The 72,089-nt window shown below is 39.1% G+C and overlaps 1 protein-coding gene across 1 annotated transcript; it reads right to left on the reverse strand.

The window, feature by feature from the left end:
• Positions 1 to 3,668: 3,668 nt before the first annotated feature.
• Positions 3,669 to 60,520, reverse strand: LOC139737674 (zinc finger protein 704-like). Its single transcript, XM_071648356.1, has 8 exons — positions 59,805 to 60,520; positions 55,693 to 55,814; positions 40,091 to 40,243; positions 39,004 to 39,176; positions 21,784 to 21,884; positions 12,506 to 12,866; positions 10,280 to 10,378; positions 3,669 to 9,306 (listed from the first exon to the last, which is right to left on the reverse strand). Exons 1-8 carry the CDS (start codon positions 60,290 to 60,292, stop codon positions 9,121 to 9,123), a joined length of 1,683 nt encoding a protein of 560 aa, XP_071504457.1. The 5' UTR covers positions 60,293 to 60,520; the 3' UTR covers positions 3,669 to 9,120.
• Between the last annotated feature and the right edge of the window lie 11,569 nt (positions 60,521 to 72,089).

Genomic DNA, 72,089 nt, shown 5'->3' on the forward strand with positions numbered 1-72,089 from the left:
CTAACTTTTGAATGAGTAGGTGTTTAGCAAAATAATGTAGCAGAGGTATATTCCTACGCTTATTAAACTAACTTCTGTGTGAAAATGAGTGAGCTGTTGAGTCATGCATGAGTGAGCACACATAAATGATCACTTTTCAAAGTCCCTAAAAGTTGTGGAGAGAGTCTGTGAAACATTCTGCTGTTGTTTATTCACCATTATTTAACCCCTCAGGCCATAGTTAGCAGCAGGCCTACACTTAAATAGAATTTCTTGCTCCATCTTTACAGTGTGCTTGCCAAACCACAACATAACGACTCGCTCTTATGATAATTATGTTCACACTAACATGTGCTGTAACAAAATGGTAACAATATCATACTGTGTGGGTCTGCACAGATGCCGTTTTCTATGCACATCACATTTTCACTTGGGAGCCCGAAGGGGGAGGGGGTAAACCCTGTAACCCAACCCCATCCCACTCTGTAGTTCCATCAACGTTCATATTCGACATTCACCAACCAGCAAGCAAAACATACACAGATGCGAAATACAGCATTTTTTTTTTTGCTGTTTATGAATAGCTTGTCAATGTATAAGTTTGCATTAATTGAGTTTAAAAGGAAACAAGGGAAGTACAGTGCCCTTACGAGTACAACCCCCCCCCCCCCAACGTCCTTGATGAAGTTGCCAAGTTTCCAGGGATAATAATTACTTTTTATACCAGGGAGTCCTATAGCATGGTTGGTGGTGTTCTGTGTTCATTTTTCTTTTTAAATCTGCAAACATCACATGCCTGGTTAGTATACCACACCGAGTCCCCTCTCTTTAGTCCACTAGTAAAATGTCTGTAATTATGTTTGCTTGTCTTTTCTCTCTTGCCTATGTCAATAGTTGCTTTAAAGCAAGAAAATAACGAGAGGTACTCTTTACAAGTTTATCTACACAGGAAGTTATCATAACCAGAAAGTTGCCCTTTTTTCAGACATGTCAGAGAGGTACTATGCAGTAATGTGATCACAACTTTTAATGGAACTGCACAACTCCTTGGCAACAGAATTTTGGCTTACGAGCAGTCATTTATTCATATTATGGTGTCTTTAAATTCTGCTGGATCAGTGTTTGTATGATATAGATTCATTAATACATGTTTTGAGCAGGCAATATACCACCATGTCACTAACTCTTCCTATCTCTCAATAAACTCTAAATATCAAACATCAAGGACAGTAAACTCTACATCAGCCATATGTAAGTAGAAGGCAATAGAATAGGATTACTATGAATTGACCTCAGAATATAATATGTCATGCAAGGTGTACATCATGCTGCTGTAAAAAAAAATAAATAAATCACCTTCAAAATTGTTACCAAGAGCTAATGAAGTACGTGTACATGTATTTCCCCCAGTGAATAAATACTTTCCCCTTGAGAAACCTAAGAAGACTTTCATATGGTGTTGATCTCTTCCATGAGTGTTATCTTGTGCTTCATGCACTGTTTTTATGGTCCTGTCTCTTTACAAGTAGTACCTTCAGAGTAGCGAAGTCATCCCCCTTCATCTTTTTTATGACTAAAGAGGAATTTTGGTAAATAAAAATGATAATCATGAATTACCAGGTGTTGTGTTCTATCAAAACTGATTCACATCAGCAACTATTAGATCATATTCACGTTGACACAGTTAACTGTCACCAATTCTGTCTGATGTTCTGCATGATAGGAAACACTTGTGAAGTTGTTTTAATCTTGGAGCTCATATTATTAAAACCATCATGGGCCCTGTTGCAGAAAAGTGAGATCTAATAGAAGTCAAAAATCTCAAACATTTGTAGTTGAATATTCATTACTGATTGGCCGACATCTGACTTAAGCATGTTTGATTTTTCTTTTTTTTTTTCTTTTTTTCTTTTTTGTTTTGTATGCAACAGGGCCCTGGCTTCAGTGTCAATAAGTCCCTGCAGGTTACCACTTCTAAGCCTACAATCATCACCACATCTTCTCAACAACCACCTCCATCACATGCCATCACAAGTCACAACAATGTAGCACCACCAGCTTACTACCATTCATGCAACCATTTCCATGACAACACTCCATCAACTTGTCTCATCAACACAAAATATAGTATCAATTCTCATCATTCCTCTAACATTACATCAAATAATAATAGAGAGTTATCATAAAAACTGTATTTGTTCTGTACTAGTAACAAGGAAGTCATTTGTATGTCAAATGGAGAAACTTTGAATGAAAGAATTTTTTTTTTTTCATTTTTATTGACAAGATTATTGACTTCAAAAGTCAGGTTTTACTTTTTACAATGAATATAAACATACAAGTATAGACAATTTCAAAGATACATCTCAACCAATTTCTTACAAGATCTAGTAGAGTGAAAAGGAAAGGTGTTGTACAAAAACTCATTGAGAACACATGTCAACATAAAACCCATGTGATCTTCGTTTCACTCCATACTTTCCATGTCTTGATGCGATACCATCTTTACAATAAAGGATGAAGATTTACATTGTGTATAACATTATACATATCTCAGAAAAATTCATCAGTAGAGTACAGCACAGGTCTGTGCCTGAAGTCGCCATGAATACATCAAACACAAATTCCTCTTCGATTTATTATTGTTGTTTTTTTGCACTGTCTCCTAAATTTTCTCATGTTTGAGAAACAACTATATTTGCCTTCCTGTGAATAACTGAAAGCAAATCCTTTCTAGTACACTCTTGTCAGTGTCCATACCACTTACATTGATGTCAGAGATTGTGGAAGATCTTCACCAAGATGTTTTCACCATCCAGAGAGTCAAACACTACTGGGTGCATATTATGAGGCAGATGTAAGGAGTGTTCTTCATCTCAATCCTGTCTTACAGTACTTATATTTGTAAAAGAAACAGCATGCATCTACAGCCGTACAAAAAAGGTGTACTACTTTAACTTACTACAACTTAAAGTGACAATATTCTTCTGTTAATTGTGCATCATTAATCTTAGACTGAACAGATAATGGCATTCACATAGGTAATTAAAATTCCTATGCAGCTCACTGTAGTTTTTGAGATCTTTTACTTACGCAGAAAAAGAAAAAAAATGGATCTGCACCACACACACTGAGAAAGGGAAAATATTTTGTGTCACTGCCTGTCACCTTTAAATATATACCAGTCAATATCAAAAGAATCTGCTTTTACTAGTGCACAAAATAACAATCCTGACTCTCTACTAAAACACATTCAAATTGAAGACAAAAATGAAAAAGAGCTTGCTTTCCATTGGGGCAAAGTCTTAACACTTTGTTGAGCAGAGTGCATAAACATGCAGCTGTGAATACATTTATAGTAGTGGCAATCAATTCTACTCACACGCTTCGAAAGAAAAAAAAATAAAAAACCCAAGAGTTACTTAATTTGGAAAAATTGCTCTCAAAAAAGGCCATATAAATGGGATTAAAAATGCTCTTTTAAAAGCCAGCTGGCAGACATGTTGGAATGTTCTTTTGTTTTCAAAACTGAAATGTATCTGCATATGACTAAGTCTACAGTAAATGAAAAAAGAGATGAATGTAATAAAAAGAATTGTTTCTTGAAGACAGGATATTAACCATTTGTAGCATACAGGTCAGACATAGGGAAAGGGAAAGCCCCTGGGCAAACATAGGGGGGGGGGGGACGCAAATCAATACATTCATCAACATGGGAGCTTCATGTGTTAAAACACCAAGTTACTCTAAACAAATTAAAACACCAAGGCACTCTAAACAAAGGGTTCATATATACCTCCCTGCTGTGAGTTAAACAGCCTAGGTGTAAACACAGTGTGCTATGGAAATATCCGGCTAATTCATACTACACAAATGATATATCGTCTGTTCATATCAAAACCATCAGGTTAGATACCTCGTTAACATTGAACACTGATTTGAAGGGGACGCTGAAGCAACTTTAAAAAAAATGCAATAAAAATAATGCAGTGAAGAAGCAGTAGAGATGAAAACAAAAACCCTGGTAACTTGTGTCTGGAAAACAAATCCACAGAGAAAAGTTACACCTTGCTTTTTTAAGCAATACAAAAGTTTCACTTGGGAAGTAATTGCACCATTAAAGAAGAGCAGTATTGTCATCAAAATGCATGAAAAGTCAATTTCATTATGTATTTACAATACAAACAAAGACAGAGGCTTGCATGGTCTCTGTGAATAATAGTTTTGTACTCGTGACTAAAAATGTCCAGCACATTTATGAAGGAGAGATGCCCACAAAGAATCGAGGATGAACATATCAAACAGTCTCAAACCTACACACAGAATTTCTCAATCTGACAATTTTTTTCAGCATGATTGACATAATTGTGAGTTTAATGGTATCTAAGAAACAACCAAAACAATCCCTAGTTGAACAGAGATGTGATACTTATATCACTCTTTAAACCTGTTGAAGACTACTGGTAGTCCCAAAGTATACTTGGGCGAGTGTCTATAGGAAATGTGTGTTATAGCAACATGAGCTCATCCTCAACAAGTTAATATGCCTGCTGGACACTACATCAGCTGAACAGTTTCCCTCACATCTGAAGTTGAACACATGCCAACTCCCTGACATTTGCCGGCATAACAACGATGATGACAATTTGAAAACAAGCACCTCGGCTTTTTTCTGTTTCTGTTTTGTTTCTTTTTACTTCTGTGTGCGTGTGGCTGTATAGAGCTCATATGCATGTGATGTTTCTTTCACGAGAAGAGGTTTGCCCTATTCGCAGAGGAAATCAGATTTCATGAGCAGGTTGGGCGCAAGCCAACATGCGTCACTACGTGGGAAACGAGGGAGTAGAGGAAAACACTAACCAAGATTTCAGAGTCGACTGAAATCAATTAAGAACTCATGAAATTAGGCACATCCTGGATTGCCCGTTTCTTAGAAGGCAGCAGTTCTCACCTATCTGTTTGTATTGGAGGGGTCCTTCCTTTGTTCAAGCTGGCCTTGGGAGTTTGAGACCAGAAGAATTGAGAGGAATATTGGTTACAGATGACAGAGGCTGAGATCATCATGGCTTCATCAACCTCAAAAACCGCAAAGAGTTCTACCCCCTTTTTCAGTGAGCAGAGAAAGTAGGACTCACTCCAGTGTGTTTGTAAACACAGCTGGTGCAAAACTAAGAAATGCTTGAGTAATTACGCACTAACAATGACCTTCAACTTTTGATTACACAAAGTGAAGAGAGAGAGAAAGGGGTGCAGAAGGTAAAATGAACAGGAACCCAGGATCTCTGCCTCTGACTGACACATTTCTCAGCCTCAATCTTATTCATTTTTGTTGTTCTTGTTCTCCATGGATATTACATGGGTTTAAATGAGAGCTGAGATACAGAATGAGAATGAGCTGCTTGAGCTAGACTGCAACACAATGATACAATGATTACAGTGTCAGGTTTATAATTTCATTTCTCATTTGTGTGTATGCCTTAATCTGGTTCAAATAAGTACCTTGTCAACCTGCCAGTGGTAAGGTTGGCAACGAACAAAAGCCTTCTTCTCCATTACATCTACACAGCTGCTCTATATAATGTATGTTGCTTTGGGTATCTTCCATTCAACCATCAACTGGACATGTTTGGCGATGATTGGAGATTAAAACTATTAGGTTTGTTTGGAATGCGTGTTGGCACAATATGCACAACTTAGATACTTCATGAGCTGGGGAAAATCACTATGTACAAGCAAGACTCAACTGCAAAGGTGTATACATTTATCAACATGAACCTGCAGAAAAACATTTTCAGCGGCTTGAAACTGATATGTGTTCTGAAGTCAAAATGTTGCAAAACGGAAAAAGAAACAATATTCTCAAGATTCTGAGTTGGTTTCATTTCAGCCAGCCACCTTTCAAGGCTTCACTCCCTGTGTTTCATTTCCACTGCAGTTTCACACCCATTCTGTTACCTGCTTTTTAAGTCACCTCAAGAATCTTTCCAAAATCTCCCCCACACAAAGGATGGATACTGCACTGCCACACAGTTTCAAGCAGCTATTGGCAAGGTGGTCTTCCTACAAAATGAGGTCAAGTTACAGCCTTCTGCACTGCTTTTTGGACAGATCTCTTGTGTTTTCTCAAAGACAACCATACAATCTGGACTGACTCACAGGATCAGAAACTTATTATCCAGTCAGAGAGTATTTTAATAGATCCCCCTGTTCTGAGTATTGCTAAACATGTTCCTTAGGGAACAACAAACATCAGGGGCCCATATGATACAGAGGTTAACAACCCTATAAGCTACAATGATTGCAGTTACCATGGAAACAGCTAGAAAGCACTCTAGTGGTTACTGTGATAACTGCAGTTATTGCAGTGTAATATAATTGCAGACATTGCAATTCAAATGAACCCGACAGCAATTGGAAAATGTTCCTTCCCCCTGAAAAATGCACCTTCCCCCTGTGCGCACCTCATTTCTAGCATGCTGGCCATCTCTTTTCTCGCTTCCAGAACAAGTTTGAGTGATCCAGCACAGAAGCTTTGACAGCTTCACTGTGGCACACTTCATTAAATATCAAACACCTCTACTGTCAAAAGGGCACATGACCCTAATGTGAGGCCAGCAGCAGTTTAATACCGGTGTGACATCCTTTGTGCGTAGAGTTTCAGCCACCCATACCTCTTTCCCTCGTAACAGCCTGTCACACACACTTCTCACATCAAGTATGCCAAAAATTAACACCATATATTACCCACTGAAGAATCAACATTCTAACCACCGACTTGAGAAACTTCCACAAAATATGTAATCATCTCAGAGATATCATGCTTAAAGAGGCTATCTACAGGCAGTATGTATAACAAAAGATTCACCAACTCCCATACTCCTGACCACACTTTCGACCCTCGATGATGTCCATCGCTTGCATAAGGTGAAAACCACTCTTCATCCATTACAGCTGTGGGTGAGAGAGAGAGATATGGTACCAGTCTTGCTGATATATCACAATGAAACTCGTCTTCTCTCACCCTGCACAGTAACCTTTACACCTCAACCAGCTGAATGTTTCCTGAGGAATGCGTTACATCTCTGCATTCCAACCTCCACTTCTTTGTACAACATGTATACTATGTACATGTCTTCTAACATTATGAAAGCCATTTTTGTTTTCCAATGAAATGGGTTTTCTTTCTGATTTGTTTTTACAATGCCGGTATAAAACATGTCTCTGCTTTGCATTCTGAGTTCACTGAAAATGATTCAAAAAATTCCTGAGTGTTTTTTTAATCTTCTGTGCGCCCCCAAAAAATGGTTGTATGCAATACAAAGTAAAACATTCAAACTAGAAATCAGAAGTCCAGAAAGAAATACCTAGTACAGTCAAGCATTAACACACATCCCTGACAGCCAGCACATGGTACATCATATGTCAACCCATGTGGTCTCTGCTTCACATATTATTACCAATCATACAGAGATACAATCGGCCAACGATGATAGTGATATTTAGTGTAATTTTCAAAGACAAAAAAGTTCATTTTTCCCCTCTTCTCACAATGTTTGTACTCTGACCACTCCCACACATCAGAAACCATGTGATTCGTATAGTCTACGAGTAGCCATCTTTGTTTGAATTCCTCTTATAGAGTCACAGTCTACTGTGCACTCTCTCTGTATCCAATACACCTGTCCCTTCATGTCCACCAGCCATGTTGAGCTGACCCGGCATTCTCTACTGGGCAGTGTTTCTCTCTCACTTGACCATTTCTGTGCCACATGACACATTGACTCTCCAGCTTCATTTTTCTACAGATGGAACCACAAGAGACTGGTGATAAGTGGCTAAGTTTAAGGCACTAGCTATAATTGCTAAAATCCATCATATTATGTGTGGTAGCAAAGTTCTGAAAAATTGGAAAGAAAAAAGAGAAAAAAAAGTGGAAATAGTACATGCTACACATCAAAATAGAGTTTACATTATATCCTGTTTCTTTTTTTTCTATCAAGAAAGTTCAACAAATAAAACAAGAACACTTGAAACTCAATACTCTTTAGAAAGTACATGATCATACATGAAGGATAAGAAACCAAAATTAGAACAGAAGACTTCTGAATAAAAAACCCAAGAAATTACAGCTTTTCATTTTCTATGGAACTTGTTGTCTACTATATCCAATCGTGCAATGTCAGCATGTAGATGAGTAGTAAAGCATGTGTAATCCTTGAATTGCTTGTGACAAAATGCAAAGCATAACATATTTTCTGCAGATATGCTTGAAAAAGCAGGATTTCACCAAGATTTGCATGAAGTATTTGCAAAAGTGAGCCAGGACTCAAACAAATTTCACTTCTCCAGCATAACAAATAAAAGAGGAGTATAACCTTTAATCCAGCTGTACAATTACATGTTCAACCTATTTGAGTAATTTTACACAATAAAAATAGTACTACCTATACACATGCACTGTCTTTAAAAAAAAGAAAAAAAAAATTAAGTTGTTTCACCAAGCTGAAATGCATTGCTTTTATGTTGCATTGATTGATAATATTGAGTTCTTTCTACACAGAGAATGAACCAAAATGAAAGAAAGAATGACAAGATGATATAACGTGTCTCACACAACAGACCTCACTAAGGATTTGCTTGTACAGTAGTTGTTACCTTGTGAATTCTATATGCTCTTACGCAGCTTACGTTACACACTATACAAACTGGCCAGCATAAAGGTCCAGAAATTTGAGCTTTAGTACAGACATATATCAATATCCTTCATTTTCCACCGATATGCAACAAAGCATCATTCTAGCAGTGCTTGACAATTAAAGTATCTAAAGCTTTCTTGATCTCAACTGAAACCTTACAAAAAAACTTCCATGTTGCAAGTAAGTCAGTGTTCTGCTTCATAACATGATATTTGTATAACATGATGCAAGGTTCAACATATATATATATATATGTATTTATATATATATATTTATTTATATTTTTCTTATTTACACTTCATGTGGAAGCAAGAAAACCAGTCAGTGAGCAAGAACAAGAGTGACCAACAGTGTATGAGACACACACACAGATCTGATGTGAGAAAACAAACTATCATCTGCTGAAGGCTGTGCATCCATTCTGTGTATTTGAGCGGCGAGTACTTTACGTGAACCTCACACACGCCTTTTTCCACCTACACTGAGTGCACCACATGTCTTTGTTGTCCATTCCGTACACCTTTCTGCACTTCTTGCCTTCAGAGCGGATCTTGGGTTGCCCGGCAGCACTGTGGTGAACCGATTTGTGGTGTGCTGTGCTGGTCTTCTGGCGAATTCCGTTATGTGATGCCTACAATGGTGGAATACAGACAACAAAAAAGGAGAAGAAAAATTGAGCTGTTATTCATAGAAAAGATCTCTCATCAAAATTACTTTTCCCCCATCAATGCAAAATCATACCACTGTTGTGTTTGAAAGTGGGTTATTTGCTTGAAACCTTTAACCAATGGCAAATACGAAGGTTACTTAATTCCCATGACATTCAAGATTTGCTCACCAAGTTATCTTTGAAAGGATCAGTCGTAAAAATGACCTTCCACTTTCCTCTCCTCCTTTGGGGAGTTAGTTTGCTTACACTGACATGTGTCTAAACAAAACTTCTGTTATGACTTTAATAGACCTAAGGCATCCACAAACTTTACTAGAACAATGTACAGAGGGGCAGAGTCACTCTTGCACTTGCAAAAGCTCAGCTGGTGCTCTGTTAGAATCACAAGCCCATGACTAAAAGTCCATATAGTCTAAGCAAATTAGTCAGACACAGCTAACGGTATCTCTTCTGTACAACCTCTGAAAACCTGGGGCAATAACTGGAGTATTACTAGGCATGGGGTGCTACGTAGTACACCACAGGGCAATAACAATAACTGCTATATACCCCTGAGTGACGAGCTTAAAAATGTCTCTTTACGAGAGCAAAAGGTCTCACCCATTCAGGACAAGCTGAATTTGCTACAACACAGTTTCCCATGGACACCTGCCCTGTTATACAGTGGACTCCTGTTACAACGAAGTCCTCAGGACAGGCAGTTTCTTTCGTCATATCAAAATTTCGTTATTACTGAACAAATAAACAATAAAAATACATAGTGTGGGTAACGTTGTGGCCTGAATTTTTACTTCATTGTAACCGGAATTTCGTCATAACCATGTTTGTGATAGCGGGAGTGCACTGTACTCGGAACTGTTGTCAACAGGTTAATAGAACAGGAGTGAATAGGTGTAGAGACGACATGATAGACGCTCATGGTAGTACGACTCACCTGGGATGTGTGTGTTGAGGTAGACGGAAAGCTGAAAGAGGTGGACACGTGAGACCAGGAGTACTGGCTGCTGCTTGGGATGGTCACTGGAGATGCCATCTAGGATAGACAGAAGGATGGATGGATGAAGAGACAGACAGACAGACAGACAGACAGACAGATAGATAGATAGATAGATAGATAGATAGACAGATATATAGACAGATAGATAGATAGATAGATAGATAGATAGATAGATACATAGATAGATAGATAGATAGATAGATAGATAGATAGATAGATAGATAGATAGAGATATATTGATAGACAGGTAGATATACCGGGAAAGAATTGAAATATGTGATGGTGGGGAGTATGAGATAGATCAGATAGCAAATGGGAGACAAGAAGAGATGAAAAGAATTACGAAGATTAATACATTTGTAAATCACCACATGCAAGGTATCAGATTTCCTACCACAGCCTTTTTACTTGTAGCAACCTACACCTATGCTATGATTGTGTTCAACTGAAGAAAGAAAACCTAAGATTTGGAGATAACTTGTCTCCTTACACAGGTTCTGTTGGAATCTGTGAAAGGTCTGTGGCCAAGTCACTATTACAACTGTCAGAGAGGAAAACTGTTACTGTAATACCACCACCGCTTCTACTCTTGAACCTGTCAAACTTTCCATAGCTATGTTTGCATTTAGAGTACAAATCTGGGTGAACTCATAACTTTGATCTTTTGTTTTTTACTCTGATCTTTCTCTTGCAAGAAGCTGCACTCTAGAATGTTTGAACATATGTCACTGTTGACTTTTATAGCTTGCCATCAATTGCCAAGCTATGACAGGCTACGATGTAAGACTAAACAAAGTTTTCAACACCAAGCTTTGTTGAAGAGGGGTACAGCTGTGGGCTTCAAAACACTTGTTGCTAATTTCTAATTTTACATAAACATGCTTCACTATAATATTCTTTTTTCTTCTTGCATGCCTATCAAAATATCATAGTCTTGCTCATTCCAGTCACAAACAATGCAAGCTACACACTGTAAGAATGGATTTGCCACAACCACTTGTACAGAATGGGGTCTAGGGTGTGGAGGCTAGACAAAAACTTGGCTCACATAACAAAACAGGCTCAAAGACTCTGGGATACAGTATGCCTCTGCTTCCGTGACAAACTATCCAGCAGGAAGCAAGGAGCAACCTACTTGGCAGCCTACAATGTTAGTCTGAGACAGAAACTTCTTTGGCATGTAATAAGCCCAAACTCTATCCAGTCAAGCATATTCCCAGAAAAAAAAACAAAAGCCCAGAAAACTTCAAAAAGATGACTATTCTACATCCCTTACATAAATTGGCAAATGAGAAGTAATTGTAGATGCAATAAGCACACACACTTGTTTTGACATGTAGCACTAGTGTGTTCTATTGGGGGACTGACTTTGATTAGTCACCCTACTGTGTGTTAGTCACAGATTGTATTTGAACTTTTCTCAAAAAGTAGGACACTTGTACCCTTTAGCTTGCCATCAGCCAAGACCTGCAGATTACCTTCAGCTTATAAGTCCAAGCTATGGTCCAGGTCCTTCACCTGTTAGTTATAGTTATTTTACTTCAAGTTTATGTTCTCCTCAGAACTTACCAAGAGTGGTATAAATGTTTGTGTTTATGCATTACAATAGAGTCATTACAGGACATGATTACCGGAATTTTCACGTAATGTAGACAGCCATTAAACCAAGAAGCTGTATAGCTCTACACAGGAAGTGAAAACTACACCACCATGTTTTTCTCCATGGTAATACTTTATTCAGGTAAATACAGCACATCTCTATTACAGATAAATAAAAAGGCAAAGCAAGATACTGTATTGGTCTCCTTATCTCCTTGGCAAACCTTACAAGAAAACAAAAAAGAAATAATGACCTTTGCATGTTATGTCTAAATGCAGCTCCATACTATGTTTTGATTTATGTTGCCTGGGCTGGAACTACAGTACTTCAGTTATGCTTTGTCTCAATAGGAGGTTCATATTCTGAACATTTTTTCCTGTTGCTATTAAACACAGCCAGTTGCATCAACAGCCTCATGTGATACGAGATGTAGATGTGACATCTTATTTTTAGTCTCACATTTCTTGAAGAGATGCAGTTAATCTGATATCCCCCTCTGACCCCTGATATCTGCCAAACAACAGCGTGAGGGGGCGGAGGTTCAGATATTTTCAGATAGTTACCATGGTGATTGCCTGGTTTGGCACAGAGCCGACAGTGAGCGGAGACTCCACGCCAGACGTGACACTGCTGGTGTCGCTGGATCCAGACAGATTCCTACCCCTCGCCCGACTCTTGTGTGATGTCGTCGTCGAGACGGGTAACGATGAGGAGGTTGGTGGTTCAACCTCCATGTGTCTCTCTCCTGCCAAGCCATCAGGATGGGGGTGGGGCAGGCGACTGTGGTCAAAGTTGAAGTACGTTGGGGGTGGAGATGACGTGAACATGTTGGCCAGAGTGTCTGAGACGGACTCTACAGTCGTGTCGATTTCGGTGTAATAGAATTCTTCCTCATGATCACTGTACTCCTCTCCCTCTTTCTTCCTGGAGTGACATCAAGACAAAAGAGAGGAGAAATCATCAACTTTATGGCTCACATCACAGTCATAAAATGGTATCTGGCAAATCACAATAATCTTTCACCAAAATGACCTTTCAGCATAATGTAGTATATCAAAACCTATCCCAGAAGAGCATAAAAAAAGGCTGAGTTTTATGGGACCCCCAAATATCAGATGAAGAAAGAATGACTGACGAAGTAACACCTTCCATAGTCCTGAATAAAGAGATATATGTATTTCAGTCTCCACTGTTTTTTTTTTCCAAGTAAGTAGTATGCTGTGAAATGCTGACAGGCTGATGGAACCTGCATGTACCATGACTTCAGCACCACATATGACGCAGCAGCTCCTTGGAAAATCCTAATCATGTGATAACACCACACATCTTTGATAAAAATGGCCGGGTTCCACAACATCAATAATGATAATAATATTAATTATCGAGTATTTGTAATATCCTTTGCCACTGTCTCAGTGCTCAGAGGGCATGAAAAATATTTTAATCATGTTAATATCCTTGCAGCTGTGTGTTGTAATTTCAATTTCATCTTCACTGAATGTGTCATGACCCTCACGACAAAGAGTCAATGCAACAGGTTAAATTATTTGAACCGAATGCTGAAATCCGTTGCCTTGGCATCCTGCCGAGCTGATGAGATCACAGAGACTGTAATCTTTTCGGAAACCTCAGCATCGCTAGGCAGAGTGATTACATCTTTTTTGTCTCTTTTAGATCTTGAATTGAAAGCTATCATAATCAGGCTTTCATCTGGCAGATGGTTCCATAACACTCTCACATAAGAACAAGTAATTACACAGTATAATCACCTCCCACACTCTTCAACTCTGAAGAGCGGCATTGTGCACGTAGTATGTAAATTGACCTCTCATTATGTAGAGGGAGTCCTGCGGTGTTACACACCAGTGAGTGAAGCAGAGATAAATCCTGAATGCGGTTCTCTGACCCAGAGGCAGAGATAAAAGGAGACTAGGGAGAAAAATCCCTTTGATGAGATGAATGATAAAAGAGAGCTGATAATTAGCCTGGGTCAAGGCCATATTTGTTCTGTAGCCGGCTGAGGGTTGAGGCACTGCATTGGCCTATAGGCTGATGTGGGGGGGGGGGGGGGTGGGGTGGGGAGAGGGGAGGTATGCCTTTAAACATTCCCTAATTGGAGGCAACATTCACTTCATGGCGTGAGAAAACATTAACCTGTTGAGGATGGGCTAATTATGCTACAATATGTATTTCCCATAGACCCCTGCAGAGTATACTCAGGACTTGTCCTCAACAGGTTAACATGAAGTCTGACAAAGAGGACAGGAGTGTTGCAGGTTGTGATGAAAACAAACTGCTTGAAGTTCACCCAAATCCACTGTTTTCACAACTGTTATGTCTATTTAGCATGCAGTTGTGATGCCATCTGATTCAACCTATCCATAATACCGGTACTTGAATATCAAGCAGATGAAATCACAGCAGTATGACCCAAGCCCGTTTGGATTGCTTGAGACTACAAAGATTTACAATCCTCTGCCTTTCTCATGAAGGGAACAAAAACCCATAGCTCAAATTAGATAAAGCAGCATCATATGAAGCTAAAAGAGAAAATACTGTCAGTTTGCATATTTCAATGTTTTCTTTACTTAAATTCTTTGTTTAGCAACATCTAGGATATATGAAAGAACCCAACAGAATCAATCTTCATTAATACCAAACCCCATCTATGTGATACATCAAAATTAAACATAATACAGGACACTGTGAAGTTCACATTTTTACAAATCATCATCGTTCAGATTACCCTACCTTGATGAGAAGTTAAGAAATGTTCTTTTACAGAGAGAATAAACAGCCCTGTTACGACAAGAAATGCTATGCTATTGACAGAGGAATATGAGCGACTGAAGAGAGAAACCGAAGCATAGGTCAATATGGCGGATACATTCCATGCTCCGACAAGCACTTTAACGAACAAAGTTTACCAGTTAAACCCAACAGTGTAATTGAAGTAAGCAGAAACACATGCAGTCCAAATTGGCCCTCACAACTCTAACATATGGCCACTTCCCCTGGATCTTTCAGTCTTGCTAAACAGAGCAACTACAACCAAAACAACAACAGTCAGGCAGTGTAAAGAGAGCCCAGGAGTGAGTTCAACGGCCTGGCTTGTAAACACAACCAGGGAATGCAATTCACCACTACTCCAGCCCCAGGACAACAAATCCCCACAAAGATGGTCTACACCTCACAGACCCATTCTTCTTGCTCATTTTCCTCATCACATTTGATAAGTGGCTGCTTTCAGGAAGGACTGGACAGTAATCCGAGGGCATGTAATTGTAATTTTTCTCCATCCAATTAATCTCCACCCGGCAAGAATGACAGATACACTATCATTAAAAGCTTTGCAATTCAGTTTCACAAACAGTACTCACTTGGAATAGAGCTCTTTTACATGTATACCCCTACGCATCGTAATGTACGACACTAGCTACTGTAAGAAGTATTGGAATCCTGACAAAGACTAACTACCTACAATTCCAGCAAATACATCTTCTAACTCACTGCTGGGATATTTATAGAGAAACAGTAGAGCGGTAACTTCATCTGCGCTGACCCTATTAACATGTTAGAGAGATCTTGTCTTTTTCCCTGAAAGCATTATCAAATACGCAATGCACAAAACAACCCTAATTCATCATCATAAAATGTCAAAAAACCTTAAATAGCGAAAGGACAGAATCCCCTAGATATGATGGCTTAGACAAGTGCTAGATTTACCTGAATCATGTATGGTTGTACCAGCAGTTTTAACATCTTAGTTTGCTTTTGGAAAATTTTGATTCCTCTGCCCCTTGCATAGTTGCAGTGGATACAATACAGAAATATGAAGCAAGCGACAATGCACTCTGGGATCATATGGAGAGTAGTGGACAATGTTTCTTGGCGAACCTTCAAAACGACACCGCCATGTGAGATATGCTCCCTGTCAATATGATGAGAAATCCACTCTCAGTTATGATTTTCATCCATTACTCCTCGGGTCAGCCAACTACCAAGCGGACATTCCATCCAATAGAGTCTCCATAGTAAAAAGACCATCCATCCTTCCATCCTTGAACCACAACCAATATTGCCTGATGAATTTTCCAATCTCTCTGGTCAATGGCCTTCAAATTCATTACTGTGTGCATCGATGGAACAGCAAACAGAGATGTCTGACATCAAAACAGACATGGCTGACAATAATTCCACCAGAGCTCATCTCAACATCACACTGGGCTAGAATGGCCACTGCTTCTTCAGGGCAAGCTGCTACTGTGGGAAAGTTCCATCCAACAAATATAATGCATCTTCGTTTTTGTATTTCTTTATATCTCTCTCCTTTTTTTTATATTACGTATACTAATTACGGGAGATGAGAATAGAGGTTTATCTTCATTCTTCATACTGACCTACAAGCAAGAGACCTGGTATTCCTTCTTTCTCATGTGATATAAAACATTCTGAAATTTTGAAAAAAAATGTTACCTTAAGTTAAAAGGGGTCACTTTTTATATGGAAATTTTACACAGAAAGACATGAAAAAAAAATGATGAATTTCCATATCATTATACCTTGTTTTTGGTCATTGTACACAAGCTATTGTCAAGCAGTCCAGTGATGGTAACAAGTTTTTGTCTGCACTATACACAATGAATGCCGGTGGTATTTTACAAAAATTTCATGCCGCAAATAAGGCCACTGGCTCCAATTCCAGAAAATTCATGCCATGAAAAATTTCATGCTTTACAGTATAATTTCTAGAGGAAGTTGTGTGGGTAATGCTCCTATCAGAATGACAAAGCATGTACTCCTTTACAGTCCTTTTTTTTAAATAAAAGAAGTTTTTCGTCCTCCTCAACGACATGAGAATGAACATGCAGAGGAAGCATAACACTGCTTGCAGCACTTGTTTCTGCGGTGGTGAATACACAAATTTTCATACTGGGGGCAGTGCAAATCTTTTGTCAACATTCTATTTGCATTTTCTCATCAATAATAATCTTTAATGCCTCTTTATTGCAAAGTGTTGTTATCTGAAAGCATGCAGCTAAAATTACGTCAACGGTGAAATACAAGAAATGCACACTGTGTAACAACAGCAGGTGTATTTTGCAAAGCTGACAGAATTTTGGAAGGAGATTTTCCTTGCACACAACATGCTATGCTTCCCAATTCTAAGGCATTTGGGATGATATCCTCAATAATGAGCAAGTACTCAAGCTAATCAAAATGTAGAAGTTGCTAATTATTATGTACATTGCGCCTGCAAAAAGACGCCCTGAACTAATCACTGTATTGTGAGGCAAAAACATGTGATGGTGATTGTGTGTGTTGTATGTATGACGTAATTGCAAAGCACTGCTGTGGAGCCAGGAATGACTCTAATAGCCCTAGATTGTGACCACTAAAGCCTCAGGTGAATTGATATTCAAGGTCTATGCAATATCATAATGCCAGCTCCATTTGCTGCTAATCATGTTTACACATTTCCTTGGATTACCAGCTGGCCTGTCTCAAAACTAATCCTCCTGTTATTTTGTTTCAGCTCAGTTAGATCTCTCATCTCTTTGTAGCAAAACTACTCTCAGCATTAGGTGCTGACTCTAATTCTCAATGATTCTTTTCATTACCAGGAGACCTAGCCCCATAGAAAAATGGAAGATATGAGAAACATGCTATGATAATAAATTAACAATTATTAGGGCCCTACATTGATGACTATCAACAGGTGTTGCAATACTGCCTTGCATCTATAAATTAAATGAACTTTAATACTTCAGGTATATACACAGCTTTCATTCAGGCATTATTTCCATAGAGTAAAATAAATTATACTCGTGATGTAGAATCATTTTCATGGTGACCTTTGCATGGCTGCTGAGGGCTATTTAAACTGACAGTGGAAAATAAATGATTTTGGGAAACGTGCCAGCTTATCCACTACTATGAAAGTTTCTGAGTGCCATCGAGTGGCACCTCAAAAACAGCTAGAAAAATCACACACCATAGTGCAGTTTGTCTATGTATTCATACTGGTAATCCTCCTCACAGAAAACTCTCATCTGATCTACCTAGATAACTGTAGTACAACAAACTCCTGGTGAACATGAGACGTCACTTGGTGCATTTGAAGTTTCCAGCTAACAGGTCAGACTGTTGGTATTGTACTTAGCTTAGTTGTCATAGGTAAGAATGGGCCGTCTAAGAAATCATCACTGAATATATGTTTTCATTTCCAACTTGGCTGTGGTGATATCTTACTCATAAAACAGTTTACCTGCACTATTCCATACATAGGCAATGAGACTTTTAGAGCTCAATGCATAATGAAGATGGATGCTCTGGCAATGTACGTATGTTTGCAGTGAAGACATCAGGGAAATATTACACCCTAAACCAAACCCACTTATTAACTTCCCTTTGAAATAATTTACACATTTTTGTACATCTACACTGTGACTTAATACAGATTATCACTAAAAATGCTTCTGCAATGCCCTTCACTTTGAAGCAAGAAATATTTGTGGCATGAAGTTTTCGCAAATTAGAGCCGATGGCCTTTTTTCGCAGCATGAATTTTTTGCGAATTGTCACAGTCATTCAATGCATAATGAAGACAAGAACTTTCATTTTACTTTTACTTTAGCGAAATCTTGGCTCTCACAAAATTTTGTGAAATTAAAATACATGCAAAAACTTCTGGTTTTAATGTAGTAAGCCTATAATCATTCTTTGCTTCCAAAATCAAAACTGGGTCTGAGACATCAAGACATCAAGACTACTCTAATGCAAGCCAGTGGGTAGAAGGCAAATGATTAGGTATGCTGATAACTGTGCTTGCCACAGACCTGGGACAAATTATGCCTGTGTTAATGCAGGCTAGCAGCGTAAGTTCATTGACACTATATAGGCTAATACAGAGTTTCCTTTTGGGAGGAGAGCACAGCAGGAGGAGGGGCCACGAAGAAGAGAAGGCCTAAAAAAAAAGATGCGATACAACAGGAAATCGACAGGGAAAGAAACAGTACATGAGGCAGATAGCTAGATAGTTGTTGAGAGAGAGAGGGGGAGAAATATATTTCTGGAATTACATTCATGAGAATCAGGGTGTACATTAGATACATGAGGAGCCCTCTGAAGAAATATCAACTAACACAAAAGGGAAAAGAAAGATCACTGTCACAGAAACGAGTAGGCCTACAAACTGAGGTAAACAATACTTTAATATTCTGTACTCTGAGCTGAGTCTTTTCTTTGTCCCAAATACCCCCAATAACAAAGGAATCAAACTAAATATTCCTCTCTTGGAAAAATAATCTACATTTAAGCACTTAATTTACAATAGCTTATCGCAATGCCAAGAGACTTACTTGGGTACCCTGGAAAGCATTAGTCAGCCCTAAATGTGACATCCCCGCCTGGATACATATTGCAATTATGTTATTAGCTGCTACCCTGATCAGATACTAGGATAGGGAAATTATGATGATGTGGTTGCCATGGAGATGACCAAATCCTGGGACTAAAAATGGGCAGCAGCACTGTGTATTTCAGAGCACAAAGAGTGCTCGCCAATTCAATCAGCGGGGAATCAAAATTAATGCTTTCCAATCTAACGTCTCCTCAATTTACCGACATGATTTCATAAAAATATTATTTCATTTAAAGGTCTCCGCGATCATCAAGGAAAGCTTTTTCACCCAATCAGCAGCTCACTATGTTTGTCCAAGTGCATACAAACTAAAAGCTTTTTATGGTATGGGGCCACCTATGATTTGTTAAAGGAAATTTGAGACATTTGTCAGTAATTCATGATGCAGGGCAAATGGCAGTAAAATTCACATCTCTTTGTTTACCAGCTTATTTCTCTGCCCTTGAATGATTTATTACCACCTAAAATGCACCATAGACTCTATATCTAATAAATGCTGGTTGATGATTATCTTAAAGGCTAATAGCAAAAAAAAAAAAAAATGTATGTGAAATTGATACCTTTCATGGTACTCGGTTCTCAGTTTTGACAAGGGGTGGAAAGGGGGCAAGTGTCTTGAATTGAAATCTGCATTTTACGCCACACAGACATGTTAGATTAGTCAATATAATGCTAACTCCAACTTCTAAATACTGTAAGAGAGAGAACTGTTTTGTTTTGAGAGAATTCACACTTCATATCATGTCACAAGTAAAGATTGGTCAGCCCTTTAACTAAGCTCACATAGAACACATGTGTGCAAACAACAAACACAATAGAAGAATATCTCCCACTCCTGGTGAAAGACACTCATTGTGCCCAAAAAAATTAAAGGCAGCCGATCGCCATCCCTAATGGTACGTAAACTCCGAACGACCGAAGTTTGTGCGTGCAATTGCGCAATGGCAGACTCGGTGCTATATCCATAAACGTGTGGGACAATGCTACCACTGAGACAAGTGTGTGTGTGTGCGTGTGTGTGTACGCATCATACACAAACATTGTCACCGCGAGCTGCGGTGATTGGAGGAGAGAGGCCAGAAGACGCGTGGCTCTTTTGGCCTCTCTTCATGCGCATGCGCACTGAGAGTGTGCATCCATTCGGAAGCTCTCGGGACAGCCATTTTGGGTTAGGAGATAAGCACAGGGAGCTCTCTTGTAGCCTACCGTATTTTCGCTGACCCATTGAGCCAGCGCTATTCTCATTCGGGGGTCACTACATTTGATACAGAATGGGGGAGGCAGCGTGTTGCGTTCGTCTCCGTGCCGCACAAACCACTCGCCACGACTGAGTGTCTTTAACAACTGAAACTAAAACAAAAATACTTTGTCATCTATTCTCGAGATGGCAGAAGCGGGTCTGTGGGTAAATAATTGCAACAATTTACAGGTCGTGAAAAACTCGCAAACACATAACCACACTCAGTACAAAGCTCCCAGTAGGTTGTTTGAGAGTCATTCTGAATATTTGTTGTGTAATCATAAAGAAAACCAGACATACATGTCAGCCTGACTTTTCTATAGAGGAATTGTAAAATCTATATGATACAATTAGGCCTATTTGTCAAAGAGTGATACATCTGATGTATTACCAAGACCTTTGACAAGCACAAACATGAAATGTAATTTCAGTATGCTACTGTGCTTATGAGGGTGAAAGGGAAAGGAGAGGGGATGTGCCTTGTCTCATTCATTGTCGACATGATTGACTGTCTACAATTTCATTATTTGCTATCCTCACCTCTTGCTTTAGGCACTGTTCTCAAAAGTTAATCTTTATTGTCCTCACATGCAGACATAACTCTCACCCATTTGAAATGAAATGGTAGAGTCATTCACCATTTCATAAAACTTGTTATCAGTGACAACTGCCACATTTTTGTGACAAATTTGCTCTCAGCCAATCAGATGTAAGGATTTCCGTAGCTTATAACAATTATCGCAACTTGTTACTGATAAGCTATATGAAACGGACCCCGATTTTGTTATTGTTGACAAGTAAACCATCACTGTTTGCCTGTAACACAAATGACTAGTACAAGGACTTTTTCAAAATGTAGAGCAAGGGGAGAATCCGTTCATTTTACTAGCCTCACTTATTTTTCCATGAAAAACAACACTTAAATAATGTACCATATGTGACACACCCCCTAACAGCAATATCCCAAATCATATCTTTGCCAAGCCTTGAATTTTTTAACTTATTCTCTTTATTTTTCTCTACTAACAACTGATTCTGAAATTCCACCATGAATGGACAAATTCTGAGTTTATATTTATGATCAGTCATTCCATTTTATTGTCAAGTATGTTCTTTTAACTAGCTTTAGTCTCTGTATTTCCACTATCTACCCTGGGTTTGACAGAGGGCGGCCATACCTGAGATGAATCGTTCTAATGTGTCGTTCAATTCCCTGAACAGTGGACAGTGTCTTCCCACAGCGCTGCCACGTACACTTGTAGGACGTCTTCACTGAAGGCTGGAGAAGGGAGAGAACACAATATAAAATGTAACCACATTGGTGTTTGGAAGACAGAGATAGCATTTCTTTTAGTGACATCTAAAAAAATATAGATAAATAAATCCACAAAGAGCTGGTATCACTGTAGAGAATAATGTTGTGAAATTTGGTCAATTGAGGTGAAACTACAAGAAGAAGTAGATGTTTCATTCACATTCTGGACATGTAGGCCCTACTTCTATCAATTCAGGTGCTCTTACAGAAAATTCTGCTTGATGACAATAAGAAAAAAAAAAACCAAGGACATTCAGGGTGATAGAGGCCAGACATGAACACTGAGAAATAACGTGATTGTTGGACTATCATGCAAGGCCAAAAGAGAAATCGCACAGTATGCCCCATCACCTTTTGCCAAAGAAAAGAGTTGATGGGCTCAAACCATCATTAAAAGACAAAACAAACTATAAAACTAGCAGGAAGAAACTACCCCCCCCCCCCCCCACTTTCCATTCTCTCCATTCCTCCCTCCAAATGAATGTCCCCCAAGGGAGACTCAACAAAGATGAAAATAATATTTTGATATATTTTTTTCTCACACTTTGCCAGCCAATGTTTGTCATTAATCACGTCTGGGGGCATTCTAGCATGGTAATATGCTCTATGCAGCTGAGCATGACGCTGAAACAACATACAGCCAAGCTCATGAATATCTTCACACAAAGTGAGTTGAAACAGGAGAATGTCTCGCATATACACTTTCAGCATTTGGTGTGTCATCATGATGTGCATTTCCAGTATCATTTTCAAATGCGCTTATGATTTAAATGAATTAAAAAAAACCCATTATCCTGTTATCGCTCTTTCTTCAATCAAAAATAAACTACTGTAGGTTCTTTTCATATCCTTGTCTACCATTCTTATCTCGTAAATACGTAGGACAAACAGTCAATTACTGCTAACCTTAAACTCGTGCTTCCTATAAAACCCCAAATATGAGTTACAGGTACAAAGAAGACAAAGAACTTTGAGGAAATAAAAACTGGTACCTATCATGATGTCAAATAGCCTATGACAAAATCAAAGCCAAATCACTTGCTCATTCTGAATATGCAGACTGCCTTGACGGCCCATCATCCATTCCCTTGGGGCCTATGATGACATCAGCTGTGTTTATCATAATAACGAGTTCGCTTCCCCCATGCTTTCACTTTCGATCCCCCTCCTTGTCGGCTCGTGTCTGCTCAGTGAATACACAGTGTGTTTAGCCCTTTCAAAACCAATCGTAAGTGTCAACTACAACAAAAAGCTAGCACCACTTGATAATACAGGGGTGGTTCAATATACAGTATGTGGTTATTTCCTCATTAGTAAAAAAAATGCCTTGCTGCACATTTCTATGCCTCCTGCATTATGTATAATCTCCATCAGCCAATGCATTCTACCAGCCCCATCAACCTGACATAATGAACTACACGTGTATAATGAACAGACTGGTTCATCAACTCTCTCCATAGTGACGGGAATATGTACAACGGCTATGCCATTTTAGGCTGCATGGTAATCCCTCCAGGGGCTTATAATAAATCTGATTTCTAATGCATTTAATGGACATTCTCCTGACAAACTGATATTCTGCTTCAGGTTTGCCGACCATACAGTGTATCCCAACCTAAACTACATTTCAACCGGTATTGACACAAATTTTAGATGAATTATATCTTGTTGATTAAGCCTTCAGATAATATAAAAATTATTCATGAATCTTCAAAGTAGATTAATAAACCTGCCTAAAGCTATAGATAAAGATGAATGTAAATCGCATATGTTTACAACATAGAAGTAATATGTGCATGTACATGTAGATACAATCATGACCACAGCTCTGTACGACATGGCTGGGTTGAGTCAAGAATCTACAGCATGCTCTGCGCTCTTTGCATTCTCACCCTGAGGGGTCTGCAATAATCATAGCTCTAAGTTTCATTTTCTTCTTCTCCCCTTCTCTTTCCATCGATTTATCTATCTACCGACCACTCCCCCATGTTATCCCCTGTCCTCTGGCACCCTGCCCAGATAGCTAAAGCTTTACCTCATTTCTCATCTATGCCACATGATATGACATGAATGCTTCCTATGTACACCCATGCCTCAATTTTCAGGGGGGAACATGCTAGTCTTCTCTCCCAGACCCTATTCAGAGACTGTCACTGAAGCATCGAATGCATTATTATTACAGGAATATCAACCCGTTGAGAACGAGTCCCCGCGTACACTCGGGCAGGTGTCTATGGTAAATGCGTGTTGTAGCAAAATCAGTCCGTCCTCAATGGGTTAAAACCTCTCATGACCTATTATTGCAGGAAAATTCCAACCTCTCATGACTCGTAAAGTGTCAAAATTAATCAACAGATCATAAAAAAGGGAACATAAGAGTGAACATTCTTATTGAATGAATAGCATCTCTGCCTGAAGTCAATGAATGTCATGTACCACACAGAAGAGTTTTTCACCTGATGTAATTTACTTTTCTCCATCCAACAGATAAAATCAGAATCATTTCAATCGTTCATGACAAGGGCAGGCCTCAAATACTACGGCAACAAGGGAAGGGAGGCAAGGTCACATTGCTTGCCATTAATCAAGGTCAATTTCACCCAAGTCACAGCAGAATGTGTTTTTGATCCCAATATACAAATTGTGCAACAAAGAGATATTAGATATATGTAGGAGGGAATGTCACTCAACTTATCATTCACAAGCACTTCAACATACAATGTGCTTCCCAAGGCTAAAGGCCATATTAAAGCTACAGCAAAACAAGCTTATGATACACAAGAATCAGTATAAACACATAACTCCAGCTACATAATTTCAGAGTCCTTCTCTATCAAGCATCAGGTAACCCTCAAAGCAGGTGTGCAATTTCACTATAGAAAAATATAATGGTACTTCACCTTCATAGAATAAAGAAAACCTAGGCATATGCAACAGGTACTATTTTGCATTTAAGAGAAATTATGTTGAGCTTCTGCAGTTTTATCACTTTGTTTACGTCACTTTTTTTTCTCCAGGATAATAACAAAAAAGAAACATGTTAACTTCAATAAACTCCAGCTTGTATATAAAAGCTGCTTCTAGTGTGTTCCCTTGGAGTGAAATGCAATATCCCCTAGGTTTGCAGGTACAGCTGTATGATAAGACAGACACATAAAACAACAACAACAACAAAAAACAGTGTGAACATCTGTACTAATTTTCATCCCATCATAATATAAAAATGCGGAAAGATACTAGGAAAACATGGAGGTGATATACCCGTACTTGTGCCATATTTGATTGCCTTAATGCCGAAGATTCTTCTTTGCTGTCTATATTTCTTCTTTTTTCTTTGTGGGTAAAGATATGATGAACAGAGGCAAACGGCTAAATGACTATCCAAGATTTGTAACTGCCAGGCCTTCATTAAAGGAAACCCAAACCAAAAGAGAAATGTGGATTGAGTGAAAGCAGCAACATTAGTACAACACATTAGTGAAAGTTTGAGGAAAATCAAACAATCGATGCATAAGTTATGAATTTTTAAAGTTTTGGTTTTGGAACCACTAGATGAGGAGACTACTAGAGATTATGATGTATGTGTGGATAACAATAAAGAAAATATAAGGGGAATTCCACAAAAATTCACTTTTCTAGCATAATGAAAGAGCACTCAACTATCCACTTTCAGAAAGCAGGGGGAATAATTGCTACCCTTAACATATGTCAGTATCAAGTTGATGGAATGTGTAATTTTCATGAAAAATGAATTTTTGTGGTATTCCCTTTATATTTTCTTTATATTGTTGTTCACACATGATGTCATAACCTCTAGTAGTCTCTTCATGTAGCGATTCCAACACCAAAACTGTAAAAATTCATAACTTTAGTATCCATTCTCCGTTTTTCCTCAAACTTTTACTGATGTGTTCTACTAATGTTGCTGCTTTCACTCAATCCACATTGCTCTTTGGTTTGGGGTTCCCGTTAAGTCTGGGTTCTTCTTTAGTGAATTAAATGCTCCTTAAAATTCTGGGTATGATAAAGGATACAAATCTTAACCGACTCATACCTATCTCATATAATAATTTATGGATATCTTGATGCAGTAGCCATGGACAAATGATACATGAAAATGGGAGATTTACAAAAACATTTGGTGTTCAAAGCCATTTGCACTGATGTCTCATACGTTTCACTTACCTACACCAGTACAAAATAACAAACTGATCATTAAATTGATGTTATTTTATCGAAAGGACTTTTAGAATTATAGGCCTATCCAAAGAAATAATAGACAGTACTACATGAAGGCAGCAAAACAAATGCCAGTGAATGGTGATATCAAGAGCAAAATCAAGTACACCTGGAACATGCACCCTTAATATCAATTCATAATTTATGAAATTGAAGTGCAAACATATGCAACTGAGCCAAGAATATATTCATAAAGCAAATTTGGAAAACTACAAGAGTGACACTACAGTAGGACTGACTGAATGTTGACAGTAAGTCAACATGGTATTCCATAGGCAACTCAAAAAGGTGCCTACAATGTATGATTTCAGCTCATCTCTTTGCCATTACATACATCAGTTTGCAAAATTGATTTTCAGTCTTTCTTACAAACACTCATCACAGTTTGACTTGAGATGGATGACAAGATATTTCATTCTGCCACAGTAGTCATTCAACTAGTACCAGTTGGTGTACATGGAGACAATGTACAAAGCTTCCCTTGATCATTCCATTACTGAAAGTGTTCTCTCTCAACTTGCTTTGCCAGCTGAAACTGGCTGAGCTCATCACAAAACTGCCATTTATTTGCCATACTATTCACTCCATAGACGGCTGTCAAGAGAGCTATTGTCTTCATTAATTAGTTCTGATGCACTGAGAAAAGCCTGGGCTATGACCTGCTAGAGCATTGAGAACATGAAAATTACATGATACCATCCAGCATCAAAGTAAACGTGAAATGCACGAATGACGGTGAAAAGATACAAAGGCGATTCCTATTTAATTGATTCAAGTTCAAAGTCCGCCGCAAAAAAAAATAAAAATGGTTTATTATCCATGCAGCACAAAGCACCCACCAGTACCGGTATACTCCTTTGCGAGGCAATTTATATTAGTCTCTGAGCCAGACCCTTCATGTGCAAAGATAACTGAAATCTCCCAGTCTGGGCATCAGATCAACTTCAAACATAATCACTATGTGCTTCTAGTTCATCACAAACCTGGCAAAGAATGATCTGCAAGAACCAACATCTCTACAACATTTGTTTTAATGGAAGCCATGAAGAAGTCTGTGGGTTTCAGGCAAAAAATTACTATACTAACTGATCGAGTAAGACTACAGCTGGTTCCAGATAGAATGTCAGTAAACATGGATTTCAAGCAGTCGAAATCCATCATTCAAAGGAGACAATTGGACTTTTCATAGACAGCTTCTAAAATTAGGTGAGATGCCGCTCCATGGAAGGACAAGTAGCGCTGGGTCACTGAAGCATGTTGAAAAGACTTGATTCCCGTTCTGAATGGAAACAGCAGAAAGGCAAAGTTTGTCTGAGAACAAAAATAGCTGCATCCAGGGAAGTGTAGCACAAATCATTTGTACACCATTTGGAGCCTTGTTCCGTAAATTGCCACACATACTACATCCTCATTTGCAGTGGGTGGGTGAGACAGTAAGAGAAGGAGACCACGAATTTATGCGCACTATCTCACTGATTGCAAAAATGAAGATAAATTCACTAAATATCAAAATCAGATCCATGGAAGATGCTGCCGCAAGTATTTCTACACTGTGCCTCTGTTCTTTCTGTCATTTACTACAAGTCTGACGAATACAAATAAAACAAAACAGAAACCCAGGACAGTTTCAGTTTAGTAAACCCAGGCCAGTATATAGTCTTGCATACTAACAGCTGTAACTTCATAGCTAGAACTATGTCTAGTCATTTCATAGTGTGCAGACATAGTACCGTACCTTGCCCAAAAGAACATGTAGTTTCTGATATCACAAACCAAGTCACTTACTCACACTATCAAATATCACAAATGATACATCCTTGGAGAGTGAGAAGGCTAAAAGAGACGACAATAACTTCATCAAAAAACTGATGCATGAGAAGTACTTGAATATCAAAACTTGCCTGTACGTCATGGCTGAAATGCCTCCCAGTCACAGGAGAAATACATGTAGTCTCTAACTTCCTCAAAATAAACTAAATCTAGCACACCATGTATTATCACGATGCAGTAGACACACAGTTGTTACTATGTTAGAGGAAAACTCAAACTATGTCTGAAGGCATGCTGATGGGTAGTGTGCAAATGAGGTCAGCATCATGTGACAATATTTTCCTTTAAGTTCACAGGTTGAAATGTTCAATATTTGACAACAAAAAGTCAGCTTTATCATCACTGCTCTATTTCATTCTATGCAATGAAATAAAATTTCTGTCCTTACACTATTGAATGTATTCACATACAGAAAGTTTACCTTTTTAAAGCAAATGTCTTTTGTTCGGTAAGTAGTGACCACTATTCAAAATCTCATAGTACATGCCACTACAGAAGGTCAAGGTGGATGTACGGGAATTACACATTAAGTCTAGACGCCATAACTCATAGAATTATCAAAACAGTTGATTTGAATCCTCATCTGAAAACGACATTGCATTTCATGTTTTTTTTTAAATGCAACAATGACCCTGAATGGTGCAGACTAAGCGTATTTCCCTCCACTCTGACCAAAATATACTACAGCTGAAAAGTAAGACATTCACTCAAAAGAAAAAAAAATGCTAGAAAATGGTGAAAGACATATTTGGCTGGCTGTGCAGATGCAAAAAGCATTGGTTGAGATTTGGCCCCGATTTTGGAGCATGCACAATTGCTTTCAGTTCATGAGAGAACTCACACACCCTTGTTTGCACACTGCACATATCATGCAGATTAATTCTGATATGATGGTTGAGCACAATGCTATCAAAGGGTCTATACTTAGGGCTGAGGAGAGAGCGAGAGAAAGGGAAATAAAGTAGGTTGCTTGGTTCACCTCAGCCTGCTGTCATGGCTATACAAGCTTCATGTTGATCAGACAGAAAAGGACACGTACATTGTCATTATGCCAAGCCCCTCCCGCAACCTGTGTTACCGTCGGTATTCATTCTGTCTAACCAATCACTTACATGTAAAACACTGCCATAAAAAAGGAGGCAAATGAAAATTTGTGACATCTCAGAATCAGCAAACTATCTGTCTCCCCTCACAAAATATATCCCTAGAGTGCAATATTGTTTTGACTTGATAACATCTCTGGCTTTTTAAACCGAGCTTGGTTTCTTCCAAAAAGAAATGATTAGTTAACCCAGATTTGGTCAATTTGCCACTTGTTTCTTTTGGCCTTCAAAAGCAGCATAAGGCCTTTTTTCCCTGAAAAAAAAAAATTTGCTTATGCCCAGCCCCACTTTCATCCCACAAATTTCACAGGTTAACTTTAAAAGGATGATATAGTTTTGGTTGAGATGGGGCTTTACGTTTCCAACTTGTTTGTGAGATAATGAGAAACTTCTTGCACAATATGAAAGAACACTAAATTCTAAGAGGAATTCCAAGCTTATTTAATGAAAATTGGTTTTGAAATGGATGAGATATCCCCAAAACAAAGTAAAACAAGGCGATTCTAATAAAAGTTGGGTCCCACCAATTATTCAGATCAGAATAATAGAAGAAGAGCCAGACTTTTTCAATAGAAATAAATATCTACTGAACTGATAACATGCAATGAATTACTTGTACTTTAATAGCAGAAAGAGGTAAACAAGGCTGATTTCTCGCCAATCTTTAGAACCTATTACTGCATTCAAGTCTGTCTTCCCAAACAACGTTGTTTACTTTGTCCTTCCTTTTATGCAATGTATATTAATACTGCCTTGGACACTCCTTATTGCATCTTTTCCCCTGATGTATAGCAACTAAAATATATGGGGCAGAAACATAAAGTTGGATATATTACAGAGGTAGAGATGGGGAAAGGTGTATTATAGCTCTCTTTATGACTGCAAACTTGACACAGTCAAAAAGGCAAAGTGATACCGTGTAGGCTGGAGAGTAGACTAAATGATAAGTATTGTGTCTAAATAGCAAGCCCAGACATCTGCCAAACTTGGCAGCAGTTAGCTGTAAGTAGAACTACATTCACAGTTTGCTCTCTTAAGCCTGGGCATACAGATATAAATCACTTATCACTGTCACATGCTTCCCACAAAACATGTGACATACATGTAAACAAGAAATAAAATCTGCAAACGATGGACATTCAACTGCTAAAGAGCTCCAAATGATGTTTGGATATTCTCTTTCAAGGATATCAACTTAACACCCATTGCATTGATTTATGGTAAAAAGTACACACATACATTGGCGTTGACCCCGAGATCAACACAATAGATGGAATAAGGAGAATAAAACAGGCTGACATACATGGCAAGCCAAATGTCCCATTAATCAAAACTGCTTTATCGAGCATTAAAACTTAACTTATTGCAAAAACACAGTTTAGAGGAACTCTGTCTATTGAGCAGAAAACTTAGTTTTTTGTTGATAAACTTAATTTAACAAGCAAAAAAAAAGCAAAAAAAAAAATTAGTGTGATTATCTTAGTTTTTCACATGGTAAACTTCATTCATTGACTGATAAACTCATTTTTATCACCTTTATGGAACATTTGGCTTGCCATAGCGTAAGCCAAATGTTCCATAAATTGAACTAGGTTTTTCAAAAATCAAATTAGGTTTTTCAAGAGAAACCGTGTCTATGAAGCAAAAAAGTTTATTAATAAACTGTATCAAGTGAGAAACAATTTCATGTGTATTCTGAAAATTTAGTGTATAAAAAAAAAAAACCTTATATGATATTATGATAAAACTCAGTTATATCACATTTATGTAACATTTGGCAGTGAACTTCTTCCACATGCCAACTAAAGACAATCAGCATCACAATCATCACAATTTTTTAGTTCACAATTTCTGATCAATTTTCACATATCGCCATTTAATCACTTTACATGTGAACAGTGCATCTGTGCACTACAGGCGTACAGCTGGGTAGGCCCTACATTCTCCCCCAGCCTACAAAACATACATACTATGGTGGTCCTTTGTTGGAACACCAGGGCCATATTTACCATGCTATTGATCACACTCTACCAACAAGTTTGAGTAAAGCTCATAGTCAACCACTCTTTCACTTCACTCTGTCCTGTTAGGGCCTACAAGCTATAGGTACCTATAATGTTCCTCCCTGATCCTCTGAACATACAGTACACATGTTTTCATGTTTTTCTCTTCTGCCTATTGTCAGCAAGAACTAGACTGGATTGATGTTTAGTAAACTATATCCCTCCTGAGGAATAACCATGTGCTGTTCAAATGATACCTACCATGCCCTGCCCTGCCCTGAGTGGTGGATTTTGGTTACACTTGGTCTTGACTTCATCTTTTATTGGTTTGGTTGCCTTCCCAAGGAAAGGCATACATTAGTTCAATATTTGACACTGATGATAGATAAACAAAGGACTTGCAATTCAACACCACTGAAAATTTGCAACAATGGTGCTTGCCGTCACATTTTCTTGTACGCTGTATATTCATTTCCAGCTCAGAGCATATGTTTTTATACCAATTTCCTTTCTACAAGTTGTCATACAATTGTAGTAATGAATTCATATTAAGTGATGAATGCATACCAGTAAATTAGATAAAAGAGAGAGAATGGATTGCAAAGCATGAAGTGATTAGTAATGAACACACTTCAACTTTCACTCAAATACAGCAACTAATTTGTGAAGCTGAAGATTTTTCTACCACAGAGCGCAGCTGCATGACAGAAGCAGTGTAACAGAAAGATAAAGCTAAAGCCATAAAAGAGACAAATATTTTACAAAGGACAGGAAGATCTGCTCATCCTAGCAAAGGAATGGAATACTTTAATAGAACTCATCTTTGTTTCCACAAAATAATAACAGAGCTCAAGGCCTCCTCCTTCATGCTGCTTTTATCTTCAGGCAAAAGAGGAACTCCTAAAAAGCTCTTTCATGCTCCACAACCAGACCATGGGGACTTTATCTGTTCTTTGTTGGATCCTGTGACAGGACTTCAAACTTGTCAGATTGTAGACCAGGGCTAGTAATCACATGCCAATAGATTTTTCATGCATACAAAACAAAACAGAGCCATTTCTGACAGATACCAGTTTCCCAAAAGTAAACCCCAATCTATTTTGAGATGAATAGTTCATACACACTCTGATCATGCTCTCTTGAAGGGAAAGAGTGAGAGATATGAGAGAAAAAAGAAAGATTTCACAATAATATATGACAAAGCCTTCTGGTATTGGGAGTGAGGCTAAACATGCCTCTCATAGCTTGCTGGAAACAAAATCTGGTGCCTGATCTCATAACCCTGCCATTTTAGATTTACGATAGAAGAATGTGCCAATTCCCCCATGTCCTGCCCAACCAGCCATGTGTGCTGCATATACCACTATGGTCCCTGGATATAGGTGACTAGGCTCTATGCCCAGTTGTTTTGCTGAGCTTGATCGACCATGTGTATACCCTTGCCAACCGGCTCGCTGGCACACACTGAAAGAGCACTCCCGTTGTTTTGCAGGACACGGAGATGGTTTTCACAGCTTGCAGCCCAGAGTCATGATTGAAACATCCACATAGGGTTGGATGATATGTGCAAGCCTGCTTAAAGAGCAGATAGATTCATTAATTGTCAGATCTCAGTCAGACTCTTTTTCCCCCATTCAACTGTTATTCCCTCTCTGTATGCATTCCCATTGATGGTATAGGTCTGTGCAAATCATCTATCTGATTGCCAATTCACTTAGCAAAATGAACCAAATGTACATGTATAATATCCTACATCTATCTGCCGCCATCATTTCCATCATCACATGGAATATAATGGAGAGAGTGGGATCTACACTCGTTTAAGCATGTCAGAGAGATTTGGAAGATTATTTGCATGTGTTTGATTCCTTCAAATGGTAAAGAAGTAATGTATTGTCATAATATCTCAACTCTAGTTCTCTTTTGGAAAAAACCCACACAGTATATCAAACAAAGCTATAGATTTGATCATCAATATAGAGTATGTACAGTAATCTATGCAACCTCTAATTAACCCAATACTGTAAAACATGGAATTTTAGTGGCATGAAATTTTTGCAAATTGGAACCGTTGGCCTTTTTCATGGCATGAAATTTTTGCATAATGCCTCTAGCATTCAATGCATATAGTGTGGACAAGAGCCTTTGCGTACATTTTAATTTTGCGAATCTTGGCTCTCGTGAAATTTGCAAAATTAAAATGCACATGTACATTCCTCGTTTTACAGTTATGGGGAAAATGTTTAAAGAAAACAAAACCTAAAAGAAAATTTGACAGAAAATTAATGGAAAAGACCCCTGTTCATCTGCTTTTTCCATTATTGCACAAATGTCCCAATTCAAATTCCAGTTTGTAGCTACATGGGTCATATAATACGCATCAAACAAAGCCCATATGGTTGGCTATCTCAACCCACTCCTCCCTCCCCCCCCCCCCCCATCTCAAGCATGCATCTATGAGCCCATATCATGTACGCATACACATAAGAGTGCGTACACACACACACATGCACACACACACAATGCACAAGGGTAGTCCCGAAAAACCAGCAGCACATCATAAATATCAAACACACCCATATCACTGCGCACACACACATACAATACCACCACACTCCAGTGTATAGATTTACAAACACAATCCTGGGTCCCTGGGAAGTAATAGTCTTATCAGGACAAAGCGTCCAGGCTCACACTACAAATTCTGAACATCTGTACTTCAGCAAGCCTGGAAGGACAGCTTCATATACGACATAGTAGCGTTTGCTGCTCTATTGCCAATGATCACATTACCTAGAGAGATACAGAAATAATTTATCTGGAATATATCATTAAGCAAAGTAGGCAAAGCATTGGCTCTACAAAAATGCTCCATCTAATCCATTTTAAATTCGCCTACATTTCATACAACCTTTTCAAAAGTATGTTTCTCTTTTACATCAGGCTGGTAAAAATCATATCCATGTACCAAGGTCTACTCTTCTCTTCAGCATGGAGTTAGGTTTCTCAGGTTCCTCATGGACACATAGTAGCCTTGGAACTCTTGATTTCATTCTCTTCATCTTTACACATTGGTTTATTACAGTCAGAGTAGATGTCGGCTGACTTTAAAAACACTACAAGACATACACAGATACAATGGTTATCATATGAACTGCAGTGACTGTGTTAATGCAACACCAGAATATGTCCAATATGAGCTTCTCATCATGTTTTATCTCAGTATTCAGACAGCAGTTAATGAGCTATGAGAACTGAAAACACGTACATGTATTGCAATCTACAGTAATTGAAATGTCCCAGTGTTACTAAACGGAAAAGGGGTCTGTATATTTTCAGACTACGCCAGGCTCAAAGCAGAAAAGGAAATAGTGGGCATTGCAGGGGTGTGGCAAGCTTGCAAGCATTTCTTGCGCTGTGATTGGCCAACCAGCCTAAACCGGCTTGTTTGCATGGTGCCTCATCCCCACAAAGACCACCAGCAAGATTATACCCAGGAAATAAACTAGTCTTTCTTCTTCAGACCAAGAAGTTTAGTCTTGGTAATTACTACTGTATGTTGCTCCAGAAAAAAAGAAGAGAAAATAAAGTAAAAATCATCCTATCTCCATTGGCAGTAAAGCAAAATAGGAATATGAATTCATTGATTCACCCACACTAATAGCCAGCTTTTCCTTAGCAGCAACCAAGCCTTGGCAAAGGTGTAAAAATACATGTAGTTACTGAACATCCTGGAAGAGACTGGAAACTATGCAGAGAATAACACGACAGGTCTAGCAGAAATCTTGGAAAAAGTTCTTCATCTACAAGTAAAGTAATAAAGCCAGCTTGCCATATTGAATGCAAGACACAGTTACAACAGACTGTCAGGTCTGCAAAATTAAGGCTATACAATCACCCACCCCTCCCCCCACAAACATACTGTAAAAACCCCAGGGTCTTTTGGCAAGCCAACCTACCGGTTCTCCGGCATCCTGTGCTCTGTGGAAGTCACGTGGTGCACAGCGGCGGCACAAAATCCATCCCACAAAAAAGACCGGGCAAAAGTTAGCAATTCACTGGTAACAAGGACCCTACATGCTTTCCTCTTAATGGTAGGAATTATCTGCTACTTATTGTGTGGATGCCCCACTTCTTCCAAGCATAATTTCTATTGCAAATTCCAGCAAGTTTCATGTCCTTGTGGACAGAAGGTTGGGTATAAACACAAGCACATAGCAACTTTTCTTGCTATCAAAAACATGTAGCTTATCAATAAAAGGCTGGTTAATAGAATACACCTTATACCTCTTTATCCAGAAAGGGAACAGGGTTCTATTATCCAGTACACACAGCTGCTAAAGGGAGAATGCATAGCACCTGTGTGGGGGATATCCTACAGTGACAGGGTGCATCATACTTTCACAAGATCAGGAGTGATCAAAACTGAGGTGAGAATGTAGGCCTATGAGTTGAACGGAGAAAACCATCACACCTTCTGAAGGACAGAGTTATCCCCCATGCATTGCAAACTTTAAAGTCTTGACATGTTACAGTCACATTAAAGGTCAAAATGACATGTGGGATAAAACCCCCAGAGCAGAGGCAGTAGGGCCTATGGGTAAAAAGATGCAAGGCAGCCAAGAGATCAAATCACATGTTGTGAGGATAAGTTTCTGATGCCATTAACTTCTGACAGAAGTAGAAGTATTAGCATATTGAACCCCAGAAGACAGTGAAAGGAAGACCAGTTTGTGCCAAGTCATTAAACAGATAAATTTCCCATGCCTGCAAAACAGATATGGTATAAATTACTGCTAATATTGCACATTTGTCTCATCAGGTTATCAATGACTGTGAGAAGAGCAATGCATTCCAGAGTTTTTCTCCTTTACATCAGATTCTTAAGGTGATATTAGAGAGGGGGGGGGGGGAACTTTTCAACTTGCATCTAGAGTGGAGAGAGTCACTTGATACTCCCTGCAGTGAAGATTTGAAGTTCAGAAATAGCTCTCCACCCCACGTCTCTCTCCACCCCTGTCGCATGACCCCTGACCCCTGACAGAAAACAGCGCCCTACAATTTTCCAGTGCTAAACTTGTTGCAGCCTAACCAGCCCTGACAGAAAGTGGAGGGAGGTCGGGCAGAGTTACGTTACAAGCTTGGCACAGGATGGATTGGAAGAAGAAATGGGGAAAAATACAATTCTAGTCCATTACAGCCAAGAAAACAAAATTCATTTGCTGTTTGCCTCTGGAAGGCGAGGGAAATGCAGATTAAGGAATATAAACTCAAAATCATTCTTATTTGGAAACAGAGAACGGTCCATGGTGAGAAAAATACCACTATTGTATTCATATAGGTACACTTAAAAAAAGAACAAAAAAAATCATGTCATTGTGTCACTACCCAAGCAAGTTTGTTTGCTTCTTTCAGATGCATGGTTTCAGGGTCTTGGTGTATGTAAGCCATTTTTCTTTTATCATAATGCTATAGTTGCAGTTGTGCCTTTAGGCATACCTTTTTGTTAGAACTCTTTCAATCAGAGCCTAGGATATAGGGCCTATATACTGTGCTTTCAATCAATCCTGGTGGTTATATTTCAGAAATAATTCAGTAATTCATTAATCATATGAATAATTTGCATGGGAAAGTGTCATCATACCATGACAAAATCCTTACAGAGGAAAACTGTTATTGCACTTTGTTTTTATTCAATACTCTGATTTTCAGCAATATAGACATATAGAGAAAATGTCCCTGTACATGACAAGATTTTTTTTTTGTTCCATGACACTTGCTCCTGCAACAATTGCTCCCATGAAATATCTAGGTTATACGCTAAGTCACGCATAAATCTACTCACAAACACAACCCTAATCCTAGTCCTCACATCAACCAAAACTAAAACCTTATCACAACCCTAACCCTAATTCCTTGGAGAAAATAAGACTGGAGCAATTGTGCAGGAGCAAATGTAGTATCATCTTTTTTCTTTTCTTTTCTTTTTTTTAAAATACTTTCAATAGTCATGCCTAAAGAGCAGGGAGGGCACCCAACAGGACACTTGTGTTAACAATTTGCTCACAGCAAACAGAATCAACCGCAAAAAGCATGGATGTATTGACTCATCCAACATACTTTGATCTTAGGGCATCACCTATGATAACAAAAAATGGAACAGTCCGAGGACACTGAATAATGTAGTGTGCAGGAAATATGACATCTTGCTGCCTCTCCTTCTCAAGTAACTTATGCCAATTTTTGCCCAGACCACTTTGCAACCAACTGAGTAGCACCTTGCAAGCCAATACAAGCATTTAAACAAAATAATCTGAACTTATCCTGTGAAGAGCTCTGCATTTATACAGAATGTCTGACATGATAGAATCTCAACTGAAACTATGTGTCATCACATGATATCACTGACGGCATCAAATCTATATCAGATTCTATTAGGGACACATGAACTTGGCAAACTAGGTTGTCTTTAAACCTGTGAGGATCATCGTGTCCTTTTTACTACCAACATAGTTGCCAATCAGGCCTCCAATGGTCTTGACAGTGATGCTAAACAGTAAGACTTTCACTTTTGACATACTTGTGACAATGGCCATGTGGTCTCTAGGAAACCCAGGAGACATCTATGCCCAGGGTACCTCAAACGTCACCACTCATTTCTGAAGACTCACTTTGTGGTGGCTCCTGTTTGTTTACCTTGGCTAAAATAGAAGGGAATATAAATCCTACTGACCCTATTCAAGGTTCTGGCAAGGTGCACCACCGTTATAGGCGCTGTGTGCTCACTGTAGCATGTTTCCATTCACATCCAAAGAGCTATGGGGGAAAGAGGGGGAGGGAACAATCCAAACAACTGCCCCGGAAAACCGCAGTTCTAATGACAAGCTTTGTACAATCATGGAGCTAGTAGCTACATGGTACAATGCAGCTAGCTGCACGAAGGGATTTTTTTTTTCTTTCTTTCTTTTTTAACAGAGGAAGAGAAGAAGATTTGATATAACCAGAAAGGAAACATGACAAGAAGGCATGGGAGACGACAGAAGTGGTAATGACCGCAAGGAGATGGGGTGAACATCCAGCAGACAGCACCCGACACTGTTTCTGCTGAAACATTCATCTCCGAGCATCTGCCTTTGAGTTGTCACAAGTTCTTTGCCCCTCAATATTTACTCATCAGCCAGGAAACCGCATGATGGATGGCAGTGTTTATTTCTCTTCAGCTCACTCCCTCCTCTCCTACCTATTGTTTGTCTGTGTTTTTTCTTTTTAGCTTTTTTAAAGGGGGGGGGGGAGGTAAGGAGACTGCTTCCGGACAGCCAGAAAATAAGACTGAACACGTGGAAATTACATTTGATTTACAATTTGAATTTCCATCTTCACAGTTCATTCAACTGAGTGATGTTTAAATGCACTTCATTTCCTTAATCAGAGGGTTGCTACTTATATTGCAACTCAACCTGAGAGTTTGGTTTGCGGCTTTTTCATCAAGCGATAGGGTAATAACCCAACATTCGGGGGATAGCACGATATATACTTTGCCTGTACTCTTTTGTTTATATCCTGTTCTTGGTTCCAAATAGCAAGAGGTAGAGAGAGCCGTACCTTAGAAGCAAAATTTAGAGATCTCGTGAGTTTGTGCATGTGGCTCTCAGTTTCATTGCATTTGTAAAAACATCACACTTTTTTTTGATAAAGTAGAATGGCAACATGTACAATTCTTCACTTTGCACAAATTAAGTTTCAATTGTATTTACATACATAAAATTTTGATTTTAAAGCCACAAACAGAAAGATAGAGTAATTTGCCAGTACTGCACGGGATTCCCAATGTCACTTCTTGGACTGTGTCATTAATTCAGCATGCAATTAACCTAAGCTACTGCTTTGCCAGTTGGGAATGTCTCTCACCTTAAATTTCTTGGTCGGACTGCATGGTGCAACTTCCTCTAGAGAGAACGGCAGGCTGCCACCGCTGATGTCGATTCCCTCGTCGACGGAGGAGCTGAAGAGCACGGAGGATGTAGCCGATCCCTGAGCAGTGTGCAGGTTGGGATTGGGGTGAGGTGAGTTCTCCATGTCACCTGACAGCAGAAAACAGACGTAAGGTTACAACAAAGTCCTTACAGCAGCCAACTAGGATTCTCTCATCACGGTATAATTGATGCATCTCTCAAATGAACTTGAACATTTTACCATTCATTGTACCAGCATAAATGAATCACTTTATATAATCTGTGAAAGTCTATAGAAGTTTTCACATTCCCTTGAATACATGAGAACAGGGGGGTGTTTCATAAAGCTGTTCGTAAAGTTACGAACGACTTACGAGCGACTGGTGATCAGTTCTGATGTGCTATACTTATCAGAATTTCCATAATTCATCACAAGAACTGATCACCAGTCGCTCGTAAGTCGTTCGTAACTTTACGAACAGCTTTATGAAACACCCCCCAGGACTTCATGAATTCATGAGCTTTACAGAGATACAGCAATAAAAGTATATTCGGGGTTTTTTTTTTTTTGCCCTTTTTTTTCAAAGTAGAATGCTTTCATGAAATTTGGAAACATTAAAACCATTGCAACTGGTGTCTGAACAAAAGACATCTAACTCCAGTTAAGGTTACTGACTGATTCTATTCATGAATGGGCAGTTGCACACATACCATTTTTTTTCAACATATAAGGGTATCACACGTGATATCCCTGGTTACCGCAAAAGGGTTGAAGAGATACCATGTATATAGTGAAGTAATAAACGGTAAAACCAGACACATTCGTTACATGGAACTTGCTAAATTGGAGCTGATTGCCTTTCTTGCAGCAAGAACTGTCGCAAATTTCCACTGGCATTCAAACAATACTTTTTTTTCTTTTTTTAATGATTGAACTGTGACTCTTGGCTCCTAACAAAATTTGCATAAGCATTGTGCATGCAAAGATTCACTGTTGTACAGTATACACTCATTTCTGTAACAGCTTGAGATGACCAACTTACTGCTGGAGGAAGCTGGACTGGGCGTGTTTCTCGATGCAATATCCCATGTGAAATGTTGCAGGGTGGAAGGGGATGGGCTGGGGGACACATTCCCATAACCTGAGCTGAGGGAGCTTGCAGGACTCATAGGACCAAGACTAATCACACTGTCACCTGTAAGAGAGAGAGATGGAAAAATGGAACAATTTCAATTCATTGTTTTAGAATATTCAGTAGGCTTCATGACTACTGGAAACTTTCATCACCATTATTGTTTATCAGAAAATCCACTGTGGGACAAACATATTGAATCATGACTAGATGTAATAATGCAGTGCACTAATACAATGAAGGCATCACATTAACATCAAAATACAATGCACTGGAATTATAATGCATCACATCACATTTCAAGGTAGGTGAAATTTGGTTTCTTCTTGATGTAGAGATCTTCATACAGAGGATCAAACCAATCACAACAGCAATTTTACTCACAAAGAGAACACTAGGAGTCAATGCTCATCATCTTCATGTTAATGAGAATAAACTGAAGGGCATGACATCATCACACACTTCTCTCTTCCCTCCTGTCCCCTCCCCTCCCCCAGTAATTATCACTCTCTCCTTCATGCCATCACAAGTGCCTTTGTGCACAGCCTCGTTCCTTTGTTCCACAATTCTCTTGGAACAGAACAACCATCTGACCATCAAGGGGTTAATCTGTCCCAGATTCACAGAGCTGACACCATTCGCCCCTCATCCCTCCCCTCCCTGCCATTCTCTCCTCCCATCTCTCTTTCTTCTGTTTATACCACAATAAAGAAAAGAAGATGTCTGCCATGTGGGTCCATGATTCATTCATCTCTTGCCAGGACCCTGGACATCATCAAGAAGCCTATTTGTGTCTTGGCTTGACCAGACCAATGGTCACTCCACATCCATGCATCAAAAAGTAAGGCCTGTTGAGCGCCTACAGATGACCACAAGCTCAAATTACATCGGCCCTTGGTGTAGTTTGAGAGAGATTTGTCACGCAACTGACCAGCGGCCAGTGTTCCTTTCTCTCTTTCTACCTACCAACCAAACATCTCACAATTTTCCCCAAGCACGTTTTTGTCCCAGTGAGGAAATCAAACATCTTCTTTTAGGTCATCTCAATTCTGTTATTACATCTCAGACACAATTCTCTTCCTCTATAACAGCCATCCTTCCTAATATATCATTTGGCATCTTCCACTTCTGTATATCCCCTCTGGTCACTCTAATATCTCTCCTTCTCTCCCTTATCATCCTTATATATTTCTCTCTTTTAAACTCCTGCTTCTCTGTCCAAGGAAATAAAATTTCTATACCAGGGTACTTCAATTTACATCGTAACTATCAGTGCCTACATTGTCTAGATCCTTCTTCACCCCCATCAATAAAACTTGAGATAAAATTTATGATTGAAATTACATCCAAACTGTGACAGCAAGGACAAATGAATAATCAGAGCAGGGAGATGGAAATATTTCACCTCCATGATCAGAGGTAGCAGTCAAAGATTTAGCAACCACCAATTTGTGGAGAAGAATTCTTTTACACAACTTACAAGCTGAAGTTCAGTATTGGTGGTCAACCATGCCATTCACACACACTAAATAGTGGCATGTTAATTGTGATCCACATGCGAAGATTTTTGTTTTCTTTGCGCCTGTTCAGATGGACAGAAATATATCGCTAAGTGCCCTTTCCAATCAAAATAATTGTTGATGAATCTACCAAAAATGGTGACCCTGGTCCTTGTGTTTGTGCACTGTTGTGATGTGTGTTTCAAATGATGGGATAAAGGAAATCTTGAGATCATTTTTGCTCCAGCATTCACACACTTGCCACGGTGCAAATTATTCACTATTTCTCAAAATATGGTGATAATTCTGAAATAAATACAAGATTTCTTGGCATTTAGATCACAATGCTGATGGCACTTTTCAGTGAGACTTTTATGACCACACTGGTCTAAATCTTCAGATTTGGATCGCAATGCAAATCTCGCGATTTGCATCTCACTTTAAATTCGTATCAGTGTGAATCCCACTCACATGTCCCGAGTGAGAATTGTAGGCATGGTAAACTGACCACTAGAATGAGTAGCCAGGCAACCACAGAAAGGTCAAGGCTAAGAAGGGGGAGGGATTTGAGGATTCTTTATTTTGTGCTTTGCCAACTCCTTCAGACGCTTCCAACTGGAGTCTGAAACTGCACAAATCTGCTGTTTCTCTCTAGATGTAAACAAGATATGGTTTACAGTCACCATCTTGGTTTCCAAATTTAGGAGCAGGTGGCATCATACTGACACAAGCTAGTGGTTCATTTTATTTTTTTTACTAAAAGCTCAAAGTGTAGACCTACTTGAACAAATTACTATTATGAAAAAAAAAAAAAAATCAGTGGAATTAGTTTGGAGAAAGTTACTTCCAATAGCAACATGCATCTTGATGTTGTGAACTACAACACTAGTACAGACCGTATATTATCACTTGACTTTATGTTTAATTGAAAACTTGTGTAACAAAAACTTCAAATCCTTACAAACAAAGTAATAATATTTTAGGGAAGGATAATTCAGAGTGCATGTGTTTACTTTCTACCATAAATCAGCAGCTCTCAACAGATGTTCATTCAAATGTGCTTAAAGGGTGTGTACAGTTCTGGTCGAGGTGTAGATTTATCTTTTAACGTTTTGCGAGATATCCAGAAACCACTCTATGAGATGTCAAAGAGCATGCAGTTCTAAGGGGTATCAAAAGTTTATTCGATGAAAATCGGTTTTGAAATGGTTGAGATATCCAAAAACAAGGTGAAACAAAGAGATCCTAATAAAGTTGTGGCATGTCGCCTTTTATTATTAGCACTTTTTTGGATATCTCAGCCATTTGAAAACCAATTTTCATCAAATAAACATTGAATCCTTCTTAAAATTACATGCTCTTTCATATTTCATAAGAGGCTTTTCATTATCTCACTTAGGATTGTTTAAAACATGAATTCCTACCTAAACCAGTACTGTCAGTCCCTTTAATTTGGAGCATCATAAGGGCTTAACCATGCTGTCCAGATGTATGGTGAATGAAACAAAAATATCCCCTAATCACTGAAGTCTTGGGTATAGGAAAACAGGCAAAAGGCTTTAAAAAGTCAGGCTAGATCAATGGTCATATTCAATTAAGCAATAGCCTGCATGTTGTAAAGGGGTTAAAAAAATAATATTTAAACAAAAATACACACGAAGAAAACGAAATTTGATGCAATCTCACCCCTAAAGGTGTTCAGAGAAATACAGAAACCGCCATGAAGGAGCTTTTCTGTGGGTAACCACATGGAGAACGATATTGATTTCTCAATCTGAGCAGAACCACAGCCTCACTATCCACTCAAAACCTCCTGGGATAGTCTGCTTTTACAGACCTGTTGATGTGCTTCTCACAAGTACATTCAAGTTCAGTTAAAGGCACAAAGGCACTGGCCAATATACCTTGACTTGACAAAAAGTAGAGTTCTCAAGTCTTCTGAAATCTGGCACAAAAAGGTCATCATCATCAGAGGTAAGCTACAATGAGGATACCATGTCTCATTAAACTGCAAAGTATCATGAGAGATTTTCTAACACTGAGAATGTTTGTTTGGTTTCATGTTCCTCTATCCTTTCTATCAGCTGTGACAACAGTGAAATACATGTACCCCTGACTATGAATGGAATTAACCCCCTCCGTGCCAGGAACTTTGGGCAATGTGTACAACGTTATCAAGTTTTCTATGCTAATCAACACTAAAAGCACACAAAGACTTGATGAGAAACACATTAATGGAGAATACCTTTCTTATGCAGTCTAGAGAAAGACTGTACTTCCATATTTTTTTCCTTTTTTTTGGGGGGGGGGGGGAGGGGGCTATTTGAAGCATTATTGGAAGATTTTTTTTTCTGGTTAATTTGCATCTCCTCTGATTATTTCATATCCTAGGGAGTTAGTTTTTTTTTTTTTTTTTTGGCAGTTAGGTCTGCTTTTCTATAAAATTTGTTAAGTGCAAACACAACTATTCATGCAAAGAGGTACCAACTTTGACAATTTAGATACGCCTAATTCTTTTTAAAATTTTATCATTAAATATATATTATCATATATTATTAATAGTACCCTATTAGAAGCCAGTCCCCACACAAGACCACTGCCTACGACCATATTTGACCTCTAACAGCTTCTCTACATACTCTTCACCTACTGCGATCAACTTCCCAAGGTAGCTAGAGTTTTCCATCAAGGCCAAACTACTGCACATAAGAAGTGCCCATATCATTATCAATTCCCTTTTGCCTTTTACTGACCTCAATAACTGATGTGTCTCATAAAGAGCTCTAGTCTTCATCCCAGCTGTTTTGGCTGTTTCTCTTGTTGGATGGCGTTTTGGAGAACCCATGTGTGTGCTGCTACATTTTGATTGCCATCCATAGTTGACAATGCCTAAAATCTTGCTGAAAACTGCATAAATTTATGATAGACTACCAACATAACTTTGTGAATGTTGCACAAGATATTGTGCAGATCTTCCCTGTTAATTAAGTTTTAAGCAGTTAAATCCATCAAGTTGATTCAGTATTTATGGTAAACTATTTCAGACAAGACGTAGGCCTATGTACACAAGGCAAGAGAGTTGCTTGAATGAAGTCAGTCAAATCATGATTTGATGTCAACAGACAAGCCACTTAGAAGGATTACATGACAGCAAGTCAGGTGACAAGGAATAGTGCCATCCAGTCACATGGTGTAATATTTACATTCATTTCCAGATTTATTGTATTGAGCAGATTATTACACATTGGTATGTTTCTTGCTTCTTTGAAGGAAAATTCCAAGTCTCAAAGCAGCATACTGATATGATATTTTTGACGTAATACGGAAGATTATGAATGGATTGTCTTTTGACAACCATAATGAAGAATTGTGTTATCTGTTGACTTGATACAGAAGTTTCTCTGACTTTTTTATAATGGCTTAACTTTCCTAAAGGTGGTAAAAAAATAATTTCATGTCTTTAATATTGAAGAGTTATATGATCTGAATTAGGTTCTCTTCTTTTGAATCACACCACAGGATGTTTCATAACAATGTAATTATCATAACTGAAGTTATAATCATGCCTGCCTTTTATTCTCTCTCAGGCTTCCAAGGACAGATCAATTCCAAATCTGTTATAAAAAGCATTAGAGGCAAGATAAATGTCACCAAGCAAACCTGCGGCTGATAGGGATCTCTTGGAAAAAGAAGGCAGGGGAACAAAGAGGAGAAAACTGTATTGATTGGTACGGAGCTAAATGGAGCTGGATACGGAGAAAGGAACCCCGTGGTAATGAGATGAATGCTTTTGTACTGCTAATCAATGGTTAACCCAACAATAAATAATCAAAGGAGCTTTCTGACCTCAATGGCTTTGAATAAGACAACCTCTGGATCTCGCTCTGCTGGACAACCTTTCTTCATGACTGACTAACTGAGCTCATTCACACCGATACTGAACGTACACAAACAGGGTTCCTCGCTGCCGGCAAAACGCACCCTAGTCATGTGACCAGCAACAGGATTTTACTCATGTATTGATCACTGGAAGTGCTTTCTGAGAAATTCTGGCCCTGCAGGTCTTCAAAATAGCCTCACCATCACAACCTTCTCTCATATTTACATCAGGCTCTTTACTGACCGCAAGAAGCACTGGATCCTTGCATTGATAATAAAGGATTTTTCCTTGAAAATGCACTTTTGTTCTGCTTGGGTGACAACCTTCACTTTTAAAGCTGCACTCTGCACAGTTTGTTTACAAACAAATGTTGTAAGTCTGTGCTGCACAGATGATGGCACGCTGAAAAATGGTATAAGCTGGTAAACTCAGTTTACAGTTCATTCAACACCCTGATGAAAAGACACATTGGTTTAAACCTTACATTGTACATAGGCCTATACTATATACTGTACAAGTATGAAAAACTCATTTCATACTCCTACAAGAGAACTTTGTAGTGGTAGCGGTAGTGGTACACTGTACATGTAGCAGCAGTAGCAATCAAGTTGTAGTGGTACAATAATTGTAGCTGTAGCAACTGTTGATGGTGATTGTGATGAATTAATAACATCATCGGATCGGAGTAACATGATAAAACTCCCTATAAAATATTCCTTCATCAAAAATTGCGCGTCTGTGGCAAGTTCGCACTTGCAGTTTGAGTTGTACCATTAACGCTCAACCCATGTGATGTCTCATGACCCCTGATGCGAGCGTCCTACATTTGCGCATTAGTCACATGACCATGCACCATGGTACCTAGCGGCTATGCATCGTACATCACAAACATGACAAAGCAAGAATATCGGTGCATGCTGCTTGATATAAATCCACAGCTGTGCCCTACGGCTATGAACAATGATACCCAAATATTTCTTCTAGCTTTAATGCTTTATACATACCTCTCATTTTGATCTTACAAACTCACACACATGGCAGATGCATACACACACAAACAATGTAATAAACTCACACATCCTTTCCACATATGTGGACCCGCCCATTATATATGGGATATATAAAGCAATTCTTATTTCTTTAGTGCTACAACACCAAAAAGCTTCTCTTGCTCTCACATGTTACAGCATGTCAACACAGAGTTCACTGAAACCTCAATAACTGCCAGTCATAAAACAATGAACATTTCACCTTATGGCTATTGCATATCACTTTGTTCAGTTTAGATTCGAACGCAGTGTGCTGCATTGTACATGGCTGAAGCTCTGAGTGCTATTAGTAAAATGTGATATCGCTTCAATGAAGACAATTCCTAGGTGAGGAATAACAATCATTAACAAAGCAAGCTCTGTCATGCATGAGGATGATAACCCAGATGGCCCACCACAAATTGACCTCTTGATTAGTTGACAGGTCAATCAATCGGACTGTTTGTTCATCAACAACACACTGATGGCATCAGCCATTAGCATTCCAACATGATCTGTGCGTGCCTAAATGTCTATATGCCCAGTACGTGTATGCATGTGTGTGTGCATCTTTTGTGTGCAATATGGACTGCTACAGCAAGTGGCAGCTTACTTCATATCAATTAACACTGACATTACAAATTTTTGGTCACAATGTACCACACTGGTCAGCAAACATAAAAGTTCTTGCTACTTATTAACATCACTGTAGTTCATCCATGAGCAGACTGTAGGCCTTGGTACATATAGGCCCTACGCAGGAAATTCAATAAGAGATTATATTATGTCTCCCACAAAGAAAGGAATCTGTGGGAGATGAATACATTGGCATCTATTCTGTTTTCCATAATTACACCTTTGTTTCCATTAATTGGTTCGACTGCAACTGTATACAAGTGATTTTCAGTCACACAGGTACCTTGACTTGAAGGGGGAAAAGGGACTCAGTATCACGATACACAGAGCTGAAAATCTTGTTCCATTTTTTTCTCCTGAAATGCTTACATTCTGATAGCCCTAAATTGGATTTAACCCAATTCCATTACAGATTTGGAAGGTCAGCCCAAGGCTGACCCTTCAGACTAGACACCCCCCCCCCCTTTCTAAAAAGGGGGAGGGGGAGGAAAAAGAAAACCAAGAAAACACTACATGGAAGGGCGGGAGATGAAGAAATATTCAGCTCAGCGAATATAAATACAAAACAGAAAGAAACGAAACGAAATTGAAGACACACTTCAGCCAACCGGCTATACCAACCTGAAGAACAAGTTGAACTCACACAAAGTCAATAGCTAGTTGGAGGTATTAGCCTTACATTCAGACACTCGGTGTAAACAGACTTTTCTGTCTTTCTTTGCTCTGTGGTTTTTGCATGCTCCATAACAATGTAAGACATCTCATTGGACACCTTCTTGGGATAAAAAATCAAGGTGTCAAGGGTTGGACTGACATGAGTAGCTTTCTTCTCAACTTTTAATCACTTTGTTGTATATTATTTCATTTTTTTTTTTCTGGGACTAAGTAACAAGTCCATATGTGCAGACATCTCCACATTTCTCCCGCTTTTCTGTCAAGATAGAGAGAATTACACATCAAGAGTGCTGGTAAAAAGTCTTCAGTTCAAACATTCCTGCCGGCAGCAGCTGGTAGTCTGTAGGCCTATATCCCTTCAAAATTTACAAATGCTTGAAGTAGTTTTTAACATTTTGCTAAAGGTTATCAAAAGAAAATGATTGGTAGGTTCCTCAGAGAATTGCCTCCACATTTCACTTGGAACATGGATACCTCTGTGATAAAACAAACCACACAGGATGTTGGTATGTAAGCAGCGCAATTTGACTTTAGGAGAGCCCTACGATGCTGCGATGATAGCTTTGAAACTCTGTGTGGGGAAAATAGGCCTAACATGTGGGCTGGAGTCATGAGCTTCCTGAACGATGTAAAAAGGCTGGTGACAAATGGTAAAACAGGCAGAAACATCTGCATAAAAGGGCAAAAGTGAGAAGAAACTTGGCAATGACTGGCAAGAGACAACAAGCCCACGATGCAATCACACCTTTGCCCAGCAGCACGAAGCCTTCACTGCTGTATCACTTTCCTGCAGCTTGTCTGGCTGCTGTATCATAGAACTCCACCAGCCAAGAGGAAAACGGAAAGGGAATGAACAGATGGGACAGGCATGGCAACATGGCATTCTCTGCCAACAACACTGTATACACCAAGCACACTATCAGGGACACACCTTTATCATTCCAGCCCCACTCAGGTTCAAGTACATTTCTTGCACTTTCAGTAAAGCACTATATCGTTTTGTAGAAGACTCATTTGCACGGATATAGTTCATTCTAAAAATAACTTGTCCCCGCAATTAGACAATTAGACATAATGTGACTAAAACTGTTCATGTACCAAAATTTACACAAATTCTCACAGGTATGATTGGTGAGTGCAATGTCTTCTATGTAAACCTCACTATCATACCCATTTTCAAAGTACAAAATTCCTCTTCCAGGACACACCATGGATCGGTTGTTTGAGCAATGTTTAGTTTGTTAGTTTTTGTTTGTTTGTTTTTTGTTTGTTTGTTTTATTACTTTTCTTTGGTAGTTTGGTAGTTTTTTGTTTTTGTTTTTGACTTTGATCAAATACTTACACCAAGACAATGGATAGTCTTTTCTCACTCACGGCTTAGCCTAACACAAGTAGGGATGAGTTGGTATAAAAAAAAAAAAAACACACACAAAAAAAAAAACACCACATACACTTGGGTTAGAATTGAGGGTCTGTAACTGAGACTGTGGCTTACTCTAGTGCAAACAATTCTTGACCAGACTATCAAGCTGAACTTGGTGAGTTGCTTTACTACTGGACAGCTTAGAAAGCTGACCTCTTCCTGCTTCCTTGAAGGTGACCCCATAAAAGGAATAAGCCACAAGAAGATGTCAACCAACAAACTTGCCTGCCAGCAAACAGAGAGCATTCTGGGTCAGATGCAAACAGCTGATCCTGACCTTGCCAAATCCTTGTAGAAAGCAGTGAACAACACCGACAAATTTTGGCTCTCACAACCGAGGCATATGCCTGCCTGTGTAGAGCTTCACTACTCGGTCATCGTAGCCAACTTGTAAAGACACAAGCATTGCAGAAATATCCCCAAAATCTCTTGAATCAAGCACACTTTTAAGCAAGACAACTTTACCATATAACTACCAGTTGTTTTGCTATTAATGCACCAGTTTTACTGATACTTACAATTTTGCAATATCACCTGACAGAATTGTAAGACCTTTGTCACTGCTGGACAGTTTCAGTGACAGCTTACAGGGGAATTAATCTGAAAACCACTTGACTTTAAAAGTAAATATGCACAGATAAATTCTGCAAGCATTTACATTTCTGGTTTCCTGGTGTCTGGCACCGCTCAGATAGCTTTAGCTGCCCAAGGGTGTGTTCAGCAAATCATCATTATCACAATTATTTCAAATGATCTGTTTTCAAGAAGCAGTATCCTTAGAAAAAGAATATAAACATACAGTGGTTTGTTCATCTCCTTTGTTATACTCACAATTAGAAGAGAGGACAAACACAATAAAAGGGTCAATAGCCTAGTCTCAAAATAAATGCATAGGGCAGAGATGACACAAATTGCTTTTTTTTTTCACACAAGGCCTTCTCATTAACCGACACTGATTATAATGACAGATCAGCATTATAGTCCTATCGAGAGTTATTGATTTCCCTGTCCAAGGGTTTTTATGGATTTCCTGAGGATGGGCTTTACCGCTGGTCAAGACGTGTTTGAGGTCAATATTAGCAAGGCCAAAGACTGTTTGAATGGTCTCTATATGATCAGAAGACAATCTCTCAGATTCAAAATGTCTGAATGTGAAAAGTACTGCTTTTGTTGTGTTTTGTTTGTCTGTGGGTTTTTGTTTTTGTTTTTGTTTTGGGGGGGGGGGGGGAGCGGTAAAAAGAGGTTTGCCAACTTGCCTTGTCATTTATAATCCCCTTTGATTTTTTGCAGTCAAAATTCATTGTTTATTTGAGAATAAAATGAGTCAGGAGTGTGAGTTTATCTGGAACATTTTCAATGAGGCAGACATCATGACATATAAAAAGATCATTTTGTAATGCCTCATCTCTAGATAATAATTCTTCTGTAGGGAGACTAAATTACAGTGTATTTTCCTGCCTCAATATGCCATATACTGTACATTGTACATTAAATGAGCTTGTGAGGGCAATCTGATACCAATCTGCAGCTTTAGATGAACTTTGGTTTGCCAACTTTGAATATTGAGAAAGTGGATATAAAAGAGGATGCCTATTACAAAAAAAAAAATATAAAAATATATAGGCCTACTGCTTGCACCACATCGCACGCCTATGAACACATACCTGCGGAGTATATAAAATTGGGAAATTATAGGCCCTAAATCTATCCATGCTATACAGTATATTCAATGAACAAGAAAGCCACAAAAGGACTTACTTTCCCTGCTTTCAATTGACAGTTAAGGGACAAGTTCACCTTCATAAACATATGGATTGAGAAAATGCAACAATATTAGTAGAACACATCAGTGAAAGTTTGAGAAAAATTGGACAATCGATGCAAAAGTTATGAATTTTTTAAATTTTTGTGTTGGAACCGCTGGATGAGGAGACTACTACAGCTTGTGAGTCATATGCGTACAACAGTATAAAGAAAATGTAAAAGAAAATTCAACATATTTTCACTTTTTTCGCATAATAAAAGAGCACTTGACTTGCCTCTTTCTAAAGGCAGGGGGAGTAATATTACCCATAACATTTGTCGGTAACGAGTCAGGGGAATGTGTACTTTTTTCAAAAGATGGAATTTTGTGAAATTCTCTTTATATTTTCCTTATATTGTTGTACGCATGTGACATCTAAGTTATTCATACACTGCAGTAATCTTCTCATCCAGCGGGTACTGTACAAAAACTTCAAAAATTCATAACTTTTGAACGGATTGTCTGATTTTCCTCAAACTTTCAATGATGTGTTCTACTAATATTGCTACATTCTCTCAATCCTTATGTTTATGAAGGTGAACTTGTCCTTTAATATCAGTCATTGGACTATCAAGTCTGTGTCTTTTCAAAGTAGACACACAGTGACAGTTTCATGGACTTTGCACTGCTTCAATTTGTCATTTCCTGTGGTAGCCATACAGCCATACACAGTAAACAAATTTTCAGACAATCTACTTCAGCATATACTGCCCTCTTTGTTGCAAGGTTCTCTCTGGGGAGACACATTTATTGTCTAGTTTATACTGCCATCAAACAATAATGATAGTAATTTGGGGGATTACACACATACACACGCAAAATACAATGACTACATCCTTGGTAATGGAACAGATATGGCTGACTTAAATCCTGTGGATATAGACAACTGGAAGTTCTTCCATTGGCATGTTTTTGTTTTGTTTCTTTGCTGTGGCTGAATGTAATTGACATGTTATCAATACTCTCTTTGTTGTTATTTTTGTATTTTTGCTCAACATGTAATACACTGTGCAAGTCAAAATTTTATGGAGGTTATAGGAGAGATATTAAACCACATCAACTTCTGTTTACTCAGTCAGCAACTGATGTTGACAGATTTCAGTTTCCATGATCAATTGGGTTCACACGACAACCAAGACAAAAAAGAAAAGAAAAAGAAAAAGAAAAAAAAGAGCTGTAGTGGTTTGATGATGCCATGTGCAGACAGTCACGTTCCTTCTATTGTTCGAGGCCGAGATAAGCCAGATTAGATATTGATTGTACCCTCTGAGCAAGTTTGCATGCACAGGGTTCCATACGTATGCACGCCACTAATTAGTGAATGTGTGGTAGGGACACCTCTACTGATGGCACTGCTGAGAAAAGTTTAATGAGAAATATCAATTAAGGTTTGCTAAATAAAAGTCTTTAAGCATTACTTCAATGGGGAGGAATTGTACAATGGTTGTACATAGTAAGGCTCTTTGTTCATAGATACTTCCACAAATCGCATACAATCTACAAACTACAAAAGATGCACTTCTTTGAACGACTGAGCACTCTATTCACAAGCACTTTTTAAGTTACCTGTGTATTCATACAAATGTACACAAGTTTCTTTAAATGCAGGATATAACGATTCTCATATGCATAACAGTGTACTTCTTTACAGTACTATGTACATATTTGGCAAACTCAAATTTCAAAAGAAACTGTCCATAACAACATGTAGCTCTTAAGCCGACCAACACTGCTATATCTTCTTTTTTTTTTAAACCATGATAATTTCATTCACAAAATACTAAAATTCAGATACACTCTAAATTCTCTAGCAAAAAAGAAAAAAAAAAAGAAAAAAAAGTTGAAGACCCCGGACGTGTGGGAGAGAAGGGTGCCCAGTTGAATCAATCTGTGGTTCATTTGAAAACTACGACTAAAGCAAGCCTGCTGGAATAGAATTGCTCTTTAGCAAATAATCCATGTGCATCGAGGTGTACTCCCATCAGTAACTTTCAACTCCAGTCAAGATTGGCTGGGTGTGTACCTACTAAACTTGTGTACATGGAGATCAGTGATAAAGTTGTTCATAATATGCTACCGGATTTCCAAATATATCCAAGTTGGGCCAGCTTCCCATTGCATGATCTCCCCATGCTATCATTTGAACATCAGGTCTTTAATACGAACTGCAAGACAAGCCCACGCCATGAACAAGTATACAATTTTTCTGTGATAAGGCAGCTGTTGTTTACCTCTCCCCACACCTGTACCCCCACCCCTACCATATCAGTATGTCATGGCATCAGTCTTACTCTTAGGGTAGGGAGGTCCAGTCGTTTCAATGGTTAGACCAAGTAAAGATGGTCTTCCCTTTGATTGGTGCATGGATGTATCAAATTGTCCCAAGATTACTGATCGGTGAAATAAAAAAAATACCCCACAGCCTGGACGCGAGGCTAGTCTCTCTCCCTTCGTACTGATTGATTCCTATTTGCATACAATCATCCAGCTAGAGCCAAGCGGTTCATCAGCTTTCAGTTCTTTTCTAACACTAGGTATCGGTACCTGAACCCTTGCTCGCTTGACACAGGCGGTCAAGATGAAACAGATTTGTCTGTCTGGATAGCCTAGTTCACAGTTACAGTTGCCTTGAATGACCCGACGCATTCAACTTTAGAATCACGGATGGGTTATAATCAATGCATATATCTCAGCTATCAAAACCAATAAAGTTATTCCAAATACGAGTAGCCTCTCGCTGGTGTTGACGAAAATGCATGTCTGCAATGCTGCATGAGTCATGAGAAGAGTATGTATGCTTTATCAAGGTTACACTCAGTTCATCAGAGAGAAAAATAAAGCACTGGGGATTTTTTTTTTTCTGTTCATGACTCTTACTATCCTTATGTGCTTTCAAGTACAGAAACTGTTTTGAAATAGACAAATTTCAATCACTACTTGTGACGTATGCGTATCTTGGATTAGATCAAAAGCTTTCTTACACAGGATTCTTTAATGTAGAGAATCAACCAGCCAAATGTTTATCACCTGACAGGCTAAAACAATACGTTAATAAAGAAGAAAGGGAAAACACTCATAATCAGAGAAATATTTTAGTCTGAAACTGTGCTGCCCTAACAACAGGACTTCACAGTTTAGAACCAACCTCTGACAGTAATCTGTTGAAGTGCTTCCCTCAGCATGGAATCCCGTAATTCCTGTCAAGTTCTGGCAGCAGGTGGCCCATTTTTCCAATCAAAGTTCATTGCCCAATTCAACAAATCCTTTGCTTATTTGTCACCCAGAGCAGGACAGATTGTACCACTACTTGAGCACTGACTGGCCAAGCAGTATTTGCTCACTGTCAGAGTAGAGTTATCGTGCACTCTGCTCCTTACCAACACGTATGAGGAAAAACAAACGAAAGAGAGCAAATATTGTGCTTGAAGGAAGCAAGAGACTTAAAGGGACTGACATTTTTATCAGCAAGTCTCTCGAAGTTATGAGCAAGAATATTGTGGATTTTCTACAGCCAGGCAATATGCCTCAGATTTCAGAGTACACACTGTAGGGCTTGATTGCCTGTGACTGTGACTTCAAGCTGATTATGACAACATGCTGCAGTGTTCAGCATTTGTTTACCCCATGAAAACGGTCCCCGTCCACTACATTTTGCCAAGTTATTGTCCTAATACTACAGTTTCTCAACACCTCTTCTGATGGTTTTTGAGGTGCACTTAAATAATATCAAGGGGCTCTTAAAAGTTTAATACCAGAACTTTAGCCTTGACCCAAAGCTGTCAAGGCTCAGCGCTATCTTCATTGTGATACTGATAGCACTTGAATGGGGAAACCACGCACTTCCTGGCAAGCTTTTGTGTCATGTGTGCTTGATTTAAACAAACAGAGATCAGGAAAATGAAGATGCCTTGTGTACCAACCAATATGTGAGGGAGTAGTGTGTTGTTTTTCAGCAGGCACAGTGCATACATACCGGTACTTATGTCTTGGCAGACAGGAATCATTTATAGTATCTGCTCACTTTCATCATGCCAGATGAAATGTTTCAAAGTGAATTTTTGAAATCATTGGAGAGGATTGCAATCAACAATAAACCTAAATTTTGCCACACAAGCCTTTTATGTGTGAGATATGTTTTTGAAAATTTAGGAGGCAAAATATTCACTACTGGGTTCACATTATCAATTAAGTTTTGTGAATTGTTTTATGTTCCTTTCATACACACTTCCACTCAAAGTTCATTGTCAAGATTCACCGCCTTAGCCATGTCAATATGTTCAGCATCACATTCACAGGCCAGAGGAACACCTGATATAGAAAATGTGTCAAGAACATGTCCCTTTCATTTGTAGTATTTATATTTCTCATCTCAAATCATCATTAGCCTTTCATGTTTCAGCCATGATTATCACAACTCTCGTCATCACTATGGATTCACTAGCATCATTATAAGAGAACAAGGGTCTAAAATGCAGACTATCACACCCAACTCATCCTGAAGTTCATGGTCTCCATGTTCTCCCAACTCACCAACACCATCATCAGCGTCATCATTCCTCCTACTCACCTGATGGGTTTCTCTCTCGGTGGACAAGGGGACTTCCTGTTCCACACAGACTCGTCAAGACCATGGCTGCCATGACGTCATCCATTGGGGGCTCTGTCTCTTGCACCTTCTGTGATTTGGCACTGTGGACAGGAAAGAAGATGATCACCCACTTAGTAAATCTAAAGGTCTTGTCTGATCCACCCTGTCATTGACCTTTCCTAGCTCTTTCTCTCTCTCTCTCTCTCACACACACACACACACACACACACACACACAGACAAATGTATGAACCATTGAGATGTGTCTATCAATTACAGGGTACCATATTTGTGGGTAAACTCAGCCCCTACATGATACCATTTACAACTTACAAGGGGCCTAAGTTTACCCCTTTAAGACCACGTTTACTCACAAATATTGTACTAGGTAGGCCTACGGTATTAAGCCCTGAAGTCTTAAATTTAAAAAACAAAAATGCCCAAAAGATCTCCATTCTCTAGATCTGTAGAATTATCACACACACACATATTTCCTCACTTCTGAAAAACACTGCCATATAAGCCCAGATCCTCACACTTAATATAAATATTCTCTATTTCAGGATTCCAGTGCTCCATATCATGACATTACTGAAGCCACAAACAGACCTAAATTTACTACGGTAGTAGGCATTCTCTCAGTGGTATAGGCCCTTATCAAGAATACACCGTAATTCTCAACTCAGTTAACGCAATCAGCGAAGGGCGATTCTGATATCAAACCTTAAACTTTTGCTATATGGATACCAATCAATATCTACATTGTTGCATTACATTCCTCCATTTCTTAACTGTTTGTCGTCATAACCGGGCTTCGCCAACTGGCCAAAGATCGCAAATACTGTACTAGTAAACTCTTTGTTTGCTTTCTCCGGACGGAATCAACAGAATACTACGTATCGACATGGAGAGACTCTAAAATTGCGACATCAAAGACAGGAAAATTGCGTGCTTACTGCCCAGATCAAATAGCGCACATAATTCACGAAGAGACCGCCTTGTTGTTGCGACTTGTTTGAGCCACGAGTCGGCCGCTGCTTGCTGCGTAATCGCGCTATGAAATCAATGCGCGCGCAATAGCAAGCACTTCGTCATACCAGGGAGGTGAGAGGAAAAAAATTCTCACAAAGGTAAACAAAGACCACGTGGTGGGGAAAACACACGTAGACCATTTGGGGCGCAGTCACTTCATCGATTCAACTCATAAACAACCCACATTACGGAACACTACGCAGAGTTTTTCTCGTGAGGGTGTTTGTGTATGTATAATGGTTGTATGTGTGATTTCGATCTCGAGACAGTGAGTTTCCCGAGAGGGAGAAAAACAAAATCATGGTCGCTGCGGCCACATCTCGCCTCTCGAGTCTCGGTATCTTACGACCAGTGTATTCATAACAATCTTCGCTTTGTTTTGTACATCACAAGCAAATCACAACAATTTGTTTCTTTTTTAAGATACTTTCCTATATTGTCTGCAAAACTAAGGTGCGATGAAAAGATCGTTGGATATTCCATGTCAGGTCAGGGCCAAGTGTATCTATGGCCGTAATGTAAGGCAATACAGATGACGGCGATCGTAAACAGTTATTATTTTGCTTAATAAGTATACTGAGTATTATAACATCGTACTGCCGTTGGCAATTAGCAATTATTACTCATAGATTCATTAAATTCTTTTAACACATCACGAGGGAGACCTTTAAGAGGAATAAAAGCGAAACATGATTTTATACCAAATGATAATGTCGATCAATCCATTGTAAGGTCAGATCAAGACAAGCTAATTTTGGGCTGCCAACTTGGATTGACTTTTATGTTCAAAGTTATTCATAGGCAATGCATTGCATTCGTTGTTTTTGTTATCACATCTTATCCGCTAGCGCTTCGCCAGCTACTCGTAAAGGCCACAAGCAAGAAAACAACCTTGCCCCTTTGTACTTCAAAGCAAAATACACCCCTATAGCATGACCGACTTGCTGAGTTATAAAGCGCCAAGATGAGCATGTTTGACACATACACACACACACACACACACACACACACACACAGAAGAAAAAAAAAACCGGGTGAATTGGCGATGATTAGTGTGTGTGAGGAACATTCCTAAAGGAACTTTGCCGGTTGGCACGAAGCCAGCGATTAATCAAACTGCGACATCTCCAGATTCGGCCTGTTCTCAAATTCTTTTCATTTTGACTGGCTCCTTTGCCTCATTGCAAACACCCCAAAAATCCGCTCCTGGCCATATTAACGAGACGAAACAACATCAATAGCAAAATGGTTCCAAGCGAATAACGTTTCACAAACATACAGTGGTGAAATTCTAATCCCATTAAGACATTCATCTCGAATTTCAGTAGGCATTTCATTGCAAGCCGAGAGTGAAAATCTCACAGCACATTTATATTTTGATGTGCGCATTTTGCCGGCCGGCCAGCCGGCCGGTGATTTCCAACAAGCAGATTTCGCAATCGTCTTCGTTTGTTGTTGTCGGACCCAATAGTTTAGCCTACGCCGAACCATGGAGCTACTAGCTCCATGGCCGAACAGAGGGCTGAGGGACAAACAATGCCCGTTTGCTGGCGACTTTGTCCATTTCCCGACTTTGGAATGAGGTTAGTGATGACACAGTCAAATTTCTATTTCTATACGATAATGAAGCTGTCAAGTTCTCCGACAAGAAACGTCTTAAACATTTCGACTCCAGGAAGTTCACGTCTCCTTTGAAAGAAATACGCTCAATAATACAATTGACATTTTGCACGTTATTACCAACAATGGCAGGTCTATTGCAGTTTTAAGACGTTGATGATAACTATTAACATCTAAATCAGTGCTTCCACATCCCTCTATCATTGTGTGCTCGTGTAAACTGAGCAGAAGGCTAAACAAATGGAGCTACAACGGCTCCATGTTAAAACCATAAAACAACCCTAAACAGCCATACAAAATGAGACTGTTATACTATTTATTATGTTCACTTGCTTGAAACCAATGCCAAGCTAATAATGAAGGACTGAGATGGGTGTGATGTTGTCATCGGCCAGGAAACGGCCAGTTGCTTGCCAAACTCGCCCTGTTTTACGCTTTCTTTTTCATTACCGTGCCTTCCTTCCCTCATTCAGCCATGCATTTAAATGTTTTCTTTCTCCTTAAACCACTGTACTTTCACGCAATCAAGCATGCCCGAAGATAACATGCACATACGATGTATTCCGTAACTCCTCCTCTGCCTTCCCTACCTCTCCCTTCCTTTCTTGTCAATATTGTTTACGATCTATGAATGAGGGGGCCCGCGACAGGGAGCACAGACTGTACATGTTTATCTTTTGCGGTGCACCAGTAGCACGCTTCTTGGATTCATAGCAAGTTGAGCGCTTCGGTTATGGTTAAAATATGAATGGCGTGGCCTCAGTAATCTGTTCAGCAGGTGAACTGCAGGATTCAAATAGATAAAAAATTCCCTGAAACATAATACTACAAATCATGCATCACAAGCTATAAAATGCGTTGCAGTTAATTCAGATGTGGAACAGCATGTAAATTGGTTGTATTTGAAGTGATGACCCTTCTCATTTAATGTTCGTTTGTTTATGACGGTAGTTTAAACTTTACATGGATTGAACTGAACAAACGATACATAGATCTATATAAACGACGCTCACACACCTGTAAATTTAAAATTTACACAGCTTTAGAAGTACAGTGTTGTATTGACAGGAATCTCGACTGTTCAAGGTAAATCTTACACGCTCGAGTCTATGATTCAATAACTAAATATTTCCAAAGCCGCATCTTGCATCTCCGCATACTCAAAACGGAGACTGGCACATAGTAAACTTTCATCTCACAGATTTCATAGATGTAATTTAAGTTTTACCCTCCTATAAGTTTTATATCGACATTGCATTGCCTAGCAGCTAGTGTCTAGTCTATACTACTTGCTTCGAGCAAATTTGAATGTGAGTTCTAAATTAGAGAAAGAGATAGAGATATTTCATCATCACCACGTTCTGACGAAAAGGAGGTAAATATCATAAACTTTAGTCTATATGTAAATTTACGTATAAATTTATTCCAAAAATAAATTACCTTGGAACTTCAATGTTTGTGGAAACGGGTCTTTTCTTAGCTTCTGAAGACATGTCGACGAGCTTGCTGAAGTCGGTTCCTTGCTCCATACTCCTGGGCAACTTTCTGCTTTCCAGGAGCCGGACATCCTCGATCTTGTGCTTGAAAATGGTCTCGGCCACGTCTAAGGTTTTGAGCAGAACTTCATTGGTCTGCTTCAGATGCTTCTGTACGATGGCCCGGACCTCTCGGCCACTCACCGTGACGAAGACCGGCTGGTTGAATTTCAGGTGTGTCGACGACATGGAGCGAAACCCCGGCCCAATGATGCTGTCTGAAGTGCAGTTGTGAATGCCGTCTTCGAAGGCGACCTCGACCAGAGGCAGAGTTTCGCCTGCCCGGGGAGACTTCATGTTTCGAATTATTCCGGGATAGTAATGTCCGTCCGGTCTCATGGCACCAACACGGGTACCGATAATGGAACGCTTTGAATTTCGCTTCGCGTGCATCTTGTTTTCCAAAATCAAACTTTACACCGTTAACAAACTGTGTTTTGAAAGGTAATTAGACGGTGCTATCCCACTGACATGGACGTCGAAAATACCCGTCTTTCTCTCTAACTACATGCATTCAAGTCTCTGGTGCTCTTCTTCCAACGCGAACTTATTTCTTTACTAACAGCGAGAAGCATGGCCTGTCTTCAAAACATGCGGTAATATGTTTTGATCCCTCAATGAGATAGTGGGCGTGGTCTTATACGCTTGGTTAGTAAGTCCTACCGCGGAGATAATACTCCTGTTCCGATTGGTTGATGATGACGCACCCCTCATTTGATTGGTTGAGGTTTTTGATTGGCAAATCTCGCACTCACGGACTCGCCAGGGTATTTGTTTACAATGAGTCTCTGCCAACCCTTCTCTTTCTCCCTCTCTCTCTCTCCCTGTCCATTCTGTGAGTGAGCCACAGTGTGTATGTATGTGCTTGATAGCTTATCCACCATGCGTGGAGATTCACATTCATTGCATGGCTGTATTGCTCCTGCGGTACTTATGCTATAATACAATTTGTCTTCTTCGCAAGCATAACAATAAACATTAGTTCTTTCTCCGTATTCCTCTTATTACTTTCATCTTGGTTAACACGTGACGGTCAGTAGTAATGTAGTTACTAGTTTCTCAGGATGGGATATTGTGAAAGCCAAATCCAATCCCCGATCCAATCGTTTCTTCTGCAATCTGATGCCAAAAGATAGACACATCCAATCCAAATCCATACGGTAGTTTGCTTTAGACACAACATGCAGAAGATCTTCATAAGTATCAAGGCCCCGCAGCGAATAAAATCAAAACCAAAAACACAAAACAAAACATGACAACAAAGAGAGCACGTGCTGGGTGCGTCGCAAAATATAAACTGCTTTAAGGTTTGGCCCATCACGATATCGTGTTAATCATGAATGATTGAATGTACATGCACGTGATTATTTCGAACGTGTCGATACATATTTCTGTTTTACTACGTGTGGACATATGACATTCGTAAGCCGCAACAGGAGCTTCCAGTTGTTGGGATGGGTCACTGGGTGTATATGGGTATGGAAGGAAACCCCATTCCCGATGCTCACACGGGACTGCGGTAATTGGCACGTGTCTTTCGTGCCTAGGTGCGTGCAGCGAGCGACGAACACCACGTCCCAATGTCGTACAGTGTGTATTGAGCCTATAGATATAGCCTATTATCAAGGCTCTCTGTATCTGCAAATCATTTTCTGCTGTGTTTTCTTTCTTTCAGATTTTGTGTTGGAATGTGAGTGCTTTATTATAGTCACTTTGTACGCCAGACCAGTGTCTATCAAGCTGAACATGACATCGGGTTGAGGAACTCGTAGAGGGTGACTGACAAATATTTTGCGCATTGGTCAAATTTGTATGATGTACTGTACCAGCTCATAATTACACCTCACATCTGCTGATATCTGCAACAATAAAAAAGTGATTTACAGCATCTCAGTGAATTAACGATTTAGAGAGAATGCATTTCTCCTTCGATATTTCTTGCTGTTAGTATACTATTTATAGTAACACTAACCTATGATGAGAAATGGTCGAGACTCTGCAATAAATTCGTGTGGCATGAAAACCTGCACTACATTTAGAGTGAGATTGATGCATGTAAATAAAGGTTCTTACTGACCCATGTGTAAAGCGCCTAGGGCGAAAGTGAAGGGAATCGCAACTCTTGTCACTTTTTTTAGTCCTCGAGGTATATAGTTATATGTTCACTTCTTTCGCATGATATCATTTATGAACACAGTGTAAGATGGGCAGGATAACATAGAAGAGAGCGAAACATGTTGCGGGGACATAAATCAGATACTCCTTTTGCGACGAACGATTGTTGTCATCCCACTTGCGCGTGACACATGCCTAAGCTGGAGGAGTTTTGTCTCTCGATTTGGTATTTACGAGGTCAGAGCGCTGTTCCGTTGGAGGTTAGTTCCACCTGATCCGACTCCCCCCTCTGAAAACCGGCTGGTACGCCGGTCTTCGCCAGTTGCCAAGCCCTTTTCTGCGCGTAAGTGAAACACGAGCGCAGAGAAGGGAGCGAGCGACCACATGGCGGGGAACGAGGGAATACCAGAGGGCGGAGAGGCGAAGGAGATAATCTCCACAAACACCATAAAGGGAAAAAATCGTGCTGCACCAGGCCAGTGTTATTATGGTTCGGTTTATTATTTGGGATCGTGCCAAAAACTCTCAACGAACGAGCATTTCACTGTATTTTTCCTCTTTCTATCCTCCCCTCTCCCTCTAGTCTACCTGTTGCGACCCTTTCTCCCATCTCTCCTTTTCATGACTTTCTTTCTCGTTTTTCATTTTTTTGTGTGTATGGGGGCGGGAGAGGGGGTTGAAGCGTGGAGTGGGTGCGTTGCTAAACAGTAAAAAAAAACAGTGCGAAAACCTACGAAATGAATGACGAATGCTATTTTTGTGTTCAAGTGTAAATCGTTCCCCTGCTTTCCTTTGTTCCATGAACTTAGGCTACAATTTATAAACATGTTTGTTGTGTTTGTCATCCTCAAACAAACAAAAAGATGTCTTTACCTTTAACTTGATAAGTAGTATCTGATCTCTCAGCCAAGATAATGATTTCGTTAGGATAAATAAGTTTAGAAATTGAGACTAGCAGGTATGAGGCGATCGCAGAAGAGAGGTAAATAAAGACGCGCCGGGTGTTACGTAATGCTTCCCGGGAAACCGACGCAAGCTCTGCTGTCGAACATTACAGATGAGTACTGAACCCACCATATCGTTTTCATGAATGGGGATGGCTTTCGGATATGTCTATAGGTTATTCGTCGAAAGCAATTGATTTATCGTCTGAATCCAAAAACTGAACACGTTACGTGACGTCATCTGAGTGGCCATCCGGAAACCCAAAACAAAACAAAAAGTGTCATTCGGATGTTGAAATCCTCTCACCGCAAAAAGGAAAAACAAAATGCCTTTCTTACACTATTTAGTATGATATTATGATTAGATTTTTTATCTTTCTTGCAATAAAGCTTTTTTAAACGTAAAAGGGACCATTATTGTAGGGCGACCAGTGACAAATCTGTGTTTTTGTTTCTCGAAATGGGGAGGGGGAGGGGGAGACAAGTATCTATCAGCAGTGAATATTACGCATTATTTGTAAATTTTCAGTTTAGCGCGAACAGTAATGTGTTGTTCACAAGAAGGGAAATATTAATGACATCATATATCCACAAGGAATTATATCTCACCATGGAGCTATACAGCACACTGATAGTGATATCACGAATAGACTGCATGTTATCGCCGGGCCGAGCCATGTGTCGCAAACACTGTGCATGGTAGGAGAGAAAATCCCCGCCATGGGTGTGGACTTAAAATTCCCCGACTGGGCACGATTTTATGATTTCATCATCCATGTAGAGCGTGGCGGTAGGAGTGATGCAAACACAGGGGCTATTGGCCTCACATTCTCAGCCAAGTACAAACATGTATTACAACCAGGGAAGTGAAAGAGAGTCCACTTCCCTGGTACAACAGGCCTATACCTGGCGTGACGTATAGCTCCAAGGTGACATATCGCATTTGTCAATCACGTGACGATAATGTAGTTCAGGTGGTTGTGGTCACTGGATGACAGATGTTTCTATAGATTTTTCTAGTAACAATATCGTATGTATAGCTTTTCACTCATTCGACCCCCCCCCCTCCCATTGCGATGTCGTTTGTTCAAAATGTTCAGAATAATGAAACAGAATTGTTTGAAACAATGAAACAGACTTCTCTTCTCGCTGCCGCATACATGCAGTAAAAATGACTCTATATTGATAATAGGGACTGGTCTATAGCTTACTTTGCCATCATTGAATTACAAAGTTCATAGCTAAATGCTTTCATTTCGTGCTGACATGTAAAGGATTGTCACACCTACAGATATTTGCACATTTACGTATCATGAAACGAATAAAAACCAAGGATTTTTAGACGATGACGTCATGCCAAACGAACGGGGGGATTCCCATGTATCAGAATGGCTAGGACATCAACCAAAGGACACAAACCAGTGAAATTACAATACGTGATGTAGAGTTGTGCCACATCGTATTACAGTAGCTTTCATGTAGGCCTACATGTATATAGGTTTCTTCATGTTTATTTTGCCTTCGCTTGCTGTGTTACTATACTCACAACTGTCAAAAAATCATGTCATTGCATGTCCATACGTTTTTTTAGAACAGCCAAGCCATGGAAATCCTGCTGTCGATCGCCATATGATTTTGTGACAATTATAATATGCCAGTTTCCAAACAGTTTTCGAAATGATTCTTCTGACACTACAGTCGATTCTGACTTGACATTACGATGTAGGTGTCGCAACAAACCTGTCCTGCAGTATCATTATATTCCTTACCTTAATCCGTCTTGTGTTCTCTCAATACAAGGACCTATCAGCATTTCTAAGATATCTCCCCGATCCCCCACGGATCCAGACTAGGAATTCCTACAAAATGCCCCTCCCCCACAACAGAACATAATATAGGCGTATTAAACAGGCAGAGGTTGCCCTGTAGACTAATGCCTATAGACGAAAAGAGAAGCTAACTTTAAAGGACAAGTTCACCTTCATAGACATGTGGGTTGAGTGAATGCAGCAATATTAGTAGAACACATCAGTGAGAGTTTGAGCAAAATCGGACAATCCGTTAAAAAGTTATGAAATTTTGAAGTTTCTGCTCAGTCACGGCTGGATGAAAAGACTACTATAGCTTGTGATGTCACGTGAGTACAATGATATAAAGAAAGAATAAAGAAAATTCAACATATATTTCCATTTTTCTCGCTTAACAAAAGAACACTTGACTTCTCTCTTTCAGAAGGCAGGGGGAATAATATTACCCTTAACATACGTCAGTAGCAAGTCGAAGAAATGTGCACTTTATTCAAAAAGTAAAGTTTTGTGAAATTCTCTTTTTATTTTCCTTATATAGTTGTACGCATGTGACATCATCCACTGTAGTAGTCTTCTCTTCCAGCAGTGACTGCGCAGATACTTAAAATAGTCGTAACTTTTGAACGGATTGTCCAATTTTCCTCAAACTTTCACTGATGTGTTCTACTGATATTGCTGCATTCTCTCAATCCTTATGTATATGAAGGTGGACTTGTCCTTTAATTTATCATAGGTGAGTCTAGTTATCGTATGTGTTAATGTATAACAGACCACTGCTGTGGTGTCATCCCACGAGACCGACACCTACGATGACCCCATCCAGCCCACATCAATATTTCGGTCTCACGGGCCTTGTTTGCTTCACGGGCTGTACGACTCGTGGGCTGTATAACTCGTTGGCCGTATGACTCATGGACTGTGATCCATGGGTGTCGAACTCGGGACGTACACCCGTTGCTTTTGGGGACCAAGGAGCTCGTGGGACTGCCACTGCATGCAGCAGGCAACCATGCAGCATACAACTTGTACACCCCTTGGGCTATAAAAACCTGCTGCATGCCAGCTTTTCAACTTATTCCATGGTAACTTCAATAAACATATTGATTTTCATACACTATAAAGACAGCAACAACTTTTCTTTAACCGAAATCTATCTAACTTTTTTTTTTTTCGGGGGGAGGGGCTGTCTCTTTAATGTGTGCACGCACTAAAAAACAATGCTCCATGACAAGATTTAAATGAAAACATGGTATTTTTGGCACCGTATTCAAAAAATGCATCGAAATAATACGAACTGATATTTCCTGGTTTTGAGCCCGTAGCGTAAAACGGCAAAAAAAACCCTGGAAACTAACGTGGAATCATATTCATAACAACGTCTTGTTTTCAGGCGTTCCCGTCTGAAAAAAAAAGAGAGAAGAAAAGAGATCTAGTCATTAATATGGCGTTGGTTTGAAGCGATCCGCATCCAGTCGAGGGACGATCACTTACCCATGTAGTCGACATAATGGAACTATCTAACTAAGTATTTATAAAATACCGTATCACAATCTACGTGGCAAATGTCGTGTGGCTCGATTTAAATTATTAAGTAGGCTTAATAATCTGCGTGGAATTATTTGTGTATCTTTCCTATTGATGAAATACCAGTCCCCTCATGACCTTAAAATGGGAATGACAACGTCGAGCATCGGCCATGAATTCAGTGAATTATGCTTTCCACTGACAAAACTCTGTCCGCATTACATTATATTTTCGCCATTAAAAAGTCGTATAAAAAGTTGCCATTGTAGTAGAAAAATATTCGAAATCCTCATTATAAACCTTGATATCATAGGGATAACAATCTCAATATAGGGAAATTTTACTCACACAATATGCTCTCCGATTCAATGTGTAACACAAAAACACAGGAGTGGTATTAAATCTGGTAATGCGCACAAAAGTGGTGACGACAGATACTTATATTTTCCCGTCATGCAATGCTCGATTTATCCCATTGCAACTGATTTGCACTGACAACTTGCCCTTCATCGACGCAAATACTCATGTGCACCGATTAGTGTTTTTAGTAATACACGTAGTCGTGCATGATAAAAGTCTTTTTTATTGAATGGCTGGTACTCAGAACACTGAACAATCTGTGTTTATTTACGTTGATGAAGGGCAACTTATCAACCAGTTACAATAGGAACAACTCGACGCAAAAATCACTAAAAATAATTATAGAGTACATTCATTTGTCTCACGGTTTGGTAAAACACATTATCTAATAATATTGCTGATGCATGCGAATGTCGAACATGAAAAACGCTTGCTCTTTTTGATAATCAGCTATTGGATGCATTAATGATCAGGGCCCCGTTTTATCAAAAGATAAAATCGATTTTAAATTTCGTTGCCACACAGGCTGCCATAGACTTACAGTTGAAATCAACTATATAATCAATTTTAACTCTTCATAAAACGGGGCCCAGAGCTATGTAAATTATCACGTTTGATTTGAGGCCCTGCACGTGCATTAAAGACGTTAATTGACTATCGACGTGAATCTGCACTACGAAAACTTCTTTCTGACTGCAATTAGGCATCACAAGAGTGTCATTATTCTGTACCGGGAAACATGAGTTCACTTCCTACACTAACAAAGTATTATTAACGTGCATGCAATATCTTTCAAGTGGACATTAAATGGCGTGAAAGTGTTGATCAATCTCATTGGGTTTGACCAGGGAGGTTCTATAGCACCTCCTTGATTTGATAGAGTAAAACAAGCCTTCTTTATAATCATGTTAATTTACCAAATTACGCGTGGAAACTAGAAAAGTTTTGATTTAGTCTGTCACCTTCCTGGTTAGTTTGACACTGGGTATTTTCAGTCACCAAATTCCCGTGCTTAGCTTCTAGAACAGCTGACCTCATTTCATTAACCTTGGGTTGCTGGCAGGACTACGAAAAATGAATGTGTGTATTTTTAACCTACACTTTGTGGTTGACAGTTATTCTATTGCACAATCGGAGCGGTGTCGCAATGCATGCATACTGACACTGTATTGATATCATAATTCTGTAATGTACTGTGACCACCCAGCTGCTGAGGCATGCCACTGTTGCAATCCAGAAGTGGATAGCATGATAATTATGTTAGGGTCACCTGGACTACTGGGACATGAAATATGCATTGAACATGAGGAGCAGTTTGTTTACTCAGCACCTTGGCATGTGTGATATGAAACTGAATCAAATGCTGGAGTATGCCCTATACAATCACCACTGAGTGCACGAGATGTTGATCGTCCTTGCCCAAGTTTGTGTGATAGAGAGCGTGATGTTCGTTTCATGATGTTGGTTTCAGTATCTGGTCGGCTACTTCTTGACCTCCGTTGTTATGGTTTTTTATTTACTCAGTTGGAATTCAGTTTCTTATTTCAATCCTTGTTGCCTCGTGCTGCTGTGTCACGCGTTACAGCTTCCTCACACATGGTTGTATTGCAACCGTGGCGTCTATAGAACCATGCATAACGAATGACGAATGGGAACTTCGATACACCGCATAGACTATGTATCATCACGCTTGATTCTGTTTAATATATAGAGTTTGCTGTTTTGTATTTTTCTTGCACAAAAGAACAAACTGCGTTTGTCCTGAGAAATTTGCAATGTAATAAAATTCTAAGGAGGCCTATTTGGGGTATATGTTCAGAACAAAATCACGCTGTACGATATTTCTTGTGAGGTTTTAGCTCTCAGTAAGATGAAGAGGAGGATACATTAGAGCCTATTCCTTCGTCTGACTACTTCCAAGGAATACCCCTCTTTTTGCAGTACAACTTCTTTACACTCTCTGGATCACCATGTCTCAATGCCGTTGAACAAAAAAAAAAAAAAATTGAAGCAGGTTGCCGATGGACCTATCAGACTGTGTTCATCCAATGAACGGAGTGCGTGTTCTATATGAGAATCTGATGCCAAAGAAGCTATCAGACCTCAGACCATTCATTGATAATATCCTTCTGGCTGGCTCAAAGTCGTCATAAATCAAATGCTGTTGTATGGTTATTGATGGTGCGTTATTTTAGCTGTTGTGTAGTTTTGATATAGCCGAGTGTTCTACTGATGGTCGTAAGAAGCGCATCATTAAGGAATTATATTCCGAGCTATGGTAGCGCAATCTATCAAACTCTGAATGACCCCCATCATGACTGAGCATTCGAGCTATGTAACCAGATGTTTGCCCCTTCATGTCCTTACAAGATGGATTTCCAGCGTTGCCAAATCAAAAAGGTGGGGTGACCCCTTACCTTCCTTACTGAGGAGCTCAGCCTTTCTATGCCCTCTCATTAAAGGGATCATACAGTTTTGGTTGAGACCTAATTTCAGGTTTCTAACATTTTTGGTGAGATATTGAGAAAACTCTTACGAAATATGAAAGAGCATGTAATTCTATGAGGAATTAAATGTTTATTTGATTAAAATTGGTTTTGAAATTGCTGAGATATCCAAAAAAGAGCAATTCTAATCAAGTGTGGGACCCACACTTTATAACGATTGCTTTGTTTTTCTTTGTTTTTGGATATTTCAGTCATTCCAAACCCAATTTTCATCAAATAAACTTTGAATTCCTCTTAAAATGGTATGCTCTGTACTATATCATAAGTGTTTTCTTGGTATCTCACAAAAAGTTATAAGCCCAATTCTCATCTCCACCAATACTATACCATCCCTTTAAAGGCATTGTCAGCGAGCATCATTATAGAGCATGATATTGTAATGTTGCGTGAAAGCAAAAAGCAAGTAAGTTGTGATTTTGAAGTGGAGAAGGCATTTTGCATCAAGAGAAGCACTGAATAATATATTTCTGATCAATTTTACCCGACAAAGCGAAACAGAGGGAAAGAAGAAACAGTATTCCTCCAAAAATACTTTGAAGATAGGCCTATTCGTATGCACGGCTTTCATGATATAAACATAATGTACCTCCATGGTATAACCTTACACATGGGCTGCTGTTCTGATTTATTATTATAATTGTTTATACTACCTATACAGTGTATGAGTGTAATCGGAATCAAACGTGTGCTCAGTTCTGCATGTGCGTAATATATCACTTATGTTATGTACACATACGATGCAAAGCTGAAAGGGGGAATATTCTGCCATAATAGATCAAACATCAATAACAAAACATTCTTATCGACAGTGAGGCAAAAACTGATTGAAAACAACATATTTGTAATAAACTGTACATAGCAACATTCATGATACAGGTTGTACTACAAGACTAGTAGTGAGGATTTTTTTCCGTATGCATTTTGTATCAGAACATTAACTCCTCATAAGTGATTTTTAGAATGATTCGTGTATGGGATGAAGACTTGAAGAGATCAGGAGAGGAGAATTCAATCGAAAGTACTGACTCATAAACTTATATCCGAGTATATAACATGTATGCTGTTTTAAGACCTAAAGCACTGTGATAAATTTGGAGTCAGGTTAGGCGTTCAAGAAGAAAACTTCTGCCATCTTCACTTTCTTTGTGAGTCCTGTGATGGTAGCGTAAACTCAAAGCTGTTTTAAGTTTTGGTATCGGAGGGCATATCATAATATTCATTGATCTATTTAGAGTATTTTTTGTGATGACAAGGGCAAGTTTATTGCTTCGATGAACATTCAGTTGCATAATATAACCATAAGTGACAAGTCTGCGTGCGAATATTCCTTATATTATACCTAAGGCCCTGCTTTAATCATCAATACTCCGTGTCGACATCTCGAGGTGCACTGAGATGACGGGGAGGTCATTAGTCCGTTCATCAACCTCCGAAGTTTGCCGTTTATTAAAAAGGCATAATTTACCATTTGCAGATGAAACAAAAACCCAGCATTAGTGCTTTAAAATGGTTCTAAAATGTGAGTTAGGGATAGAAACAACCACTGTGAAAATTTTAATCCATATCATCGACGTTAAGTATTGTTAAATACACAAAATGTAAACAATGGTTATAATAGGAATGCTTCCACACTAAACCGTCTACAGTTATGGTTTATTGAGAAAAATACTGATATCTCCTTATACTTAATGCTTTATTGCAAAAATCTTATATGGTAGGATGTTTTGTGATACAACAGACCTACACATATGCATCAAATGTGATATCTTGAAATTTTTTTAAATCACTGCTCCCAAAGGTAAAAGGACCTTAGAAGGTTACCGATTCATCTTTACAATGGCGAAATCTCTTATCTCTATGAATATAATCAGGTGTTCGATCAATCAAGGCATAATCACAATCTATACTCTTCTTTCTCATCAATGTGACAACGATATGCGTTTATCAGATATTCAGTGTAAGGGTATAACCATATTAATGGCTATCAATGTAATTATTTTTCACAGTGCTTATATGCTTGGTAAATATTGGTACTATCAGTTTACCACTGAAATTCATCTAGGAAGCACGCGATACCAGCGGGCTTCCAGCAAACTGACAATCTCTTTATCGACGATGATAAGAGCAAGAAACTGTATTTCTTTTTTTTTTCTTTTTTTTTAGCAATCATCGACGATACACCCGGACCATACCATCTGCAGGTCGTCTTTCGTGTGGGTGTTTCTCACACCTCTGATCTACGGACTCTTAAAAAACAAACATGCAGACAAACAAACAAACATATGAAACGGCAGCAACAACACGACAAAGTTAAAATGATGTGGAAAATGCCAGTACATGAGTACGATGTATTTGCAATCGAGCAAGCTATTGACGGCGAGCGCTGCAACCATAGCGCATTCACGTGACTATTTACAGCATGAATGACCATGAAATCGTTTGACTTGAGTTTTGCTAGGAAAAACATGTACAGCTCTACTTTCATTCAGAGGTAAATCCGATGAAAATCACGCCATGTATTATCAGCGTGTAGAGTTTGTTGACCGGCCCTCTTCGCATGTTTTCCTCTGTCTCGTTTTCATGACAGTGTGCAGACAAGTCGTGACTTTTCACTTACGGAAACACAGTCTCCACTTTATTTAGAGGGAAAACAAACCTCAAGTTTCGAAAATACGATGAAATCAACACTCGCAAGTCGTTCATTAGACACTTTAGTTCCTTTTCGTGTTATAGTCTATTACTCACAAGACTTGTAAAACAAGATGATAAGATAGCGGCTTAATCTTATCTAGGTAGACAATAACTGGTCAATATTTACATCCGACATGTCCGATGGATGAAAATAAAAAAAAAATAAAAAAACCGTTCATAACTCTAGTATCTCGATTATTTCAGTTATTTGATGGAAACAGACAAACTTGGCTTGTCTAAC

This window comes from Diadema antillarum, unplaced genomic scaffold (assembly GCF_040938485.1).
Source record: "Diadema antillarum isolate AM-2024a unplaced genomic scaffold, OU_Dant_1.0 seq00000698_RagTag, whole genome shotgun sequence".
NCBI lineage: Eukaryota > Metazoa > Echinodermata > Echinoidea > Diadematoida > Diadematidae > Diadema > Diadema antillarum.

What these genes read in the sequence shown, in the direction of transcription:
- LOC139737674 (XM_071648356.1), bottom strand. Translation starts at nt 60,292, where the DNA reads ATGCACGCGAAGCGAAATTCAAAGCGTTCCATTATCGGTACCCGTGTT. An exon ending in ACAAACATTGAAGTTCCAAG is followed by an intron (nt 55,815 to 59,804) that starts GTAATTTATTTT and finishes TCCTGTCCACAG; the next exon opens with TGCCAAATCACAGAAGGTGC. An exon ending in CAGTCCAGCTTCCTCCAGCA is followed by an intron (nt 39,177 to 40,090) that starts GTAAGTTGGTCA and finishes TTCTGCTGTCAG; the next exon opens with GTGACATGGAGAACTCACCT.